The sequence below is a fragment of the Sphaerodactylus townsendi genome, linkage group LG14, assembly GCF_021028975.2.
Source record: "Sphaerodactylus townsendi isolate TG3544 linkage group LG14, MPM_Stown_v2.3, whole genome shotgun sequence".
NCBI lineage: Eukaryota > Metazoa > Chordata > Lepidosauria > Squamata > Sphaerodactylidae > Sphaerodactylus > Sphaerodactylus townsendi.
The window spans coordinates 29,729,676-29,795,104 of NC_059438.1; the positions used below are offsets into that span (position 1 = coordinate 29,729,676).

The 65,429-nt window shown below is 45.3% G+C and overlaps 1 protein-coding gene across 1 annotated transcript; it reads right to left on the reverse strand.

The window, feature by feature from the left end:
* Nucleotides 1-304: 304 nt before the first annotated feature.
* ARHGEF5 (Rho guanine nucleotide exchange factor 5) lies at nucleotides 305-48,515 on the reverse strand. Its single transcript, XM_048516286.1, has 15 exons — nucleotides 48,324-48,515; nucleotides 29,568-33,504; nucleotides 27,879-27,963; nucleotides 21,116-21,180; nucleotides 19,730-20,001; nucleotides 17,346-17,506; nucleotides 15,164-15,316; nucleotides 13,545-13,674; nucleotides 11,412-11,486; nucleotides 10,101-10,190; nucleotides 8,808-8,959; nucleotides 8,055-8,216; nucleotides 5,710-5,780; nucleotides 4,164-4,268; nucleotides 305-972 (listed from the first exon to the last, which is right to left on the reverse strand). Exons 1-15 carry the CDS (start codon nucleotides 48,378-48,380, stop codon nucleotides 818-820), a joined length of 5,670 nt encoding a protein of 1,889 aa, XP_048372243.1. The 5' UTR covers nucleotides 48,381-48,515; the 3' UTR covers nucleotides 305-817.
* Between the last annotated feature and the right edge of the window lie 16,914 nt (nucleotides 48,516-65,429).

The window sequence follows — 65,429 nt, forward strand, 5'->3', positions numbered from 1 at the left end:
AGGCTCATCAGGCCCATGAGCGAGCTGAAGCAAAGCCTCCGTTGCTCCTTGCAAGCCCGGCCTGATCTGGAGCAAGAAGTGGGGAGAGATTGCCTCAGTGGGCTTGTGGGCCTGATAAACCCTCCCAAGGCAGCCACCCCACCCTGCTGTGGACTCATTAGCCCAGTGCCATTCTGATACCAATCAAGGCCGCCACACACAACCAGGATCCAGTCTGACCAAGTCACATTCATGTCACCTCTAGCCCTCATAACAAATGAGTTCGACACCCCTAATTTAAGGCCAGGAAAAATTCACTCACTGATGACCAGGGATACTTCTGTCCTTTATATACACATGCAGAAAATTTGGCAATTAAGACAACTGAAGTATTTCTCTGTAATAATACCTACCAAAGACGACTTCTTTTTTTTTTTTTTTTGCATTTCTGTAGTGCCTTTCCCCCCAAGGAATTTAAAACATTGAAATTCTAATATTTTAGCCTCACTGTTTTGGTGAGGTGGGTAACCCTCCCCATTTTGCAAACCAAGGAGCTGAGGCAGAGTTTCCAGGCGAGGAGTTCATATGGAGTCAAGGGATCTCCCAAAGTCCTGACGTTCACCGTCTTTCTTTCAGGCAAAAAAGGAAAGACACTTTTGCCTCTTGTAATTCATATGAAGGGAATCTGTCCGTGAGTTCATTTTTTCCCCTTTCTTTGCCAAGTAATATTTCCCTTATAAGCATATCAAACATTGGCTTTTGCAGAGATATCTTTTCTTAAATGCAGCCGTGTCCATTTTGAGCAGGAGAGTGTGTCTGATGTTGGGAAGAAACGGTCTTATTTCCTGCGAAACACTTGTTGCTTGGCATTCTTGACACGCTGTTCTTCTTTCAGGTTCATCTGGCGGGCATGCCTGCTGGAGATGAATTCCATCTGCTCAGAAGGGAACCAGCCTCTCTCGCCATCTGAGAGCTTCACTCCTTCAATCCATCCTGCAGAACGGGACATACACAGAGAAACTTACACCAGAGGGTAGATTTATAAAGACATACATGTAAGTCACATACCTGGGTAGACCTGTGACTACTCTAACCAGAGGTGGGATCCAGCAGGTTCTCACAGGTTCCCGAGCGTAGGTTACAAATTATTTGTGTGTGCCGAGAGGGGGTTACTAATTGGTGATTTTTTGCCATGTGATTTTTGCCTTAGTTACACCCCTCCTCTCAGCAGTAGCGTGCAGAAGTTGAAGCAGTCTAGCAGGAGGTGCACCGGCATGCGTGGCAGCCTGCGCCTGCGTGCATTCGTTTCCCGCCCAAGGACCGGGGCAGCAGCTGCGTTCTTGCCACAGCCCCGCCCCCGGAATGCCCGGCCACGTCCCCGTTGTGCCCCGCCCAGCCCCATTGGCGCTACGCCACAGTTTGAATCCCACCACCATGGGAACCTGTTACTAAAATTTTTGGATCCCACCACTGCTGGTGTGTAAGAAAACTGTCTCCTTACAACAGTGGTTCTCAACCTTCCTAATGCCGCGACCCTTTAATACAGTTCCTCATGTTTTGGTGACCCCCAACCCTAACATTTATCCATTTTACAGATGGAGAACACTGATGCAGAGAGTCTTAGGCCACCCCTGTCAAAGGGTTGTTCAACCCCCCCGGATTGAGAACCACTGCCTTACAATTTTGGCAAGATGCCAGAGGTGACTGTACTATCCCCAGGTAAGGGAGCAAATTTTGGGGATGAGTAGATAGCCATTTGGTTTGGCACCTCAATCCTCATCCCCAGTTGTAACCCTAGTTTGGAAGTTAATGTTGATTTCTGTAGGGCTTACTTTCAGGGAAGCTTACATGGGATCAGGCTTCAGGTCTGCGTTTGCTCATCTTTGTCCTATTTCTCTGTTTATCATCAGCATTTAAATTCTAAGCTCTTTGGAACAGGAGAGATATCTCCTTTTCTAATGAAATTTTGTACAGTATTGAAGCTGTGCAGATGATAAATGTCTTGGTTTGGCTCTGGCCAGTGCTGGCATGTTCCCCAGATATGATGTGTACCTTTCTTAGGGCAGTAAAATAGCTTGAACCAGCACTGGGGAGACAATCTACTCCATTATATACTTTAGTCCCAAGTAAGGCAAGTTATTCCATTCTGTGTTTTCTTTTTAAGAGTATGATTGGTGTGATTGGTGTTTGGAATATGCTGCCACAGGAGGTGGTGATGGCCACTAACCTGGATAGCTTTAAAAAGGGCTTGGACAGATTTATGGAGGAGAAGTCAATCTATGGCTACCAATCTTGATCCTCCTTGATCTCAGATTGCAAATGCCTTAGCAGACCAGGTGCTCAGGAGCAGCAGCAGCAGCAGAAGGCCATTGCTTTCACATCCTGCATGTGAGCTCCCAAAGGCACCTGGTGGGCCACTGCGAGTAGCAGAATGCTGGACTAGATGGACTCTGGTCTGATCCAGCAGGCTAGTTCTTATGTTCTTATGTTCTTATTATTAAAATATAACAATATGAAATCAGAACCAAAGGAGGGAAGGCAGTGTGGTGTAGCCTGATCATGCCATATGTTAAAAGCTAAGCAGGATTGTTACTTGGAAGGGAGATCAAGGAAGTCTCTGCAGAGGAAGGCAGTGGTAAAGCACCTGTGCTTCTCAATTCCTTTGAAAGCCCCATTCTGGGGTCACCAGAAGTCAGCTATGACTTGACAGCACTTGGCACACCATCAGAACTGGTACACAGAGCAAAAAAGCACATTCTCTGTGTTCAACTCCTACAGGCAACTGAGAGGATGTAGTTAAATGGAGAGGGGGCGAACCCTTCTGTAACAAACTGCAGAGGAAATGTTAATTTAAGAGTGCAGGTCTGTCAGAGGCTTCCTTGCTTACATTCAAAGTGAGATATAAGAGGTTTTAGGAACAGGAGAAGCCACCTGATTGGTTGTGGCATCCTGCACTCTGGCTAAAAGCTTGATGATGCATGAAGGAAGTGGATATCTCCCTGTGAAGAAGAATTTCAGAGGCGTTTGGATGTTCAATTCCTGGAGTTAAGAACTATCAGCCTTGGCTGTACCTTAAAACATATAATCTCTGAGAAGAGTAATCGCAGTTGGTGGGGTGAATATGGCTTGCTCTACTTTGTGACAGCTGTGAGCTGTGTGTTGAAAGCAAATTAATATTCAGGCTGAGTGAACTGGTGGAGGGTTATTGAGAGGCTCAGGCTGAGAGCCCTATATATAACCAAGGAGGGATATAACCAAGAAGGGATAGATCTTCCAGGCAGAGGGAAGAAGAATCCTTAGGATCAGTAGTCTGGTGATTAGGGTTTTGCTTTATTTTTCTCCGGAAGGAGCAATTTATGTTTTATTTTATGGTTTTCTAACAAAGTGAGGCTTGTGAGGGTACTGAATATATTTACCAGCTTCTGTTAAACCCTAAATGTAATCCATTAGCCAGAACATCATAAGTAACTGGTGCTCGGGAGCAACAGCCGCAGAAGGCCATTGCTTTCACATCCTGCAGGTGAGCTCCCAAAGGCACCTGGTGGGCCACTGCGAGTAGCAGAGAGCTGGACTAGATGGACTCTGGTCTGATCCATCTGGCTTGTTCTTATGTTCTAACTGTACTATCTGGGAAACATAACATCAATATTACATGTATGCCAACTGAGAACTGAAACTGACAAAATGTATTAAGTCTGAGTCTGAAAACCAAATACTGAATCTCTGTGCCTAAGCTCTCCTGTATATATTTTTCTTCTGGGCACAAAAGTCACAAGTTATTTATCTCCCTTTCCCATCTTCTCTCTGTTAGACAAATCTTTGATTTTGTTTGAGTTTTAAATCTGCCTCAGTATTATTTTGTGGGCCTTATTAAGGGGTTTGACTAGAAAGGCTAAAACAACAGGCATCCCTCACCTTCTTGGTCAGTTACAGAATTGTGAGAAAGTGCTTCAGTTTCACCATACACTACCATTTCTTAAGGACCTCTATCCTTGAGGGAAAAAGGCAGTAAAAAACTGGCAAGACAGGTCAGTGAGTGGTTTCCCTGCCTGAAGAAGTTAGGAAGGTGAAGGGGTCCATCGCATCTTCCATGGGTTATGGGCTGCCAGGTCATCATCTTCTAGCTCTAAAATTCTGCCTCTTTCCCCTCTTCCAACTGCTTCATCATAACAGAACCCACTCACCATCAATACTTTGCTGCAAGACCATAACGATATCTGCCTTCTCCAGAGCCAGTTCATCATTCTCACGGGCTTTGTATGACTTCATACACTGAACCTGAGGCGCATCTGAGAAAGTATGATAGGAACAAAGAGATAGTAGAAGAAGCCTTGTTGTTAAAATCATGAATATGTTTTTTTTAAAAAAACTGTAGTTATGAATATGAGTTGCACTAGAATCTTGCACCCTGAAGTCCTAACCCACACATGCGTCAACTAGGCAAATTTGCAAATATCTATTTATTTTGTGTAATTCTGTTCCGTGTTCTGAAGGTTTCTGGACAGCGTCTGTCATGCTTTCACAATCTTAAAGACTGGAAGCTTGCATATCTCCCTTTCCCTTTTTAGGAAGCTGATTTGTGGGATGAAGCCTTGTATGCACAGTGCCAGGGTCTGATCTTGGAATTGTGGAAAATGCCCAGCCCTGTCTTTAGGTCTCAAAATAATAGTAATTTGTATCCACCCCCCAAGTGCTGATAGTTGGGCAAACTGGCCTGTTGATCTTTAGCTTGGTTCAGTTACTCCCAAGTCCATAATTTTTGAGAAAATCTGCAACCTCCCCTGCCCTGAAGTTGGGTACAGTTCCAGAGTGAATGGGCAAGGAAGTGCCACCAGATTTAGAAGGCAGCAGTGGAACAGTATTGGAAAGGGGCGGGGCTAGTAAAATGATTGCATAATTGGTAGTCCCTGGTCTGAGACCAGGTTGTAGATGGCATAAAGGCAAGAAAAATGAGAATCGGCACTTGTGAGATACAGAAGTGAAATTCCAAACCCCTGCTCAATGCAAGATCAGCCTAAACCATCTCTGACAAGTGTTAATCCAGCTGCCTCTTGAAGACTGACAGTGAGGAGGATACCACCATCTCCCCAAGCATCTAATTCCACTGCTGAATAACTCTTACTTTTAAAAAAGTGCTAGTATCCAGCCGATTCCTTTCCGCCCATAAGTTAAACCCATTATTATGAGGCCCATCCTCTGCTGCCAACAGGAGCACCTCCCTGCCTTCCTCTTAAGGGTCAGCTTTTTGAATATTTAAATACTTAAAACATAAAACAAGTCATTTGGGGCTGATCTGAATTGAGATCAAACAAGCTGGTTTTAGATTAACTCATTCTGAAATGAGCTCGGGCAAGTTACTCATTGTTATTTTTATAGCTTCTGCAAAATGTGACTTTGTTCGGAGCAACAGTTTCTGCATTTAAGAGACTCGTGTTTATAAACAGAAACAGTGTTGTGATCTTTGTTTGAATAGATCCTGTTGCTTCAACACTTTTTTTTTTTAATTACAAGAAAATCTGGAATCTGGATTCGCATTTTAAAGCTGATATTTATTCGTGTTGGATGCTTTTAAAGAAAAGATGTGGGGTTTCATTGTTCAGAACTGAAACTTCCTTTGGAAAATTGGGAGTCGAGAAGAGAATTTCCTGAGCAGCTGTAAATGGGGGGGGGGGGGAGTAATGAACCTGTTCTATGAGTTATTTTTCAATTGTAGTTCTTAAGAAGTTTTACCGGAGTCATCTAAAAGATCAGGCTCTGCTTGCTGTGGCGAAAGAGCAGAAATCCACCGCAGTTTTTCACTCCTAGAAAATAGGGGGGAAAAAAACCAAGTAGTGGTAAGGATAGGAATGCTTAAGGATGTGTTTACTGGTTATTCTTGATAGGTGAGTGTAGTATGTTTTTATCCCACCCTTCCACCAAGGAGATTAGGATGGCATTCTTTGGCTTCTCCTCCATTTACCCTTTCAATAATCCCATGAGGTGTGTTAGGCAGCAATGGGTATAATTAGCCCAAGATCACCCAGTGAATTCCATATCTGATTGGGTCTTCTAGATCCTAGTATTACGCTCTGACCACTAAACCAGGCTGGTCCTCAATTCCAAGACAATGGTAGGATACTGCAAGCCAGTATTTGCTTAAGCCACAAATCGGCGAACTAAAGCAAATTATCATTCTTTCCCCCATGTCATCCAGTATGGGAATAGGTCATGATGGGTAGACTTGTTGTTCTGTTTTAAGCAGTAAAAAGAGCAAGAACCTAGGAGGAACTTAAAGACTAACAAAAAAAATTGGCAGGGAAATTTTGTTAGCCTTTGTGAGTCGCGGAAGCTCATACCCTGCCTGAAATGTTGTGAGTCTTTAAGATGCGACTGGACTCTAGCTCTTTTTAACCACTTTTAAGGCCTTTTTTAAAAAAAAAGACTCAGTGCCGTTTACATGATACAAGAAAAACAATTCAGTTAAAACAATTCCGGTAATGCTGTATATTTTGGGAACTGCAAAGGATCCATTAAAGGAGGTCAGGAGGATTACTGAATTGGATCCTGGGGAGGGTCGCCATCTCCCAGTGGGCCCAGAGATCTCTTAGGCCCCTTCTGCATATGCAGAATAATGCACTTTCAATACACTTTCAATGCACTTTGCAGCTGGATTTTACTGTGTGGAATGGCAAAATCCTGCAAACAATTGTGAAAGTGGATTGAAAGTGCATTATTCTGCATGTGCGGAAGGGGCCTTAGAATTACACCTTCTCTCCAGGCTGCACAGGTCAGTTCCCTGGACAAAATGGTTGCCTTAGAGGGTGGACTGTAAGGTATTATATCCTGCTGAGGTCCCTTCCCACCCCAAATCCTGCCTTCTCAAGGTCCAACCCCCCAATCTCCACATGGTAATAGGCTAAGGTGACCAGATTGTCACCTTTTTAAACTGGAATGGGGGGCGCGCATGCATGCGCGTGCAGTTGCAGGAGCGCACTGCCTTCTGGGGCACTCCCAGTTCTTAACTTTAGTTCTTTAGTTCTTTAGTTCTGGGGCACTCCCAGTTCTTAACTTTAGTTCTTAAGAACTAAAGGGGAGCGCCCCAGAAGCCAAAATCAGGACAGTTAAAAAACCCCGCGGGACAGATTGGTTTAAGGCGGGACTGTCCCGCCAAAAGCGGGACGTCTGGTCACCTTATAATAGGCTAATTGAAAAGGTAATTGTGGGAATGAGTATGCATAACCTCAGTGGGCACATCTACACTAGACTCTAAACCAGTGATGGCGAACCTATGGCACGGGTGCCAGAGGTGGCACTCAGAGCCCTCTCTGTGGGCACGCACAAACAGAGTTCATCATGTGGGGGGGAAATCCCCCCCCCCACATATCGGGCTCGATTATTAGCATTAAACCCAACACCAAGTTTTGGGGAAGCAATATAGGTAACCCTGTTAAGCGCTGTTAAACCCTACTGATTTTCATGCAAAGAACTAAAGCGTGATCCTTTACCTGGGAGTAAGCTAAGTTGCTGGCAATGTGGCTTGCTTTTGAGTAAACCCTCCTAGGGTTGTGATTCACCCGTTCGAAGAGTTGCAGTGTTGCTTCAAAGCAAAGCCACCAACTACCACCAAGCTTACTCCCGAGTAACACACGCCTCAGAGCCAACCATTTTTTCTAAACTAAAACCTCAGTATTCCGGTTAAATTGCCGTGTTGCCACTTCGTGATAAATAAGTGGGCTTTGGGTTGCAGTTTGGGCACTCGGTCTCGAAAAGGTTCGCCATCACTGCTCTAAACTAATATAATAGTTATTCCCTTTCCACAGGAACTCTGGGAAGTGTAGTTGGGCACTAGCAATCTCTAGCAGAAAATTCTCCACAACCTCACCCAATTACCATCCTGTGTGTTTGCCTGGTGAAAGCCACAACAATTATTGTGACATGAAGGCAACATAGTTGTGTGATGTAGTCTGCTGAACATAAAAGTAGGCATGTATGGTTAGAAGGGGACAGTAGCAAAAGGTGCCTTCTGTGTCATTCTGGTGGAAGACTGTGAGAATGAAATAATAGCCAGAAAGACATATATCTTTATCTATTCTTACTGTGTTTCTGTTCGGAAGAGGAACTCCACTTTTTTCCCCTGATGGTTCTGCAGCAGGAAGAGACGGAAAACATTTTTATTTGCTCCGTGCAGTTTCATTTCACACTTTTCTCCACGTACTTCGGAGGAGGCGGCATAATCAAATACGATAAAGTGTCCATTCCTGCGACAAATAGGAAGACAGAAGCATTACAGCGGCCGAATCTTATTTCTCTGCTGAATCAAGAGAATGGCTTGCTTTTGAGTGCTTTCTGGTCTGAAGAAATCAGTCAGGATTGTGGGTTATCTTTTAACCTTTTTTTTTTGGAAATCTCTTAGAATGGAAAACCGGGTTTGATTCCCCGCTCTGCCGCCTGAGCTATGGAGGCTTATCTGGTGAACTAGATAGCCTGTGCACTCCAACACATGCCAGCTGGGTGACCTTGGGTTAGTCACAGTTCTTCTGAGCTTTCTCAGCTTCACCTACCTCACAGTGTGTTTGTTGTGAGGGGAAAGGGAAAGGAGTTTGTAAGCCCCTTTGAGTCTCTTTACAGGAGAGAAAGGGGGGATATAAATCCAACTCTTCTTCTTCTTCACTGCCAATATGACTTGTAGTCTACCATTCTACTCTGTAAAGTCTGATTCCTCTCTTCAACTTAAGTCACTCTTCTGCTGGTAGAACCTACAATGACTACTGTCAACATCTTATCCTTCCTTTTCCCTTTATTAAATTACAAAGAAGTACCCATTCACCTCCCCCACCCCCAATACTTACTCCCTGGGCCGAGAGAGAAGCAGGAAATCATTAAAGAGATGCAGGTAGATAGGCCGGGTGGTGAGTTTCCACTTCAAGCTCAGGTTATACTCCAGCGCTGTCAGCTCACCACGCTTCACCAGCCGCCGGGACTGAGAGATAAGTGGGAAAATCTAGAAGGAAAATAAGCATAAGTGTTACAAGTGAGGCTCATTTCTCCGTTCAACTCCAGGGCCTCCAAGCACCACATTGAAGGGTACTTTCTTCTCCCAAACTATAGGTGGAGATGTCTAATCTTGTCACTGATGCTAGAGAGATAATTGGAATGGAAAAGAGAAAGAGACGGGGGACACAACGTTCTTGCTTCCTGATTAGCCTACTAAATATTGTGAGCAGTTACAAACATTTAAAGGTAACGGTGCAAGAACTGAGTCATTACTGACCCATGGGGTGACATCACATCACAACATTTTCTAGGCAGACTGTGTCTATGGGGTGGTTTGTCATTGCCTTCCCCAATCATCTACTAGGTCAGGGGTAGGGAACCTGTGGCTCTCCAGATGTTCAGGAACTACAATTCCCATCAGCCCCTACCAGCATGGCCAATTGGCCATGCTGACAGAGGCTGATGGGAATTGTAGTTCCTGAACATCTGGAGAGCCGCAGGTTCCCTACCCCTGTACTAGGTGCTGGGTACTCATTTTACTGACCTGGGAAGGATAGAAGGCTGAGTCAACCTTGAGCTAGCTACCTGAAACTGACTTCTGTCAAGATCGAACTCCAAGACTTCCTTGTTGGCCCCATTTTCTGAGCTTGCACCAGCCCTCGCACTGTATTTCCATCCTGGGGTGGGGGGGTGGGGATATTATGCCTTTGACACTCCTAAGACACAACCCTAGATAATCATAGCATGAGGCTTGGAAGCCTCATAACATCAGATTCATGGAGGCTTAACAAAAAATGGAATGACCACAAAATGGCAGCCCGGAATTGTTTCTGGGGAGTCAGTGCGAACCGGGGGGGGGGGGGGGGTGAAAGCATTTTGCAAACGTTTTCAAAACATTTTAAATGTCTTCTATGGAATGAGCCATTGTGTTGCCTTGCATGTTTATTAGAGATTTGTTTAAAAGAGAAGATTGGTAATGATCAGTCTTCACTGAAAGGCCTACATTCTGTTATTCTCACCCATTACTAAAATGTGCATTTTCTTGATGGTTTGGGATGTATTCCAATTCTACGGACCGCTCAGTTCAAAAGGGGAAATGCTGTCATCGAGGAGGTCCACTCAGCGCCCTGCATAGCTGATTTTTTTACCTTGCATTCAAACTCCATGTTCTGACTTAAGTAGATCAACTCCTCTGTGTTCTTCATTCGCTGGACATTTTCATTGCAGTCTTTGATGAGCTGCAGAGAGGAAGATACTGTCAAGGAGGGGGGAGCTGGAGAGCAGATGGAAACTGACCCTTGAGAAATAAACAAGCATCGTTTTCATCGGCTTTGTGAGCGATCAGAAAAATCTCAGCACTCTTTTGCTTTCCTGGATTTCTGGTCAGGTGCAGAAGCATGACAAGACTTTTCTGATGGGCTTTGCAGGGTAATGCAGACGATCAGTTTACCAAGTGGTGTCAGGCATGCTGTGGTAAGCTATCGTGCTGTACAAAGTTCATCAAAGGCACAAGAGGTGGCCCCTCTATATACAGTTACAAGAGTCTGTGGAGATTCCTGTACATACCATATTTTTCCATAACTGCTGTTCATCTTCTGTCTCCCTACACTTCATGATGGTGGGGCAGGATGGAGGTGTCATGAAAGGGGAGTGGTGGCAGGACATCCTTCTAGTTAGTCAACATCTCAACTGTGTTTGTCTCCTTCTTGCCTTCGGGTATAAGGGCTGGGCATGGCCAGGGGTGCATGCTGAAGGCAAGAGGCAAAGGACTCTTAACCCTTGGATTATAGTTCATGGTTCACAGCCTGGAAGACTGATAATCAGCCTAGGACCTGCCTGGGATATAATTGTTTGCGTTGATCATTTGCATTCTATTGTTTAATTCAGCGTGGACATTATTGTCAGCTGCTTTGGGACCCTCAGATGAAAAGTGGCATAGAAATGCCTAAATAAATAGATCTGGATACTGTCGAAGGCTTTCACGGCCGGATTCAACTGTTGTGGTGGGTTTTCCGGGCTGTGTGGCCATGGTCTGGTAGATCTTGTTCCTAACGTTTTGCCTGCATCTGTGGCTGGCACCTTCAGAGGTTACACACTGTAACAGACTTCTTCTCTCTGTGATACACCTCAGAAGATGCCAGCCAAAGAAACGTTAGGAACAAGATCTATTTCCTGTTCGAACAACCCGACCCTTCTAACTTCTCAGATATCGATACTGTCAGTATATCATTGAGGGTATATCCCATCTCATTGGAAACCTGCCCATATGTGTTAAAACAGTGCAAAAACAAAAATGTAGTGAACAACAAAAAGCTGTTCTCAGCAACTGCCATCTGCATGAAGGAAGGCCCAACATTCAGAATCCGTTGAAATACTTCCTATCAACCTGAACTTTCTAGGCTCTGTTGGTTGTGGCTGAGATAGACATAGACGATGGGATGGGTTTTGGCATCCTTTACCTTCTCAAGAGCATCATACGCCTGAGTTGCTTGGACTTCCTCGTCAGCACCAGGCCGTGTTCTTTTCAGTATGTTCTGAGAAATGGGCACAAAAGGCATTTGGTAAGGGGAACAGCAAAGCAATGTAACCGGGTAGCAGTCATACATCTGACACCTCAATCAATTCAATTGAGCTATGACCTGTTCTCAGAAAATGAGATGATTTAGTTCACAGGTGTCAAACTCGTGGGATTCCCAGGGGATGATGGGAACTGTAGTCCATAACATCTGGAGGGCCGTGAGTTTGACACCTATGATGGTTCATAAACTAGAGTCTATTGGCCATGCTGGCAGGGGCTGATGGGCATTGTAGTCCATGAACATCTGGAGACCCACAGGTTGCAGACCCCTGGACTAGACTGAGGCAGGTGAAAACTACAACAATCTGACCCTTTGGCACAATTAGCTGTTATGTAGAACCGAAGCTGCTCAGGATGAGCTCCAGGTGAGCATTGCAGTGACCATCAAGTTGTTCAGATAAGGAGTTTGCTTTGTTTTCTGTCAGTGGAGCTGGAGGCAGACGAGCTTCCCTGATTGCTGCATCTGTGCTAAAGTTGTCAACATGCTTAATTAAGGCAAATGCTGCCATTCTTGGGGGGAAAAAAGAGTTGGTTTTTATTCCCTGCCTGTTTCTCTACCATAAGGAGTCTCAAACCATGTCCAATCCAGTCCAATCCAAAAACCTTTATTAGGTATAACATCCAGGAAATATCGAACATTTCAGATACATTAAAAGATCACTGTTACACATCTTGTAAAACACGAATTAAAAATGTAGCAACTGCTTCCGAGATTTCTGCATTAGAATTGTTCAGGAGCTTCAACATTTTTAATTTGTCAGAAAGAAGCATAAATCCTGATGGCAATAAAGCTCTCAAGTCAGTTCTAATGTTGTTATGCTTCGAACAATAAAGCAGAATATGGGAAATTGAGTCCGTTGTATAGGGACAATACTAACAACAATGCTCCCTTTGTGGGATGTTAAGGAAACGACCTTGAAGAAGGGAAAGCGTTACACCTTGCTCTTGTCATGACCCATCTACACTTATAATTGACAAGCTGTTCTAAATATACAGCAGGACTAGATTTCTGGGGTATAATCCCAAAGTATAGGGGGGAGCAAGAGTTTTGTCCTATACTCAGGAGAAATTGGTATTCATGATCATATAGTCTGGTCTTTAGACGATAAGACATCTCCATGGCGGTGAGCATATGAAGAGACTCCAATGTCACAATTGCCTCCCCCCCCCACCCCACCCCCCAGAACAGGCATCTTGTGGATTGGTGGTGCTGAGAAATTCCTGAGAGATCTGTGACTGGCCCAAGGCTGCTCAGCAGGCTTCATGTGGAGGAGTGGAGAATCCAACCTGGTTCTCCAGATTAGAGTCTGCCTCTCTTAACCGCAACACCACACTGGATTATAGAACAGTGGCAGCAGATAAGTTTTCCATACAAAAGGCACAGGATTCTGTACCTAACCTTTCACTCAAAATGGAAACCAGAAGGGCTGGGAAAGACCTCTTGCTAAGAGTGAATCTCTCCCTTTGGTGCACAAAAGATACTTGAGTTGTACGTGGCAAAATGCCACTTGAATACATTTGTAAGAAGAGTTTTGTTGCAATTAATACGAATAGTGGCGTAGGAGGTTAAGAGCTCATGTATCTAATCTGGAGGAACCGGGTTTGATTCCCAGCTCTGCCGCCTGGGCTGTGGAGGCTTATCTGGGGGATTCAGATTAGCCTGTACACTCCCACACACGCCAGCTGGGTGACCTTGGGCTAGTCACAGCTTCTCGGAGCTCTCTCAGCCCCACCTACCTCCACAGGGACACGTTTGTTGGCTAGAGGGGAAGGGCAAGGAGATTGTAAGCCCCTTTGAGTCTCCTGCAGGAGAGAAAGGGGGGATATAAATCCAAACTCTTCTTCTTCTTCTCTAAAAGCCAGAGTCCCAATTCTTACGCAGTCCCTGCTTACGCTATTAATTCCCAAGGAAATTACCATGTAATGATGATGTATGTTATTCATGATTCTCATTAAGTTTTAGACAGCGGTTGACGTATGGAGCAGTGAGTCATGTGTATCCTGAGATCCTTACCTGGAGGAGGAGCTTAAGCCGTGTGATACGCTGGAATGGCAGGATGAGGAAAGACTTGAGGGAGAGGCGCTGACAAATTGGGTCACTTTCCAGCTTCTCTAAGACTTGTTGGAAGGCAGGAACGCCATTCCTGCCAGAGAGAGGAAGGAACAGATGAGAGATATCTTCCTACACATGTATGGTTTTTGTGTTCTTCTGCAAGCAGTCTGGTTGTGACACAGAGGTGGTCCTCAGTTCCTGCCTGTATGTCTAACTCTCTTCTGTTGCCATTTTCCTAGTATAGAAAGTATACCAGAGGCAAGACTATACTGTCCATGGACACGTATCATAGTGCACCCTAGAGTGGCAGTATCTCAAAATGTGGCTTTGATATACCCAATCTACAGCAACACATTCATTATTGCTTGACCATTGCAGGAATGTCCTCTTTTCTCTCTTTTATTAAAAAACTTGTGTGTTGAACATGCTAAACTACCCTGTTTCTCCGAAAATAAGACATCCCCTGAAAATAAAACATACCAGAGGTTTTGCTGAAGTGCTAAATAGAAGGCATTCCCCAAAAGTAAGACGTACCGGTAGCAAAGTTTTTGTTTGGAATCATATGCGCCCCCAAACCCCTCCCCCTTCCTGCCTCGCCAGGCCCCACCCCAACAGACTGGTTTGTGATGACAACTACTGTACAGTATATAATAAATGTTCATTTTTTTTGTTCAACAATAAATGTGAATTCTTCTTCATGGAAAAATAAGATATCCCCTGAAAATAAGACGTAGCGCATCTTTGGGAGCAAAAATTAATATAAGGCACTGTCTTATTTTCGGAGAAACAGGGTATGTAGGTGCAGCCAATGAGATTGTGAGGAAATTGGCATGGCTCCTGGCATTAATTTCTGCATGCCTTCATAGCTACACATGTGTTGTAAACAAACATTTTTTAAAAAGGGAAGCATTTTCCTGCGAAACAACCTGAATTGTTTTCATGGGCTCAAATCACTTCCTGATCGTGTAAATTGCACACATGTGTCTGGGAAAAAGGGCAATGGGTTCATTTATAATTGCTGCAATTCATTATAAATATGCTGTGCAGAATCCACCATTGTTATCCTAGCTGAGTGGGAGAAAGTGATCTCAAGTTGCAGCCAACTTGTGGCAACTTTGCATGAGGTCTTCAAGCCAAAGGCTCATTCCGCACATGCAGAATAATGCACTTTCAAACTGCTTTCAGTGCTCTTTGAAGCTGTGCGGAATGGCAAAATCCACTTGCAAACAGTTGTGAAAGTGGTTTGAAAACGCATGTGCGGAAGGGGCCTAAGATCTAACAAAGGAGGGTTGCCATTGCTTGGCTCTGTGTGGCAACCTTGGACTTCCTTGGCAGTTTCCCATCCATGTACTAACTAGCACTGACCCTGCCTACCTTCCAAGGTCTGACTGTTTGGACTAGGATGGGCTATTGGGTTGCTCCATGTAATGGTAACATTTTATTGCAAATGTATTTCCTTGAAGAAAACATCTCTGGAGACACTCAAGGGGAATGCCTTAAATCAATGGTTCCTAAAGACAGATTGTACGGAGCCGTGCAAAGGACCAAATCAGAGAAGAGGCCATGACAAGATTACTTACAGTAGTCTCCGAAAGGTTTGCTCCTGGTATGTCTGGTTTGTCACGTATGGCAGGTAAACCCGGCGAAATTCTGGCGCATGCTTCAGAGCTACATCACACACGTTGAAGGTGAACATGTTCTCCTCAAGCTTCTCCTCCAAGTCAAAGAGGAAACTGCAGGAATGCCCCACGGAATCATGAAAGAAAAGCAGAATACTGTTACTACCCTATTTCCCTGAATATAAGACATCCCAGGAAAATAAGACGTAGTAGAGGTTTTGCTGAAGTGCGAAATATAAGGCATCTCCCAAAAGTAAGACGTAGCAAAGTTTTTGTTTGGAAGCATGCCTGACAAACAGAATACAGAAATATAAGACATCCCCTGAAAATAAGACATAGTGCATCTTTAGGAGCAAAAATAAACATAAGACACTGTCTTATATTCGGGGAAACATGGTAGCATAGAGGACTTATGTCTCTATTCCCTGTTGTCTGTGAAACATTGAAGCATTGATTCAATGCAGAACTCAAAAAAGGGGGGAAATCACATAATGGCGGCCAGGAATCTTCAAGGAGGTGAGTGTGAACAAAGCGGGGGGGGGGGGGGGGGGTTTAAAATGTTTTAGGAGATTTGTGTAGAAAGTAGAGGTCCTAATAATGGGGTCAGTGGGGATTTTGCCACTGGAGATCTGATTGGCTGTGCAGATTAAAAGGCATCCTGTAAAACAAAACTTCTGCCTAAAATGTCGAAAAGTTACTATTGGGGTTATTCATATCCTCACTGCTAGTCATGTTGTGGTTGGCTCTGCCCCTGGCTGCAGCTGTTTTGTAGTTGCGCCCACCACTATGTGCCATAATTCCAAAGAGGCTAGCATGCTCACAACAGTCAGGGTGCCCTGTACTGTGGCATTTGTTTGCAAGCTGATTGTTTTGTACACACAATATAATACAGTTGCAGCAATTGTGTATTAAACAGTGACGCATAGTTACAGCCACAGAGAACTTGTGTGTGCGATCCATGTGTGTGACTCACTTCAATTGCGGTGCAATTCATGTGTGACTGTTATTGACTTTAGATGGAGACTGCAGTCATGAGTCTAACATGTTCTTGCCTGGGGGGGTATTTGGTTCAGGAGGTTGTGATGACAGGACGTGTATAAGGTAATTTTTGGTAGCTGGGTTGGGATGTTCTGTTTATTTAATAAACATTCGTTATTTATTTTAATTATGTATATCCCATCCCATTTGACAAAAGGCATTCAAAGCAGGCATGCAACCAAATAGAAAGTTATCATGCATAAGAAAACGTGAAGCATATTAACATGAAAAAGGAAATTTGTTTCCATCATGGAATATAAACAAAGAGACTGGAATTCAGGTTTTGTGCCGAAACAGTGACAGTTTTATAGGCTAGAGATAATTTTTTACACCATAAAATGAAGGATTTAGATTTATTGTCCAAGATGGCTAAATGCACACTCCCACACTTGCGGCTACACACAGCTAAGAAAACTTTATTAGCCTCCCCCCCAAATTATTCAAGAGGAAGTGGCAAAATTAACTGATTCTTGCCTCCTGCTACAGGACACTTAAACCGCTGAAATTCTGATCTGGAAAATCATTGTGGAAGTTTGCAGTGGGAGAGAGGGCTAAAGCACTTCCCCTTTAAGAGCTCTTAAGTTTTCCTAGTGTGGTTGGATCCAGACTGGTAGGTGGACTAGATCAGCCCTTGGACTGATCCAGATGCATGTTCTGTTGAAGCAGCGGATTTACTCGGAGTAGACCACCTTGTAGGATGCAATGTAGACAAGAACTGATAGACACACAGTCACCAGTGCAGTACACTTTTTATTGCTATCTACTAACAAAGTGCTTCGCCAGACCACAGGTGTTTTTAGGCACACATCACACTGCTGTCTGTGCTAACTATATACAAAAGTGGTACCAATCAGGTGCCCTCACCTTATCAGGTTTGCACACGGTACAAGCTGTGCACTCGGTACTAATCTGCACACGGCACCTGTTAGACGGAGGGTCCAGCTGTCATTTAGATTTTGCTCATCTAAACATTTACACATGCTCTGACATGTTCAGAGTCCAATAGCTGTAAATGGACAAGCAGCAGCTACTGATGTTTTGTCCTGGATCATTCAGCGCTAAAATGGAAGCATCAGCTGCAGAGAATAGAAAGGCCAACACTCACTTGGCACTAACGTCCCGGACGTCCTGCAGGCGGGAGAAAAGCCACTGTTTGTCTTGATTTGACAGGACAGCCTGGAGTTCTGAGGAATGCTGGAAATGGTCCACAGCTACGTTTAAGCTCCGCAGGTACGAAGCCTCTGAAGCGATCAGTTCAAACTTGGCCTGCACGTGAGCAAGGGAAGAACAGATCTTTAAAGCACGGAACATGTCTCAGAGCGGTGCATGGTTTGGAACAGAGGAAGATGGAAAAGGAAGTCCTCAGCAACTGAAAGATGGGCGGGGGAGGCTATATTTGCCGTTCCTGGTGGGAGCCAAATGTTTCTGCTCACAGAGCATCAGACGAGATGCCTGAAGCTCCAAAATAATCCATCAAAATATGCAGATGGATAATCACACTCTACACTGAAAGGGGGGGGGGAAGTATTCAAACTTAGAAGTCAAAACTTCTTCTGTTCAAACCTGCCCATGTTAGAGTTGTGCGCTGCTATCTTTTCACCCCACCCCCACAATTTGTTCTTTTCTAACTTCTCTTGAATTTACCACCTTTCAGTTACTTCAACCATATGGCTGTTTTCTGTGTTCTTTATACCAAACTGCAGACCTGTGGATGACAATTTTATGTGCAGTTACTAGGTTCAATGGACTTAGTGACACTTCTGTGTGAGCATACATATATTTGGGATGTCGCTTCATGTAGCAGAGCTGTTGGTATGGTAGGCTTCCAGCAGTGCAAGAGTCCCAAAAACTTTTTTAAAAAACCACCACCCTACCTGAAAATCAACTATAGGGAAAAGCAAAGGTATGCTGTGGAAAACATGGCATATCTCCAATCCTGGGGCTGCTGGTGTAAGGAGGCTAAATGGGTGGTGGAAGCCAACTAAAGTCAGCTAAGGGTTAAGTGCCTTGAGGAGGGCAAATCTACCTGTGGAAGTCCGCACATCTCCAGAGGGGAATTTGCGCCTCTCCCCACCCCCACCCCCCAGATTGTGCTGTTAAGGTGCTACAGCATAAAAACAGGAGGTTTAGCTGTGCCTAATATTAAATCACATTATCAAACTGTGGAAACTTGTATGGATTTCTGATTGGATTAAAAATTCAGACCAAAGAATTACAAAATTAGAAACAAGAGATTTGAAAGCAGGAATACATAGTTATCTGTGGAAGGAAAAGTAGGACCAGAAGAAAGATCTGATCAGAAGAGATCCCTGTGTAATAAGGAGAGGACTTTTTGGAATATGAACTAAAACATATACAAGATTAAGTCCCCCAGTCTTACCTCTGAAATCTCCCATGGAAGCATATTACAACAGAGAGACAAGAAAGAATAATGGTAATATAATCTATAATGAAAGGATCAATTTGCAGGGCAAAATTCATGCATGGTCAGAGACAAAAGAAGAAAAGAGAATACAATGGGTGATATATTTTAATATCGGCATCTACTTTTTGAATACTAGTTTATATATTTAAAAAAACAGACTAGCAAAGTTTTATTCTTGGTATAACATTTGTGTGTTATTAGTATTAGTGTATTAGAATAAAACAACATAAGGGTGGGGAAGCAGCATGGTTTAGTGCCAGGGGTCTGCAACCTGCGGCTCTCCAGATGTTCATGGACTATGAATCCCATCATCCTCATGGGATTTGTAGTCCATGAACATCTGGAGAGCTGTAGGTTGCAGACCCTTTAGCCTCATCTTGTCAGATCTCAGAAGCTAAATTGGGTCAGTGCTTGGAAGGGAGACCTCCTAGGGCAGGGGTAGGGAACCTGCGGCTCTCCAGATGTTCAGGAACTACAATTCCCATCAGCCTCTGTCAGCATGGCCAATTGGCCATGCTGGTAGGGGCTGATGGGAATTGTAGTTCCTGAACATCTGGAGAGCCGCAGGTTCCCTACCCCTGTCCTAGGAAGACAATGGCAATGGCAAACCACCTCTGCTTCTTAATTGCCTTGAGAACCCACCAGGGGTCACTATAAGTCAGCTGCAACTTGACAGCACTTTAAACGCAAACATACAAGACAACATAAACTTTGCATTGCTGTTGTGCTGTTTTATCAATCTGCATTGTGTAATTCTCTTTGCCAGCAAACACCTCTGCCTGCGGGCTTCGATCCAGTGATGCACAAGTGGAAACATAAACAGATTTAGGGCAGTTCCACTTGCTCAAGGTCACGTGCGACACCTAGCACTTTCCTCCCTATCTATTACAGTGTCCAGAAGTTTGTTGTATGTGACCTTGCACAAAAGCGGATGCCGTAAGTTTGAATTAGCACAAGCAGCTATTGCAGAGGGGGTTTTCTTCTCCTGCATTCCCACTTGTGTGGGAGCTCTAATGAAAGTCTAAATTTGTTGCTGGATCCATCCCGTAATCTTTATCCGTTACCTCTTGCAACTTCTGCTCCTCGTGAGTCATGCTTAGGAGCATGGTGCTCCCTCGGACCATGGGGATATCTTGCCAGAGGGATGCGCTGGAGGAGACGGACAGGCGTTGTAAGCAGGAATCTTGGGAAGAGAGAACTTTCCTTCGTAATTTTGGGGAGCTTCGAAATCCTGGGGATACTTGTTCTAGTTCTTCAGACAAGGAATCAGCTCTCTTCTGGTTTTGAATGGCTTTGTTCAGTGCAACATCACTATATTCCTGATAGAGCAGCCGTGCTGTGAAGAAAAAGCATCAGATCTGACATGTTCTGAAGTGGTGTGTTGGGCCTACAGTCAAATGGTTTCCACATGGGAACATCTGGAACAGCTGCTGCTAATACAGCATATCCATAATGGGGCTTCCACATGACAGGTTTTCCTGCCTCTGTCTCTCAACAGCAGCCATCCCCCCAAGCCATCAGGGCTTTTCAAGATTATTTTAAAATTGGCCATAAAAGGACATTATTGGAACATAACATTATAATAATCTGTATACCGATTATCTAAATTCCAAGCTTCCATTTTTTTAAAAATCAAAGTTTCTGACTTCTGTTGTTGCAGACATGCCTTTTCTCTTATATCTTCACAAAGAAAAGGGTGAGACTTTTTAAAAAATCTGGGAATTTAGGGAACCTGGTACACAGGATATTTTATATTGATATAACATATTCAACGGCCAATTTAAAAGGTGGAAAGACTCCCAGGTGGGGGAATGGCAAAATGGCCTTCTGGAGAGACAAGGATAGGAAAAAATGGCTGCCCTGTAGGTGGAAATATCCGAGCTTTTCCACCTACATGGCAGCCATCCAGGCTTTGCAGCGTTCTTTCCCAAAATTTTATAGCAAAGCATGTTGAGGAAGATTGGGGGAAAGCTGGGGAAACTCCCAGGAGGTGCCAGAATGAACCACAATGGAAGGGGAAAGCCTCCTTCTCAACAGCATCAGACTCTATGTGGAAATTGCCTCAATGTGAGACATTGTTAGAATACCAGACTCAGATACGTTTCATTTCATCTATACTGTGCATGCTTTGGACAATGAACAGATTGAAAAGATGTGAGCAACCGAAAAGATGTGAGCAACCAGAAAGAATTCTGCCTGAATAGTTTCCCAACAACAAATTTAAGAAGCGCTCTGCTTGATCAGACTAGAAATCAGTCTTGTCCAGCTGATCCTGTGGCTACATGCTGTAAATTACCACTGTCCGGCATCCACCCATATTCTGTGACAGAAAAGGGACATCTCTGTAGGATGAACACGAATACCCTTCTCAAATGTTCTTCTGTCCCCATTTTGGAGTCTTTCTCCTCTACTCTAATGCCTCCAAGTCTTCTGAGGCAGGAGATACTTACATGAGTTGATCAATTTGGAGTGTCTTCTCTTGATATTCTCCACAGTTTCTGCAGATTTCTTCTCTCTGTCAGGTTAAGAAAAAACATGGTGATGTGAGTAGTATAAAAACGGGTATCTCCTCAGTGTTTGATCTAATGAGTTGCACCACCAGGTTCAGAGGCCCACTCATTACATAGAGGAAGACAGGTTGGAATTCTGAAGTATTATAGAATGAGCAATGTTTTGGGGCTCTTGGTTAGCGCTGCACCGTATTTGTGGACAATAGCCAAATAATAATAACGGCAGCCGGGAAACAACGTTCTGCAGAGGGAATGCGGACAAACATCATTTAAAAATGATGGGATCAGAAACACCTTTGAAATGGGATAAGCCGAAGCGGGTTTGCAGAAACAACCCTAGACTCTGTCACACTCCAGTTATTCAATGAAGTCCAGCTTCTCCCCTCAGACACTGTGAGCTCTTTCCCCTTCTCCCAACCTTCTGCATCTGGCAGCAGTCGCTGCTGTTGCAGCAGCTGTTGCATTGTTGCTAGGAAGAAATAGGAAGGTCTCTGTCTTCCCCACCCCTCCTCTTGGCATATGGATCGTTGCCCTAGCATTGTTCCAGATACAGTGAAACCTGGGGGTGGGGGGTGGGGAGTGGAGACAAGTGGGATAGAAGGAACATAACCAGCTGGGTGGGTGGAAAGGAAGGTGGTGTCTCCACAATAAAGAAGATCAAACCAGAGAAGACCAGGGGAGTCATAATGCATTATTTAAGGCCACCATTGAGTCATCAAGATCTGTAATTCTGAACTCAAGTTATTTCAAATTTTGACACAATCCCTGCTTGGAAGGCAGAACATGTGTTTTTGGGCCTCTTCCGCCACCTTTAAAATGTCTCTCTTCACCTTGATTTTTTCCCCCAAGATCACCCAATAAGTTGTACAACTGATGGGGTTTAACTAGGAGGCCTCTCACGAAAGCCCAGTATTCCAGATGTTACCATGTGTGGACTGAATGTTTGCAAGCCTTGCTCTGAAGCATATGCTGTGTGGTCGTGGCATTGAAAAGCATTTTGCTAGCTGAAATCTCTATAAAATTTCAAAATATCTTAAATCAACTTCCTGGCCATGGATTGAATTTTATGTGTCAACAGGAGGGTGCAAAATGGAAAATACTTGTCACTTCCTGATTCTTACAGGCCAATCACTTCGTTTCATCAAGATGTCAAGATCTGGTCTACGGTTCTTGCCAGAAGATTAATCTACACATCTAGCAGCAAACTGGCTGGCTCTACTAGAGATAAGGAAAGCCATACAGCAGAGCCACCCACAGACAACGTAGAGCTCTCTACCTGAAATGTAGAGCATGTTCATGGCCTGTAGGGTCCAGGAGCTGGATTTGCTTATAGTCGGAGACTTCAATGCCAGAACTGGCCAAACAGATCCCACTTCTCAGCTGCCTCTGACATTGTCGCCCAAAACAACACCCATTTTGCCGAGGGTATCTCAAGACTCCATAACAAACAAAAGCGGCCATGAACTCATTAATTTTTGCTCAGCAACAAATAAAATAATCCTCAATGGGAAATTTCAGCAGGACTACCCAGGCAGCTTCACACATATCTCACGTAAAGGAAGGAGCGTGATTGACTACATGATCGCCTCACCCAATCTCCTTGATTCCATATCCTCCTTTCAGGTGATAAACAGAACGGAAAGCGACCATTTACCACTGGAACTAATCATGACTCTTACCTCCCCAACGACAACTTATGCAAATCCTCAACCAAAGCCAATGCCTTCCATCCTGGCTCCTTGCACCAAATGGTCTTCTAGGTGCAAACTCGCTCTGGTTAATGCAGGGTTCGAAGGATTACTGTCAGAGTCCCTCAAAAAAATGTCTGACACTCCCTCCTTAGAAGGATCTCTGTTGGTGTATGAATCCCTATCATCTTGGATAAAGGCCACTCTTCCCAACAAGGTGCCATACTCAGCTGCAGGACAGAAAATATCCAGGTGGTTTGACGAAGAGTGCTTTCAAATGAAAGCACACCTCAGAGCCCTTCATCGTACTTTCCTAGAAAATGCGACTGCCAGATCGTATGACGAATACCAACAATTCAAAACCCAGTTCCAGAAAGCCCTGATTATAAAGAAGAGGCAATTGGTGCAAAAAAAACTGGGCTGATCTGATTGCTACAATCAAAGCCAAGAACACCAAACAATTTTGGAACCTCGTTTCCAAGGGCAGCTCTCACAACTCTACCGCATACACCTCGGCCTCCTCTATCACTCCTTCAACATGGTGGGAGCACTACAATAAAATCTTCTCTGACCCAGATTCTAATCAACCCAATGTGGAGCTACTTGCTCTTGAAGACCTGCCCAGATGGCCTCGAGTCACTTCCACCGAGGTATTCCGCCTTATTAGAAAACTCAAACATGGAAAGGCCCCTGGTCCAGATGGCCTATTCCCTGAAATCTTTACCAACTTTGCTGGAAACTGGGCTCCTATATTGGCGAAACTTTTCTCATCAATTGATAATAGCGGCCAATTACCCCAAGATTGGACCAAGGCCACTGTCGTTCCAATTTTTAAGAAAGGAAATTATGATACACCTTCCAATTACAGGCCAATCAGCCTCCTATCTATCCCAGGGAAACTGTACGCAGATCACCTCCGCGAGAAACTTCTGGAATGGGCCATTCCTGTACTTGGTCCTGAGCAAATCGGTTTCATCAAGGGCCACTCCACGTACGACCACTGTGTGATACTGAGGCACCTTGCCGAGAAATATGGAAAAACCAAGAACTCTGGACTATATGCTGCGTTCCTCGACCTGAGGAGTGCCTTTGATTCAATCCCCAGGCAACTTCTTTGGAACAAACTAAGTGCTCTGGGGATAGAGAAGCGCTTACTTCTCCTCATCCAAAGACTTTATACTGCCACCACCTGCAGCATACGTTACAATCCTACCGGCTCATATACCCCCGAAATAATTTCTAATAAGGGTGTCAAGCAAGGCTGTGTCCTTGCCCCTCTACTCTTCAACCTGTTTCTACAGGACCTTCCAAATTCTCTTCCAACCACTCGAGCTCACCCTCCCATCCTTGGCAACACTCCCTTGACCACCCTTCTATATGCCGATGACACGGTATTACTCTCGCGTACCAAGTTAGGCCTGAAGCGTCTACTCCACGCCTTCGCAGACTACTGCGAACGCAATCAACTTACAATAAACCATGAGAAGACTAAAATTGTGACATTCTCAAAAGCGTGGAAACCAGCAGCATGGTCTGTCAGTGGGAACAGAATTGACCAAGTCAAAAGTTTCAACTACTTGGGAATCCGTTTCCAATATAACCTGAATTGGACCGAGCAGTACAAGCACATCTCCCTCTCCACCAATCAGTGTGCGGCAGCAATTAGGCGGTTCTTCTACTCCCAAGGGGGTCAATGCGTCCCAGCAGCAGTGAGAGCCTTTGAAGGCAAACTGATCCCAAAAACCTTGTATGGCGCTCCAATCTGGCTAAATCATAATCTAAAGCCTCTTGAGTCTATACAATCTAGCTTCTTTCGCAAACTACTTCGAATTTCGAACAGCGTGTCATGTCTCTCTTTATGTTCGGAATTAGGTCTAAATCTTCTCGAAACACGTATATGGCTCTCCTCACTTCGATACTGGCTGCGCCTCCATTTCCGATCAGAACAGGACAGCCTAACAAAGCGAATGCTTTCGGATTCCTACCTCTCCACTTGGAGTCTTATGGTCAAGAAAAGAATTAATACGTGAGGCTTGGCTTTAGACTTCTTCAGAAACATGGGCCGAAGCGCCAAAATAGTCAAACTTCTGTCGCTAAGGCTACTTGACATTGAAAATCAATTGCTTTCTACTCAATACATGAAGGGCATTTTACCGGAGGGCTCCCACCCTCTTCCCTTCAGTAAAGGGCTACCAAGGTACTTTTACAATATATCTTCACCATATCTCCGGCGTGCCTAATGCTAGCCGACTGAATGCCCTACCTTCAGCAGTCCTGAAGCGGCAGATTTCTCCAGATCCCATACCAACAAAGAACGTGTCCCTGCTCACAAAAGCCATCGAGAACAATCGAGCACATCCTCCTAGATTGCGAACTATATACTTCATCTAGAAGACAATATATAGACCCATACACTGAGAACTATGCCAACTCACCAGACAAGGTTAAATCCTTCTTTCTGCTTTGTGATCAGTCTCCTCAGAGATCCCTAGGCGTTGCCAAATTCCTGGCGCTGGCACAGCAGATTCGTCACAGATTTTAGTTTATTTATTTATTTATTGTTTTAACTGCTGGAAATGTCCGAACCTACTTATTTTAACTTGATTCTCCTCAACCTCCCTGTTGTATTTTAAACTTATGCCAATAAAAAGGTTGATGATGATGATGATGTAGAGCATGTTCATGGCCTGTAGTCCAGGAGTGATATTGTGAGTCACATGATACAACAGCCTTGAACAGGCTAAGCTGGTCTTGGATAAGAGACCTGGGAACATTATGTATGCCTACTTGAGCTGCATGATGGAAGAAACACAGGAAATAACTGTAAATATGATGTGGATGGTCTCTCTGTCTGAACGTTCTGAGGTAAAATGTTTTGGTTTGCAGGTGGAATCCTTGATAATTGTGCCCAGTTGGCTTGGGTGAAGGTGTCACAACCAGAAATGTGTTTCCATTCAGACTAATCAAAACAAACAACCCACCTCATTCTAATATTGAAGCCTGCATACCATTTAAAGCAAGCAAACAGTTGCTATGGCCAGTCACCAGAATGCTGATCTTGTTCATATGTTTTGGAAATATCCCATTCACTGAGAACATTTCAAATTAGATCTTATGCATTCTCACACAAACGACTGGTTACCGTAATCCACATTGCCCCAAAATACCTTTAGACTATTTGAAGAATATGATTGTAAGACACAATTTAAAAATCAAATACTTGTCGTGTAACTGCCTGCCGGATATGGCCAGTGGTGGGATTCAAATAATTTAACAACTGGTTGTGTACAAGTACCCTTTCAACAACCAGTTCTACCGAAGTGGTGCGAACCTGCTGAATCCCACCACTGGATATGGCTTTGATCCATTGATTCACAAGCAAAAACATAAACAGCACTTGTGCAAGTTCTTATGCAACACCACGCACATTCCTCCCTATGTATTATAGTACCCAGAAATTGGTTTCATAAGATGTTGCGCTAGCTAAAATGCAAGAGGGGATACAGTATGTTCGACTTAGCACAAGCAGCTACTGGAGCCTTGTGGTTCTGCTTGTGCAAGAGCTCCAACACAAGTGAACATTTTGCACTAAATCCAACCCTCTTGCTTTGGAAACTTTGCACTATTCGGTATAAGATGGCAGTTGTCAAGCTTCCTAGACCCAAGATCTTCAATCCCTAGGAGGCGGTATAGGACTGTTTGAGCTACCTACATGTGAATCACAGCCATGCGAGAAGAAAAGGGGAAGTCAGAGCTATGATCTCACAAACGTCAATGCCAGAACCGTTATCTGTGAACCAAGAGAGCTGGAGATAGGGACCACACACTAAGGACTTGAAAGTGGGCCATAGTGTGGAATAAACCAAAGGACTAGATGACCTGTGTGGCCCCTTCCAACTCTATGATTCTAGGTCTGCAGCCACTCCCATGCATCAACAAACATGGGTTTAGAACAGTAAAAAAAACCATTTGAGGGGGCACTTTGCATAGATCCTGCCTCTAAAGCGAGTCTGCCCTGTGTCATTTCCCCCGAGCTGGTTTTTTTTTTGAGAATCGTGGTATTCATGAGTCTTCTGAAAAATCCTGGGTTGCATTTGCTCGCAAGCGAACGGCCGGGCAGGAGGCGCTTTGTTTCCCTCAGTTTTCCTTTAAATAATTTTTTTCCGCTGCTTACATCAGCATAGCCACGCAGGTGCAGATGGTCCTATTGTGATATGATGAGGTGTCAGCATGGCTGTGTGGGTTCATTTGTGCATGCCTGTGTAGCCACGCATCTGTGGGTGGTAAATTAAAAAAAAAAGACACGCCTCCATGCAAAGGCGTGAAAGCAACCTGGATTGTTTCCGTGGGCTCCAATTGCTGCCTGCATGGATGCATGCAAACATGAAAACAGATTACATTATCCTGCCTGCAACCTGCTATACATTTGCTGTGCAGAGTGGGCCTTAGTCTCTACCCCTAAGTGGCTTTCCCTCACCCTCGTGCCACTTTTCTTAGCTTGCTTGAAAAGGAGGTATGGTACCTTTGCTCTCTGCCCAAACACTTTGGCAGCAGGTCATTTCAAAAAAATCAGCAAAAAAAAGTAAAAAAAAGTATCTGTAGTTGCTCCCAACCCAGCAGGGGATACACTACAACCTGATGGTTGTAGCTTACGGGTAGAGATCCCTGATTTAAGGAAATACAATCAGTGGCATTTTTGGATCACGTTGACAATATTATACAAAGGCCAAATCAGTAACTCTGTGAGATTTGCAGAGAGATGGATTTAATTAGACCAGACTGGAATGATAAATTTAGCAGTGTATATCAACATACTTTGTTTCCCCTAAAATGTTTTCACTTTGTTTTCACTAAAACGCCTATTGATGTAATAGGATTTCTGTAGTTAAAAAAAAGCAAGCATTTTGCTCCATAGCCTGCACAGTCTGTTTGGAAAACGCTGGCAAGGTTTGAAGATCTATCGCTACTGGCGTTTCAGGGGCAAGAAGAAAAGCAGTTAACATTGGGAGACTCACCCTTGTAGAGCTCTGTCCATGTGATCAGGTGGGTCTTTGTGTGCAGGGGTATAATTCCTTGGAGGGACGATATGTGCTATCACTTCTGCAAATGGAAACACAGGAGAGAAATTTCAGGAAACAAATACTTTACTATCATATAAGTCACATAGAACTTCTCTATTTGATGGTAGGGGTCCTATCAGTTTTCCTTACTTCTGTCCATAACATTTTTGGACATTCTTTCCTTTTTCACCAGCAAAGAGAAATGATAGAATGCAACTCAATTCCTACGAAAGCTAGTTCTAGACATTAAGTGTATAAGAAGACCCCTGTTTGATTGCCCCTGAGCAGAGGCGTAGCAAGGGGGGAAGCACCTGGTGCGCCTGTGTGTCCTCTGCCCCATCCTGCCCCAGAACGCCCCTGCCCCCTCGGAACGCCACCCCCACAGGGGCACCTGCCTCATGTGTCGCGCTTCCCCTTCATCCCCTTGGAGCTACGCCTCTGCATCAGAGTTTGTCTACACTACACTAACATCCTCTTAGCCAGTTTTTGTCAGATGTTTTGAGAAAACCCAAAAGCTGGGCATGAAGGCAATAGCCCTCCTCTTTAACATGTCTGTGGAATCTGATGCTCAAGGGTATTTGGTCTCAAAACATGGAAGTTCCATTATGTCAACATGGTTAATCTCCTTTGATAAACCTATCTTGCATGGGATTGACTAATCCCTTGTTTTGAACCATCTAATGCCAGTCCCACAAAATATAACTGACGTGGCATCGTGGTTTGACTAAAACATGGAAGTCCCCACTCGTTTCTGAAGTCGACAGGGTGTCCTTGGGCCAGTCCCGTTCCCTCCTTTCTCACAATATTGGCGTGAAGATAAAATGGGGAAATGAGAACAAAACATGCTGCCTGAAAGAAAGTGGGATAGAAAATTTACTAAACAGATACACGGCCACTGCCATAGGTGTCTTTAAAATAGTTTTAGAGGAACAAAACAGCGCGTCACACACTGAAGACGGAGGATCAATATATTCAATGAATGTATTTATATATATTTTATAATTGTCCAGTTACTGAATCCAATGATTGTAAATTGTCCAGTTACTGAATCCAATGATTGTAAATCCAATTTACAATCATTGGATTCAGTAACTGGACAATTATAAAATATATATAAATACATTGATTGAATATATTGATCCTCCGTCTTCAGTGTGTGGCGCGCTGTTTTGTTCCTCTGTTATATACGTTACACACAATTTGGCTTGTTTTCATGTTTAAAATAGTTTTAGACATATTTGTAAGGACAGGTGTTAGGCAGAATAATGAATCGAACCTCCGTGTTTGGGTGCAGCATACCTGAAAGACCAGATGCTATAGACAAAAGGGGGTGGCAGTCACCTTCATATCACCTTTGTGGGCCTCCTGGTTTGCCTTCGGTAGAAACAGGATGCAGGAATGATGCCAGCTCTATCTATTCCAGATAAGTAGATGAATTTCCTAATTTACTCATTAGCAAGAAGAGGAGTATCTAATATGCTGAGTAAACAGGAAGTTTTGTGGAGGCCTTCTGGTGGAAATTTCAATATTTATGCAAGAGAATGCAAAATGGAAGTCAGGCAGACCTCTTAGCTCGTCAATTTGTGTGCACTATTTGCTTTATTTTCCCTTTTGGCTAAGGGGCAAGGATGCATTTTCACTCACCAAATGGATTTTCTGTCGGTATGGAGACCTTCCTCACGCCCAGTCGATGCCAGTCTTTGCTTTTTGTTCGGATTTTGGCCAATATCTCTTGTGCCTTCGCGTTGTGCTCTGGGTCTTTTGCTTCCAATCGCATAACATTTCTATTCGGACAACTGATAGATTTCTCCAAGGGCGGGTGCTTGGCTGTCCGTTCCTTCCTTGGGAGTGCTGGGGGGATGGTCTCTGCCTCTGGCTTTTCCAAGCCCTTCCAGAGCCTTCCAATTCCTTCTGTCATTTGCTGAGTTACTGTAGAGTCCACCGCGTCTACCCTGGCATCAGCCGTTTGTTGCCATTGTGGCCCCTGAGAGATGGCATGTTGCTTTCTCGAGCGTCTGATAGTTGGTGGGGATGGGGGGCCGAGCTGGAGGAAATAAATTGGGTTATTGAATGCTAGCAGTGGAGGGCTCTGCATGGAAGATCTGCCCTCCACAGCTTCAGGCATTTCCTGGCACCCCAGGGAAGGCTGGGGGCTGTGATCCGACAAAGATTTACCATTGTACTTGTCCGTAATATTGACTGTTTCCTCAAGAGTACAGGAAGGGTCTAGGGCTGATGCTAAATTAGAATGTGTGACCAACGGACTGACTCCCGAGTCCCTCAGTGTATTTCCGTGGCCTTGTGGAGCTCTCCCAACCTCCATGTTGGCCAAATGAACTGGAGTTGTTTCTTCTGTTCTGCCATGGGCACGCAAGATCTGGGTGCGACTTTTGGCTTCAAGAACAGATGGTGAGGTCTGGGTGACTGGGTTATCAGTGGCCAAACTCGTAGGTATCTGGGCAACACCTGCTAAGCAGGTGTTGGATTCTACTGGTTGCTGGGCAGACTGGTTGTCGCCTATAGTTGGAGGTACACTGAAGGAAGAAGCAGGAGGTAGGTTGGGAAGATCAGTGTTAAAATCAAAAACTGGAAGCTGAGGGAGGAAGAGGCTGACGTTAAGCTCGGGAGCTGTAGCCTCCCTCATCTGGCTGGCATTAGTTATGAAGGGTTCGAGGGATTGGTTGGCATTAGGAGCAGGGCATACAGAAAGATTGGATTGTGGAAGAAGCACTGGCAAAGACTCAGGATGTTTGGCACCATACTCCAATGATGGAGAACAGTCAAAAGTGAATACTTGATCTGGGAGCTGGTTGGGACCAAGTTCTGAGACAAGTGGCACGACAGAAGCTTCCACGTCGAGCGTGGGAGCTGAAAATACTGGCACAGAAGTAGGCTGAATGGTTAGCAAATGGTCAGTTTGGTTGGAAGAGGGCAGTAGCTCTAGGGGTTGTGCGGGATGCTTGGGATCAAGATTTAGACATGGGGGCTGGGCATGCAAGTTGGCATCGGGTGGAGGGATTTCAAGCCAGGCTGACTGTCCACAATCCAGTGCGAGTGGAGAGGATTGAATGAACTGGCTGAAAACTGTTTCATGGGTGTCTGTCTGATCAGGGACAGGCACAGAGGACAAAGGTATTGGGGATTCACCTGCCGTAGCAATGCAGGTGTTAGAAGACGAGGGACTTTCGGAGCTGTGCTCACATTCTGTTCTCTGCTCTTCAAGAGCTACAAGACCAGGCAGGTGATTCTTGTCTACGTAAAGTGTCTCTCCTTCTACTTCTTTGTTTGGAAACACAAGATGCTGCTGGAATTTCTCCAGATCATTCACGCCAGCGTCTTGTGCCTGGAGCAACTCTGGATCCATCGAAGTCAAAGATGAAATAGGGTTCACTTCTACACTCTCTTTGTCTATATTGAGCAGATCCAGACTGGGAAGTGTTGTTTGCAAACTCCTGGGGACAGAGCTATCAGTCTCTTCATGGAAGTCTATACTAGCAGTGGCCTGTTCATGGTGAATCTGGGTATCAGTGAAGTCACTACTCTGTCCCGAAGCTTCTCTGCTAACCGCTATGCCCAGCAACTCTTGGATGGAATCAGGTTCTTCTTCCACCATAGCATAATCTACTGTGCTGTCTTTGGCTCCCTTGCTAGCATCTCTCTGTACTGAATCAGTCACACTTATGATCCCTGGTGTTGAAGCAAGAACATGACCTTCACCGTCAACAGGGTGCTTCACCAGTTGGGAGTCATGCAAGTCATGTGACTCAGGAGTTACTGCTAAATCTTCAACCAGCAATGTCATTCCTTCACCACCCAAAGTCCTCTCACTTTCCCCTTCCTTCACATTTTCCTTACACTCATTTCTGCTTCCCTCAGTCTTGTCACTGTCTTGCCTACTATGGGGGACTAAATAAGTGTGGTCACGCCCACCAGAGTATTCCCATTGTCCAGCATCGGGCTGTGCCTTTGGGCTTTTGCTCACAAGCACAACATTTGCCTTTGTTGTTTGTTCATGTGGTTCTAGTAATATGAACGCTGACTCTGGGCAGGCGCCTAGTGGGAACAGTTCTTTGAGAGGGAAGGTCAGTCCTTCAGACTCAAGGCAAGAATGATTGTTGCTGAATTCTGGAACGACCGAGCCGTTTTCCAGATCGTTGAGTGTTTCCAGACCTGGTCTGAAAGATTGAACTGGCCCCTCTTTCTGCCTCTCTTCCCTGATTGTGGTCTGTACTTTCATGTCCCTTTCCTGATTACTCTCCTGGTCTAATTCTGGCCATTCCTGCTCTGTTTTAGTTGCATTCTTCATTTCATCCCAGTCCAGATTTTCCTCCTCTTCCTCCGTACTTATGTCCTCCAACTCAGACACTTCCATCTTTTCAAGCTCTGGTTTTTCCAACTCTTTCTGTGTAGATTCCAATTCTCTACCATTTGCATTGCTTTGCACATGCTTAGTTTGGATTTCCTCTTTTAGAGAAGAACGAATCTCGTTTCTTCCTGTATTGTCTTCCATCTCGTCCTCCTTCCAGAGACGGCGGATGCTGGAAAGAATGGATTTTTCCTCCAAATCTTCCACCTCCTGCCCTGTGTCTGAATGATTGTCGGCTGTCTTGGAGGGTGAAGGAGATAAGGTGGGCGTAGGCTTTGCTTGGGTCACATCAAGATTGATTCTCCTGCCTTTAGAAAGTTCAGAGCATTTGTGAGAAGCAAAACACGTCATGTCATCCTTTTGTCCCATGACCTCTCCTATATTCCCTTCATTGGCTGATGAAAGACTGGGCTGTACCCTAGCACCACGGTCAATTTTTGAGGACATCTCGTCGCTACTTCCCCCCTGAGCTTCCATTTTATGAGCAAATCCCTGCTGGGCCTCTAGTTCCCCCGGCTGTTCTTCATTTGATCTGGATTTAGAAGACTCAGCGTTCTGATGACATTTTGCAATCCTGTGATTCAACAGGGGGCATCTGCAAACCGATTCTTCCTGTGTAGGAAGAGAGTCTGTTCTCACGGCTTTGTCATACTGTGTCTGAAGGAGTGTGTCATTACAGTCCAGGGCTTGGGGAAATCCAGCAGGAATGGCGAGACCCTGCAACTGTTCCACAGCTGCCTGGGTGAGAGGGGTTGAGTCTTGTTCCAAAGGGGTTGAGCCGGAAAGAGAAGACTGGTGACCCCTTGAAGAATAATCTGCTGTACATTCTCCTCGATAAAAATCCAAAGAGGGGTTCTGCTGATTCACTTCCTGTACGCCAAAGTTGCTTTCCCTCTCTGACAGTCCTGTCAAGGACCTTGGGCCTTGCTGTCTGCTTTCCACATCCACAGATGTCTCTTTTTCTAGAGGACTGTATCCGAAGGTGCTCCACGACTGTTCTTCAACAACAAAGAGAAGGGATATGTCTTGAGAGGAGGAGACCTCTTCCTTCTCCTCTTCCTCCTCTTCAGAAACATTACTCATGGCAAGAAGGTCTGTGACTTCATGGTGCCGACTGCTGGTTGGTGCAGGGTCTGAGGGTCCTCCGGGCGAGGTGGTAGCCGCAGGCGACGGCTCTCCTGCTTTAGTATTTTCAGACTCCATCAATGGTGCATTCTGAAAATGGGGGAAAGGAAAAATAAAATGTTATTGATAAGAAATGGCTGAACTGGAAATTATACCCCACAAAACATTTAGAAAGGCAGGGTGCTCGGCTGACAGAGAACACATCTGGTAGAGATCAAGTGGCCATCAGGAAGAAAATGCAAGAATCAGAAAGGCATTTGAGAGGGGAAGTGAAAGCCCCCAAAAGACTCCTCCGGAGTTTTCTATGCGAGCCCTAAAAAGTGATTTTATTCATATCCTTGCTAAACTTATATCCTACCATTTCTTCCTAGTGTGGACCCAAAGTGGCTTATATCCTTCTCCTCTGCTCCATTTTATCTCCACAACAACCCTGCAAGGTAGCTTAAGGTGAGAGTGTGTGCTACTGACCCAGGGTCACTATAAGCATTGCGTTTATAGTGTTATGTGGACCTTTAGTCCTACTGGCTGACTTCCACTCCCCAACCTAGCAAACAGACCAATTTCCACACTATTATATGTTGACAACACAGTTATTCTTACTTACGCCATAGTAGAGCTTTGAAGAGCCCATCGGGCACTCGCTCAAGAGGAGCATATATTATTATTATTATTATTATTATTATTATTATACACATTACAGCACAGCACAAGTGTCTGGAATTCATCTCTGAATATCGAGTCCTTCCCAAGGACCTAGGATATTAGAGGTATTTGCGTAGAATATGTGCAGTTCCTAGAAGTGCTGCTTTCTGCAGCATGTGGACTGATGTTCTGTCTTAAGTTTAGGCTTTCCAGATGTTTTTCAAGATTTCTTGGGATTCCTCCTAGAGCACCAACTACTAGTGGGATTACTGTTGTTCTTTTTTGCCACAGTCGTTCGACTTCAATTTGTAGGTCCTTGTATTTTGTGATCTTTTCCAGCTCTTTGTCCTCTACCCTGCTGTCAACTGGCACAGCAACATCTATGATCCAAACATGTTTTTTCTCTACCACTGTTATGTCTGGGGTGTTGTGTGCCTATTATTATTATTATTATTATTATTATTATTATTATTATTATTATTATTATTATTATTATTATTATTATTATTATTAATTCGATTTGATAAACTGCCCTACCCCCAAAGGGCTGTACTATGACAATCATGGTACAGTCATGGTTAAAGTGACCAGATTGTCACCTTTAAAAACTGGGACCAGGGTGGGCGGGTGCACGCGCATGCAGGAGCGCACTGCCTTTTGGGGTGCTCCCTGGTTTCCCACCCTGTCACAGGAGCGCCCCAGAAGGCAGTGCGGCAACCTTCCAAAAATCGGGAAAGTAAAAAAAAACAAATTGGTTTAAAGCGGGACTGTCCCGCCAAAAGCGGGACGTCTGGTCACCTTGGTCATGGTTGTAACCTGCCCTGAGCCCTTTGGGATAGGGTGGGATAGAAATATAAAAAATAAAAAAAATATAAATAAATCCAAATGGGGGAGTTCTGCAGCAGGGATGGCACAGCAAAGGCAGTGATAACAATGTAAGTAATAAAAATGCAACATCCACAATACTATATTACAATAATCATGTCACACTTCTGTCTCTATTTCTTATTTAAATCATGTAAACAAACCTTCTAAGACAGTACACTTCACATTTCATTAAAGAAACAGGACTACATATTTCATGTATTAAGGAACCAAATACCAAGTTCATACTATTTATATCCAATGTAGCCTTCTCCGTATCAATAGTCCAAAGAATTTAACTTATCAACACTTACATATTCTCTGTTAACAGAGTTATTATTCTGATTATAGGGTTCCGGGGAGTGGATAGTACATAATAATATATAGTTTGCATTGTTGTAGTAGACTGTTTTGTGATTTATTTGACAGATTACCCATTGGATACCTCCATGATATATTTACACATAAGGTTGTGGTACTGAAGAAGGAGACGAAAAACGCAGTTTATGTGCGATGCGTTCTTGCCAATGTAACCTATTACGAATGGATTACAATCTCTACCATCTATGTATGGATTGTAAACAAGAAATTCTTTGGACTATTGGACTATTGATACAGAGAAGGCTACATCAGATATCAATAGGGTTGTGTGAACTTGGAATTTGATTTCTTAACACACAAAATATGTAGTCCTGTTTCTTTAATTAAATGTGAAGTGTACTGTCTTAGAAGGTTTGTTTACATGATTTAAATAAGAAATAGAGCCAGGAGTGCGGCATGATTATTGTGATATAGAACAGCAAGGCAGTGCCATATTGATCCTAACGGGGATTTGGGCAGCATAGAAAGGAATGGAAAAAAAACCCACCTTCCTGCTGCCTAAATTGCCCCATTGGGGGAACAGGCTTATGCCACACTTTTGATTGGCATAAACCAATCCCATACTGAAATGCTAGTGGAAGTCACCCTTGGGAATACTCCTGGCTCTGCTTCACCTGCACCACTGTCTGCTTGGATGCCAGCATAGCTCCACAAAAGCTCCTGCATCTGGGTTTGGCCCCTGTGGAGCTGTGCAGCATCCAGACACCAGCTCATTCATTCTCTCTGCCAGCGTGGAATGCATTGGTGGGGCCTTTTCCTGCTTCCTGATGCCATTCTGTGCGTGCATGTGCACGCACACACACACATGCGCGTGCATCTGGATTGGGCTGTTAAATCTCTCAGACCCAAATTCTTGATTTTTTTTTCCTAAAAAGATTACTAAACACAAGTGGGAGACTGATGACCATGAGATCAAACTAATTAGAGCAGTGATGGCGAACCTTTTTGAGACAGAGTGCCCAAATTGCAACCCAAAACCCACTTATTTATCGCAAAGTGTCAATGAGGCAATTTAACCTGAATAACCCCCTCGAGCAGGGGCCAGCCTACTGTAGCCTCCAGCAAGTTCCACATGCGCCACTCCGCACCTCTCTAGCATCTCTGCTGCCTGTGCCCCCCCCCCCCCCCGGCAGCAGCCACCTGGAGCACAGGCATCAGGCCCGCCAGCTGAGTCCTCCCTGCTCGCTGAGGTGCACGCACATCGTCCAGTGGCCCATGCCAGCCTAGATGTGTGGGGGGGGGGGCCCGATTTCTCCACCCCACATGACGAACTCTGTGTGTGCGTGCCCACAGAGAGGGCTCTGAGTGCCACCTCTAGCACCCGTGCCATAGGTTCGCCACGACTGATTTAGAGTGTTCACAAATTTAGTTGCTGTGTTCCAAGCGTCTGACTTATGGTCAGCTCAGCTATCCCATGTAGCTGAATCAGCACAGAGAATGGCCTCAGCAACTTTAAGGTACTTCCTTACAAAAGGGGGCTCTCATATGTATGCATTGAACATCTTTCAGGGCGAGGTGATCCCACAGTTTACGTATGGCTCCCAGATATGTTTCTACAATAACTACTATAAACTAGATAAATTCCTTAGATCCGTATTTGGAGTACCTTGTTGCATATCCAATAGCCTGCTTAGGCTAGAAGCCAAGTTTGGTCCCCCTCCTAGTTTTACACTATATGTTTCTGGCACACGTTAAATTCTTCCCATCTGGATTAACTTCATTCATCCTTTCAGACAATTCCATTTCAATGTGGGTGAGAGCAACAGAGAGCAAACAGCATCCCCTTGATTATGCCAGCATATCTGTATACCATCTCAGGTTCCAAGGAGGCAGAGCATTAACCAAACAGAGGCCATGAGAGATTATCCTTCAAGTTGGCAGATCATGGGCTCATTCAGCCCCAGCAGTGGAGAATCATCACCCAAAAAATCGTTCCATCATATTATCTTTACACATTAGAATTCCCTAAATATTATAGAGTTTTTCCTTTGACCAGATTTAATGCCCTACCATCTGCTTTCTTTGAAGGAAGATATTCAAGTATCCCTGATGCGCATCACCTCTGTCCTTATCAGTCTGGAATGGTAGAAACAGTCAAATGTGTGGGGTGCTGTGAGGTTTCCGGCTTGTATGGCCGTGTTCTAGCAGCATTCTCTCTTGACGTTTCACCTGCATCTGTGGCTGGCATCTTCAGATGCAGGCGAAACGTCAGGAGAGAATGCTGCTAGAACACGGCCATACAGCCCAGAAACCACACAGCATCTCAGTGATTCCGGCCGTGAAAGCCTTCGACAGTACAGTCAAATGTGTTCTCTTACATTTCAGTTCTACAACATGTACGCCACTCCAATTCTGTCCAAATATCCAGGTAGACTGTTTCAACAAAACCACCCTTAGAGTAGCAAACTTTTCTGCTCTGGCGCGTTTAACAAAGCCTAGTGGTCTAGTGTTTCAATCATTCCAATTCTTCTATTTTATTAGTTGTATATTTCTTGTTTTAAGTTCCTGTTTGGTGTATTTAATTTGTAGCCTTTTTTTTTTGGTGTATTTAATTTGTAGCCTTTCGGTCTGTCTGACTGTCTACCTATCTACTGCAGCATACATGAAGCATCCAATAGTTTAGCTTTTTTTTTTTTCACTTATTGTGAAATAAGCAGATATTTTGTTAGGTCATTTGAACACTTATTCAGTAATTATTTTTTTTGTATTTTACCTGTTTTTGTGCTGGTCCTTGATTGTGATAAATAAATACTACGTAATAGCCCCACTGGCCTCCTGAAACAGGGTGAGGCAAACCGACTCACAGAATGTGGTTCTGGGCACGGAATTCATGTTCTTGAAGCTCAAACTACATATTACATAGAATTTCCTGTTTCTTTTTTCTCCATGGCCTTTTCTGTAAATGAAAACCAGTCTGGGCAAGCCGCCAGCCTGAGCAAGGAAGGGTGGGTGGGGACCGTCTACTTAATCCTTTCTCTTCCAGATGTTTTTCAGCTCAGAATCATCCTAAGTACCTGCAGCGCAGAAGCTTGGAGAGTTCTACATAGCTTTTCTCCCTCTCCTCCCAAAAGTCAGAAGTAAGTAAATAAATACAGTACACAAATGGAGGGGAAGTGAAAAAGCATCTTCTTCGAGGGATCTTGCAGAGAACACAAGTGGAGGGGGGGAAAGGGTAAGCCACCATTTCTCCAAAAATCCTTTTCTCTACTGCAACTCACAACCTGCCCTGGGTTAGTTGTTTTAAAGTAAGTGAGAGAGAGAGAGAGAGAGAGAGAAAGAGAGTATAGGAAGAGGAAGACGAAGAGGGAAAAGAATAACCGCTATGAAACAGTTGCACATGGCTAGATTTATAAAAGAAGGTTCTATGTATTATGGCTGCAAATATCTGCTTGAAAATGCAGGGTTGTGGCTCAGAGGAAGAGCCTCTACTTTGAATTCAAAACTCCCCATGTTCAATCCCCAGCATCTCCAGTTAAAAAGATCAGGTAGTAAGAGATGTGTAATACCTCTGCCTGAGACCCCAGAGAACTGCTGACAGTCTTTTTTTTAAAAAAATTATTGTATAGTTTGAAATTTCAGTACATCTATACAATATATGCATTCTTGTTGACATATTCCAAACCATACTTTTCCCCCCTTTCCCCCTCCCCCCTCAATTTTCTTTCCCATTTATTCAAGTAAGCAGCAGTAAGTTCATTCTTTGTACTCTCTTCTCCCATATTTCTTCTTTGACTCCAATGTCTTTCATCCAGTCCACAAATTGTGTCCATATCTTCAAAATGTCTCTCTGTTTCTCTTGCCATAAATGATTTCTAACTGTTGACAGTCTTGAGTAGACGCTACTGACCTTCACTACAGTGGTGTAGGGGGGTGGGGAAATGGTGCCCAGGCCCCACCCCCCTGCACGGTGGCAGCCCCCTCCGTGGTGCCCTGCCCCCAACCCCCACATAGCTGAGTTCAGCCAGCTGCTTTTTGCAGCCTGGTGGGAAAAGCAGCCTGGTGGGAACTACACTTCCCAGGAGACCTTGCGAGCCCCAACTCACTCACAAGGTCTCCTGGGAAGTGTAGTTCCCACCAGGTAGCTTTTCCCACCCGGCTGCAAAAAGCAGCTGGCTGAACTCAGCTAAGTGGGGGGGGGGCACCACAGGTGGGAAGGAGGAGGGGCATGGCTGGGGCTCGGCACAACATGTGCACGCTCCCCGTGCTGGCCTTGACCCGGGCAGCATGCACACTTCACGCCAAGGCCCAGCCACGCCCCTCCTCCTTCCTGAAAGTGTGGGCGGTGATTTTTCTCTCCCCCCTTCCCGTGATTCCCACAGAGGCACCCCGGGGAGTTTGTCCCCGGATGTCCTCATGGCAGCTACGCCTACGCTTCACGGACCAAGGGTCTGGTACAGCACAAGGCAGCTTCATGAGTGTTTAAAGAGTATGGGAAATATCCAATAAAGTCTTAGGCATGATTCTTAACTGTCCCCGCATCAGCCCCATGGAGATTGAATAGATGAGCATTGGGGATTCCATACTGAGGACTTAATTCCTAGGCGCAGATGGGCTTGATTCGGTTTGGGACCACAGAACTGAGGCAGAGAGTGAAGTCTTACACACACACACACACACACACACACACACACACACACACACACACACACACACACACAGAGAGAGAGAGAGAGAGAGACCTTTTAAATTAGGACACTTTAGCCCTGCCAACTTCTAATTCTGTTCTAGCCGATCTCACATAGAGATTTTACACTTGAAAGTCGGGTGATGGGTTTCACACCAACCCTAGTGCTGATTGCAGGGGCAGGGCAAATGATTGATGGGGCCTAGCCCCTATTTGCACCATCGTGGCTGCAGGCCTGGACTGCACGTTTCTCCATTACACCGCACAGGTGATTCTAGCGAAAGGGTGTGGTGTTAGCATTCTCACTGAGACCGGGCTGGCTTGTTTCTTCTTTCCCGAGAAGCAGGTGCAAGAGAGGGCATCCGTGGCGCATTCCCATCCTGTCTGCCACCTGCACATGTGTCTTATGGAAAGGATGACGTTGGGTCCTCTAATGCCAGGGCTGGATCTATGCCCTCACACGCTGATAAAAATCTGTGAGAACAGATGCTTAGCAAACAGCTGATTGCTGCCTGGAACAAGGGTGGTGGCAACATGAGACAGAGTTAATTTAAAAGGAGGGAGTATTTTCAAAATGCTCGAGGAAGCTGAACCAAATTTTATATACAGTCAGTGGTGCAAACCCTTCCTATTCTTCATATGGGGAGACTTTCACTGCAATCCTCTGCAGTGTTACTCCATTGATTTCAATGAGCTTAGATGGGAGTAAATATTTTATCTTCTCCAGGAATTCTTGAAAGCTGACTATATGAGCAGTATAATTAAAGAAAAGAAAGTACACAGCAAAGAGATGTTTATGTAAGAGGCAAACTTTTTCCTCTTCTCTCACATAGTCCTCTCTCTCTCTCTTTCAAAAAGAAAAGTTATGAGGCAAGTATCTGAGACACAATCCACTTGTAGGCCGCAGCCCAGAAGCTGTTGGGTTTTTCCGGGGAAGGAAATGGAAGCACAGGAGGCTGTAGCCATTTCCCTGCCAGCAGCTGCCAAGTCTCTCTCCGATTGCTCCCGTTTTCATTGAAAACCAAGCCCAGCTTTGGGGTGTAGCTTCACTCTGGTCTGTTGCTTCACGTTCCAGTCACTGCCTAACAGCCATGACAGTCAGAAATTGCTAAGTACTGGGCCTCCCTTCTTCTACGGCAGGGGTAGGGAACCTGCGGCTCTCCAGATATTCAGGAACTACAATTCCCATCAGCCTCTGTCAGCATGGCCAATTGGCCATGCTGGTGGAAAACTGATGGGAATAGTTCCTAATTTCCGCCAATTCCTAATCTGAACTGGAGGAAGAGTGAAATCTCCAAGTCAGCTGGCTTTCGCGGTATCCTCCTTACATCTGATAGACTATCCGGCTAAAGCAGGGTTGTCCAACCCGGCGCTTCAGATGACCGTCGTAGGACTACAATTCCCATCAGCCCCCCCCTGCTGTATCTGTGGCTGAATTGCTCATGACAGCGGCCAGCAGGCTGATGGGAAGTATGAATCCCAGGGTATCTGAAAGCGCCGAGCCATGGGCCCTCTGTGTGCTAAAGACTTAATCATGTGTAAGAGAAAGGGGAGTCACATGTCATATTAGCTAAATTAAATTAATCTTGCCAGCATTAAATTAATCTTCAGTGTCCTATATCCTCCAGGTGGAAACCCTCACAGACTGATAAGACCAGGTTAGGAAGATGAGATAGCTGTCTTCATCCCTTTCATAAACTCTTTTGTCGCCTGTGAAGATGGAAGGCTTAGAAAAGATAGGAAATGAAATGGCTAATACGTATTTGTATAGCATCACTAGAGCATTCAAATTCTTGGAAGACATTATTGCATAGACTTATTGTGAGCGGGTGCCGGGTCGGGAAGAGGAGCCTCGTCCTCCACCCCCAGACAATATCTAATCGTAGTCCTGTGTTATCAAAAACAAATGAACAGCCCAATCTGAGGTGTTGCTTTAGAAGCAGGTCCTGCTGGGCTCAGTGAGATTCCTGGTAAATGTGCTTTTAGGATTTTGGCCATGAAGCCTGATCCTACTGTGCATGTTGACTCAGAGATGAGCTTCGCTGAAACTTATATGTATAAGCAGTGAGAAAACCCGTGCGCAGTAGCCATTCCCAGAACCATAGAGAAGAAGGTGGGGAGGGAGAGGCAGCAGATTGATACGAGGTTGGCTCTGACCATCAAAACTCTTCCTTGCCAGTTCTCACTCTAAGACCTTGGTGGCGAACCTATGGCACTCCAGATGTTCATGGACTACAATTCTCATCAGCCCCTGCCAGCATGGCTGATAGAATTGTGAATCTCATGGTATCCTGATAAATGCCCTACTAAGATGTTCACTGCTGACTTACAAGGGGCTGGTTCCTTTTATGATTATCTGCAGGATCAAGGAATGGCTTCCATGAGTGAATGAGCTAAAGATCTATGCCTTGAAAAAAAAACACCCAATCTTTTCTTAATCTAGATACCAGCGAGCCCCCCCCCCCCATTGCATTCCCAGTTATCCAAGTTCCAAATGCCAGTTTAGTATTTGGATCTGGATTGGATGGGGTGGGGGATATTCCAGTATTGTCTAACCCCTAAATAACCCCCATGTTTCAAGTGACTCTTGGTGCCCTTAAACAAGGTGCCTGTAGTTATCTTTCATTGTTTCTTATAGGGGGTAAATGCTAAACTTTCTCTAGGGCAGTGGTGGCGAACCTTTGGCACTCCAGATGTTATGGACTACAATTCCCAACACCCCCTGCCAATTGGCCATGCTGGCAGGGGCTGATGGGAATTGTAGTCCATAACATCTGGAGTGCCAAAGGTTCGCCACCACGGCTCTAGGGTAATCAGCAATGAAACACTCAAAAGCAAGCCAAGCAACTACTGACCAAAAGCCTCTCAATGCAGACAGAACCAACATGCTTAAAGAACCAATGCAGAACCAGACAATCCCAGCAGAAGCATGGGACAATGTGGCCAGCCTAACACAACAAATATCGAAACACAGAGTCCTCCAAGTCAAACTGCTTTGATGAGGAATGCTGATGCAGGCCCAACAAATGTCAAAACCAAGAATCCAAAGCAAACCACAGACCTGACGCAAACCAACTTGAGCAAAGAACGCAATGTTGCAAGACCAACAAAGCCAATTTCAAAGGACAGAACTGAAGGCAACCTGGCAAGCAAGGGGAGCATGAGGAAGGGCTGCAACATTTGGGACTCTTTAGTTTGGAGAGGAGACCTCTGAGGGGGGATATGATTGAAGTCTATAAAATTATGCATGGGGTAGAAAATGTCGACAGAGAGAAATTTTTCTCTCTTCCTCACAATACTAGAACCAGGGGGCATTCATTGAAAATGCTGGGGGGAAGAATTAGGACTAATAAAAGGAAACATTTCTTCATGCAACGTGTCATTTGTGTTTGGAATATGCTGCCACAGGAGGTGGTGATGGCCACTAACCTGGATAGCTTTAGAAGGGGCTTGGACAGATTTATGGAGGAGAAGTCGATCTATGGCTACCGATCTTGATCTTCCTTGATCTGAGATTGCAAATGCCTTAGCAGACCAGGTGCTCGGGAGCAGCAGCAGCAAAAGGCCATTGCTTTCACATCCTGCATATGAGCTCCCAAAGGCATCTGGTGGGCCACTGCGAGTAGCAGAGTGCTGGACAAGATGGACTCTGGTCTGATCCAGCAGGCTCTTTCTTACGTTCTTAAAGAAGATGCTGATATAGACACACCTTAAACAAGAAGACGCTGATATAGACATACCTTAAAACCAAAGAAAAACAGCTTTGAAGTGCCAGCTGCCTATATGCCCTATTACTCCTGAATATTTCTGGGATTTTTCGGGATCCATTTCCTGGAAATTTAGACATCTGAATATATTAGGACAATTATGATAAGGTATTCTTTTGGATATGTGTCTGGATTGGAACTATCTGAACGCACAGCCCTAGAACAAGCCTCACAAATTAGACATGGGCAGACAGAATTTGGGCATCGCTTCAAACACAAGCCTTTGCAGTTAAGTCATTCAGCTTCTTCCCGTGATGAGAAATTATGCACCTTAGAGAACCTAAAGCTTTTGCTGGAAATTGCTACCACCCATAAGTCACAAACATGTTCAGTTATTTCTCATAATGCCAGTAGAATGTTCTGGAATGTGGAGTGACCACACTAGCAGAGTATGTATAGCGTATTTAGAATTTAAAAAAATATCATGCCTGTCTGCCTGTATGTAGAAGCACTTAGAGTGGCTAACAAGGATTCAAGTACATAACAAGTTGATATTAAAATTTAAATAAAAATAAAACTATCGATGAAAAAAAATCCAGAATGAAGACAAGTGAAAATGAAGGTTTTTTTAACTATCAGGTGTTGCTATCAACCATTTTTTCTCTCATCTCTAATCAGATCTGCTCATGACTAAATATATATGAATATATATATGAATATATATGAATGCACACAGCTGTCTTATACTGAATCACAATGAGGTCAGCTCTTTCATATTACCTCTGGCAGAGGTAATTAACTGGCAGAGTATTAACTGTTACCTGATTCTTTTTATTGGAGAAGCTGAGGATTGAATTTGTGGATCTTCTGCATACAAACCAAGTGCTCAACCACTGGGCCACAGCCCCTTCCCAAGTAGGGGATGCATTCACACTCTTCCTATTTATTGATGGATTTATTTACTAAGGATATTTCTATTCCACCTCTTCAGAGGCCTGCTCTGAATTTAACTGTAAGATGGTTTACGATGAAAACCATGTAACAATATGAAAACAAGCCATCAGATGTAAACAGCATAAAAACTATTCATAAAACAGAAGAAGACTATTTAAAAGCTGGTAAGATAAAACCCCTGATAAAAAGAGGTGTTTTGGTCTGGTGTCTAAAGGAAAGGAAAGTAGGTGCCAGGTGAGCCTCTAGGGGAAAGTATTCAAAAGGCAAGGTGCCACCACAGAAAATGCCCTTTCTCTAGTTGGAACCTACCTCACTTCTGAAGGTGGTGGCTCAGAGATGTAGATCTTAACTGGTTGGCTGGATAGTACAGAAGGAGACATCTTTCAAGTACTTTACCCCTCCCGCCCTAATATTTAGGCCCTTAAAGGTAAGAAGCGGCACTTTGAATTGTGTCTGGAAACAGATGGCTATCCAGTGCAGTCTTTCATCGCAGGTCACACAATCAACAAAACTCAGAAACTGAAACCGGGGTATCCTATATACAAAGCGTGCATTTTACCACTAATCTATCAAACATTCCTTTAATTTGACTTTGATAGATTTTGAAAGCTTGAGGCAGATACATGGGTAGGGAGGTCAATAACACCCCTCCCCCAAAAGTTTCACACAGCCTGCCTAAAATATATCAAAACAAAGAGGTCATTTGAACTTGTGACTTTTAAGGATCTCTTTGAAGTAAAAAAGGAATGCTTAGTTCATGGGAGATGGATACAAGAGTATGTGCTTGTTAATGCTATCATAATGTTAGTTACTAGGCACAATTTAAAATGCTGGTAGGGCACTAAATAGCTTAGTGCTGGGGCACTTGAAGGCCCACCTCCTTCCCTACTGGCCAACCTGCCTGCTAAGATCCTTTTACCAAGATCTGCAAAAGTGAAGTGAGTGGCAACCACAGGTAGGACTTTTTTTGGTGGTATCTCAACACCTCACTGAACAATTCACTGTTCATTGAGGCGTTTTGCTGTCATTAAGGTACCTGGTCAAAAGGTTTATTTTTTTACCGAGCATTTGAACTAAGGGATTCATTTTTTTTTTAATCTCATGGGGGTATTTTACGGACATCATTTTAGGCTGTTGGGTGTTGTTTTATGCTATTTTTTTTATAACCCTGGCTTGTCTTTAATGATTTGTTTATAGTTTATAATTCTTATGCTGTTGCTTTTAAAAATGCTGTGAGCCTCCCTATCAAAGTATTTGGAGAGGGGGCATATACATTTTCTGAATGTATAAAGTGTCAAGTCCACTTATGGCAACCCACTAGGATTTTCAAGGCAGTGACTAAGAGGTGGTTTGTTGTTGGCTTCCTCTGTAAAATGACCCTGCTGCTCCTTTGTGGCCTCACATCCAAATACCAACCTGGGCTTACCTTGCTTAGCTTCTCAGATCTGACAAGATCAGGCTAGCCTCCGCCATCCAGGTCAGAACAAACATTTTCTAAATACAATTCAAACAATTCACTTAGTCACCCCAGTGCCCCCCAAAGGGCTGTACGCATCCTTTCTCCCTACTTACGAGAGTGTCATAATCTGACATCCACAGCCCTCAGCAATTATTTCATGCATCATTCCTAGAAGTATACTAGGATCCAGCACTGATTCCTATAGATCTCAGCAATTCCACTCCCTTGCCAATGAAGAGCTTGGAATTAGTGTCCACTTAGCTCGCCAGTGGGTGATAGAAAACACTTTCATTAGCAGGCCCTTACATGAAGATCTGACGAACGTCTGACGTCTTGTTACTTAACACGCCCACCCCAGCTCCTTATCAGATCCTGCATGCAGTCTCTAAGTAGCTGGCTCCAGACTTGGCCTCACTGACCCAAAGGAAGCAGTCCTTCCAAAGCCATTATCATAATAGCATTTCAACAGTTAGGATTTCACATGAAGCTGTCTTCTACTGAATCAGAGCATTGGTACATTGGGGGGGTCAGTATTGTCAACTCAGACTGGCAGCCGCTCTCTAGGGCAGGGGTCTGCAACCTGCGGCTCTCCAGATGTTCATGGACTACAATTCCCATCAGCCCCTGCCAGCATGGCCAATTGATAGGATTTGTAGTCCATGAACATCTGGAGAGATGCAGGTTACAGACCCCTGCTCTAGGATCTCAGGTGGAGGTTTTTCACATCTCCTATTGCCTGGTCCTTTCCACTGGAGAAGCCAGGAATTGAACCTGGGACCGGCATGCAAAGCAGAGGCTCTTCCACTGAGCCACAGGCCCTGGCCTAAAACAGTTCACTAAAGCTAGGGGTGCCCAACCTATGGTGCTCCAGATGTCCATGGACTGCAATTCCCATCAGCCTCTGCCAGCATGGTCACTTGGCCATGTTGGCAGGGGCTGACGGGGATTGTAGTCCACGAACATCTGGAGCACCATCAGTTGGCCACCCCAACTAAAGCACTTCTCTACATCATCTCGTTACGATCTCTACACAAGCAACCCAATAAAGGAGATTGATATAGCACTGTTAGTAACCCTTACAACAACAACAACGCTTACATCAGGGCCTGCATTGTTCTGCAGATAGGAAGTAGAGTAGACAAGACAGTACAGGGGGAGAGGATATAATATCCCCCATGCTATCTTCAGCTGAAACAAGCAGCCATTTAAGGGCCAGAAAAGCAGCTTTGAATAACAGAGAGGGAAGGGAAGGCAGATGCAGTTGGCTTTTTTAGCCCTGGACCCAACCTGGTGGAACGCTCTGTCCAGTGAGATGCAGCTCCGCAGGGTCTGTGAGCTGTTCCACCAGGTGTGTGGTTGAGGTAACTTAGGTTTTTCCGTCTTGGCCTCCCCCTCTTCCATCTTCATAGAATCACAGAGTTGGAAGAGACCACCAGGGCCATCAAGTCCCTACCATGCAGGAATGCACAATGAAAGCACTCCCGACATATGTTCATCCAGCCTCTGTTTAGAAACCTCCAAAGAAGGAGTCTCCAGCACTCTCCGAGGCAGTGAATTCCACTGTTGAACAGCTTCCATTTCTCTTTTCCACCGACTCCCTTTCTGTAGTTTTAGTATTTTAGTACTGTATTTGAAAATGCTGCCATCCATATCATCAGTTTTAATGTTACAAGTTATTTAAAATTAATTGGACTATTTTTGTTATAATGTTGGAAGCCACCCTGAGCCCAAGAGGGGAAGGGTAGCACATAAGACCAACAAAATAAATAAAACAAATAAGTACAACCATGTAGGGCTGCACTTTACTAGATCTGTTCCTAATTGAGGGCTCCAAGCCTTGCTATTTTCCTTCAAATGGTGCGGCAAATTTCCATCTGTGGATCTCCCAGCTTCTAGGTTGGTTCTCCTGTTGAGAGGTAAGTTCTCTTAAGACCACCCGGTGAGCTGATGCCAGAGGCAAGGTTTACATCTTGAATTTCCATGGGCCATTGTATATTTCATCTTCTAGCCTTGCTGGATCAGGCAAGAGGTCATGTACAGTTATAATCTGCCTGTGACAGTGGCCAGCCAAATATCTCTGCAGACTCACAAGCAAGGCATAGTTCCCTCCGCTGGTACTTGGGGTTATAGGGTCCCTGGACATGGAGTTTCTATAGAGCCCAGTTTCTATAGACAGCACAAATACCTTCTGCATGTAAACTGCCTTCTATTTTTAACTCACATTGTCCAGACAGGCATATTCAGAATCTGAGACTGGTGGTTTAAAAGTGCACAGTACCTTTTTTGGCAGTCTCCGATGGCAATGCATCCTGTTCTGTGTTCTAGTGTATCCCATTTGCTCCAATCCAATAAAATGCAAAACAAAACAAAAACGAAACCCACAAAAAACACCTTTATGCAAACTCCAGAGCACCGTCCCTTGCTCTTAAGTCAGCGGCCAGCCCCACATTGCTGAAAGATGGCTTCACCTCATTGTCTATCTCAACCCCTCTAGTTTGGTAGTAGTAGTAGGAGGAGAAGCTGCCTCTGAAGAGTTTGCAGACAAGGCGTGAGGGAGAGGTCCTCTTCTGGACCCTGCACGAAATGCCCGGAGGCAGCCCCAGAAAATGTTCAGATCCAGCAGGATGTTCAAAAGCTACTGTTGCATGGCTCTCCCCCAACTTCCTGCTGTACAACACAGGGAAATAAAGAAATCCAGCACTGTTTGCTCAAAGCGCATTGGCGAGGCACTCCTGCATTGTGCCTGAGCGGAAGCCAGAACGTTGGGCAACTCTGAAGATCTAGTCTAAACACCCGTCTGTGACTAAGTGAAGCTAAAAGCATATACTAAAAAAAAGAAAAAGAAGAAGAGCCCCCTCCCCGGCACCTTTGCTTGTGACATCACTATCAGCTCCAGGAAATTTCAACACACTTAGCTGCAGTCTGCAAACAAGCCCTTGCAGCTGCAGTAGAAGGGGAGAGCAGAAGGGAAAAGAAAAAGAAAAACCAGTCGACTGAAGGATGTGAAACTTTCCCTGGGTGCCGTCACCCGGGCATTGAGTTGACCATCTGGTACAGAATCAGCATAGATTTGCAGATTGATCACAAGCACCACACAACAAAAACCTCAGTAACCACATGCCACTTTTGCCACACTATTTGGGAGCACAGAAATCTTTTAGGGGATCCCACTGTCAAACAAAGCACCTCTAACTGTTCATAGATCACCTGACACAATGTCTTCTCTCTCAAACAGCTGATGAGAACATTCTCAGGCCCCTTCTGCACATGCAGAATAATACACATGCAATCCACTTTCACCACTGTTTGAAAGTGGATTTTGCTATTCTGCACAGTAAAACCCAGCTTCAAAGTGGATTGAAAGCAGTGGTGGGATTCAAATAATTTAACAACAGGTTCCAGCGGTGGGATTCAAATACTTTAACAACAGTTTGTTTACAAGCACCATTTTAACAACCGGTTCTGCCGAAGTGGTGCGAACCGGCTGAATCCCACCACTGATTGAAAGTGGATTGAAAGTGCATTATTCTGCATGTGCGGAAGGCAGAAGCGTACCAGGGGCAAATGGTGCCTGGAGACAAATTGTCTCCAGGACGCCCCCCAGGCTCTGCCCCCCACCACCCTAGCTCCACCCCGATGCCCTCAGGCTCCACCCCCACTGCCCTCAACCCTGCCCATGTCACCATGGACATGGGCAAGGTCTAGGGTGCCCACCTCCCCCCCCAGACTCCCCCTGCTGGCTGGGTCCCAGCCGGCAGCCTGCAGTCTCTTCTGAAGAGATGGGGGAGACCAGGGTGGGGTTGAGGGAGCTCGTCGTTTTTTGCGTGCCTCGGATGGGGTCGAGGCACGCAAAAACAATGAGACAGCAGGACTTCCTGGTCACGTGGGGGCCTGATTTTGCGCCCCCCCATGTGACCAGAAGAGTGGCGCCCGGGGACAAGGGGTACCCCTTGTCCCTAGGCAGATACGCCACTGGCGGAAGGGGCCCCAGTCAGTGCAACATGATGTCCATAGATACAGGGAGGCTGTTCTTCACCACACCTATCAACAGCTTGTTTTTCTTAGGTATGCACCCTGCTTTTACTACTTGTGGGCTGCATGCTAGAGAGACAGCCATAGCTCAATAGATGTACATTTTTGTGATGCAGTTGTGTTCCACTGTTTGCTGTATACTGTTCATTATTCCTAGTCTCATTCTACAGTTGTAAAACCTACTTTCGTTTCCATAAGGAAGGCAGATTACAAATCAAATGAATGGCAGGTATAGTGGAGGCATCCCCTCCCTGTATGCCTCATACCTTGCATGCCAGTCTGTGAATGTGAGAAAGACTGCATGGCACACACAGAGATTTGGCAGTCCTTTGGAATGGCACCTGTCCTTTCAAAATACCAGGCTGTATTCTGGGATGTTTGTGCATGGGGCCGGGTGATTTGAGACAAGCCCCACAGCTTGTTTCATGGAATCCCTATGCTTGAATCTACCGGATCACTTAGATAAGCATCAGAGGTAAGATAAGCAGCGCTCTCACCTGGAGATTAGCCAGGTGGTTTGGTCAGAGGTGGGGCTTTACCTGTAGTGAATGATGCCACAGTTTTGGAGCGCCCTGCTCAGAGGCGTGGGCTGAATGCCTACACTGCTGTCAGCCAGGTGGAAATTATTTTTTTCACCCTCTTGTTTGGTTCTTCAAATGAAACATGTTCACTGGGTCTGGCCTGCAAATGTTTTGCCATGGGGGTCCCAGAGCAGTGATTGCTGGCAATTGTGGTGGTGGAAAAGCAGCACATTCTCGTGCAGTGGAATTTTCCATTCGGCATGACCCACCTATTCTCACCCTAGAGCATACAGAAATTATGCTCGAGGGCAGTGATTCCCAACCAGGGTTCTGTGGTACCCTGGGGTGCCGTGAGCATGTCCCAGGGGTACTGCGGCAATGCTACTGGGGCCCCCTCACTTTTGTGATGTTTCCCGCTGGCACCAGCAAGGACATGGAGCTGGCCCAGAGGGCAGGGCCTGCCGCAAGGTCAGCAGCCACTTCCCACCCACCCCCACCCCCCGTGCTTCCCTTCACCCCGGGAGGGGAAGGTGGGGGGTGGCAAGCAGGAGAACTGGGAGGGGAAGGTAGGGGGATGGCAGGGGTACCGTGACATATGAAGAGTGAGGTCAAGGGTACTGTGACATTGAAAACGTTGGGAAACACTGCTCTAGAGTATGTGTGTCAGCAGCAAACTACCCAGACCACTGCTATACTGAACACCTCCCCTATGCAGATGACAAACTGCTCAAAACATGGTTTGTTTTGAACCATGAGCACATTGATCAGGCTTGGAGAAAAATGTTCTGTGTCCTTAATAGAGGCTTAATGTGTGGAAATGGGCATCTGAAACCTTTCATGGCATGGAGGCAAATAACATTCTATTAAACCGACTGGGTTTTTTTTTTTAATCCAGGGAATTGATCACCTTATGATGTGTTCATCTTCACCTAAAGCTAACATTTTAAACAAGATACATCCAAATGTCCATCGCATTATTTTTGCAAACTTTGCAGCTCCTCTGATTCTAGCTCAGCTGACTCCAGGTGTGTGTGCAGTTCTTCATGAACCATGAAGGGGGAGCAGTAATCATCTGTGAGTCTCAGTGCAAATTGTATATGTGCATAAAGTGCTGTTAAGTCACATCTGATGTCTGGTGACGCCAGTGGGGTTTTCCAGGCAAGAGATGGTCAGAGGTGGTTTGTCACAGCCTACCTCAATGACATGACCCTGATATTCCATGGAGGTCTCTCATCCAAATTCTAACCAGGGCTGACCTTGCTGAGCTTATGAGAGCCAGCGTGGAGTAGTGGTTAAGAGCAGGTGGATTCTAATCTGGAGAACCGGGTTTGATTTCCACCTCCTCCACCTGAGTGGCAGAGGCTGATAATATGAAAAGTGAAGTGAGGAATCAGGCTCCCCTAACATGCAAGGTATGAGACTGGCATGCAAGGTATGAGAAATGACTCTTATCATTTCTTTGTCTCCCTGCCAAAGGCACTGTCTATCTACACCCTCCACAAGTATTCCCCACTGTTTCAAAAGTGAGGAAAACCATTCTAGAACATGGGGGAAACTACCCCTGACAAGTCATGGGACTTTGTTAAATGTTATCATAAGAGTGGTGATGCACGCTCAAGAAAAATGCACTGGTCTGCTGCACTTGTGTGCTTGATGTTCATACAATTCCAGTTGCGCGCCACTGTGCAGTTTGAAATCATCTTTAAAATAGCCCTGATCCAGGTCCATCAGCCTATATTATTATAAGGTCCTCTTCTGAAGTTCCAAGACCCTCCTAGCCTAAGCCTACCAATATTAACAGGGCTCTTCTCAAGCTAAACATTCCAGGGTTGCTTCTAAGGGACTTTTAGTGGACACATTTTGTCTTAAATTCGTTGCTGAATGTACATTCAAAGCCCGTGATCTCCCTGTATGTTTTAGTGTTCTGGTACAAACGAATGAATACTGAGTTCTTAGATGCAATATTTAATTTGGAGAAAGGGTGTACTTGTATGTGTAACATAGTTTAACAAAATGATGCATCAACTGCCAGAGTTCACTCTGCCATCTTGTGGCAACTGTGAACAATGACAAACCTAAAAGCCATTTTTAGGAATTTACCAAAAAAACCCTGCCTCCATCTCTGAAAATCTGTCCTTTTTGAAATTCTTTTGCCTGCTTCAAAATTTCTCAGATGTCTCATCAATGAAACATCATTAGACTGGATGCCAAATTTATTTCAAAAAGAATAACAGTGCTATTAAATGTATACCCAGTGCAGCATATATGAATGAGTCACCAGTGTGACGCGGCAGCCAAGAAAGCCCATGCGATTCTGGACTGCATTAACAGTGTCTAGATCAAGGGATGTGATGGTACCATTCTATTTTGCACTAGTCAGACCTCTCCTCTAATACTGTGTCCAGTTCTGGGCACCACAATTCTAGAAGGATACTGACAAGCTGGAACAAGACCAGAGGAAGGCGACCATAATGATAAAAGATCTGGAATCCCATGAAGAGCGGCTTTGGATGCTAAAGATGTTTGGAGAAGAGAAGGTGACATGATAGCAAAACAAAATATGAACTCTGCTTTTGAAGACGTGGTTACACACCTGGATCTGGATGAGCATTTCACAGACCATTTGGCACTAAGAAATCAGACCATGAACATCTACATTTCAAAAGTCACCTGAGTGCAATCTTTTGCTGCCTGAACACTGGTTCAGTCAGCCGTGGGTCTTTCCTTGCTGTCATGCTTCTGGCGAGGTATCCCTGACACAGCATTGATAACAATTCCTAACTTGTTGCTGTAACTTCCGAGTCAACAGAACCACACCACACCCCCCATACGCACACACCCTGAAGTATTTCTGTACCTGCCTCCCAGATGGTTTGTGTAAGGTCAGTGGTAGAGTGAGCTTTCTGAGCCTTTGCTTCCTTGCTCCTTATTTAGAAGTTAGCTCAAGGAAAGGGAGGAAATTGCTTTTGCTGTTTCACATACAGTATATCCGTCCATTGAAAACATGCAGATTTAAAAATGTTTTACTTCAGTAGCCTTTGAAAGTGCTCTCTCGGGTGCCAAGAACAGACAAGCACACCTCTACATATCACATATGGATCCCCCTCAGATTCAAAAAAATATACCCTGTTTCCCCAAATATAAGACATCCCCTAAAAATAAGACAAAGTAGAGGTTTTGCTGAAGTGCGAAATATAAGGCATCCCCCGAAAGTAAGACATAGCAAAGTTTTTGTTTGGAAGCATGCCCGATGAACAGAACACAGAAAAATAAGCCATCCCCTGAAAATAAGACATAGAGCATCTTTGGGAGCAAAAATTAATGTAAGACACTGTCTTATATTCGGGGAAACCCGGTACTAGATGCTTGGTTAGAACAAGGGGCCCCTGAATTGTGTACCCCTGAATTGTGTAAACCCCTCCCCCGCAGCCATGCACGCACTCACGCATGGCGAGAAAGGATTTTTTGAAAAAGGAACCTGCCGACAGACTGTCTGAAAAAAGACAGATTGTAAAGCAGAAACTAATGTTCACAAATATTTGCAATTTGCCAACATTTCATCAATCAGTTCTAAAAGCAAAATCTGAAAGAAGAGCAATTTAGTCTTGTCACAATATCTCAATAGTTTTGTTCCTTGCAGGCATCAGATATGAATTTCCAAAATCTGTCATCAACTGCTAAATAAATACCACGGTGCAGCGATCTCTCACGTGCTGTCAGCAATTAAATGCTGAAGTGAAATCTCAGATACTGGGGAAGGGGGGAACGTTGCCATATGCCAAATACAGAATCACTTGGCAAATATTCAGAGAAAAACCCGGTGCATCCTTCGCTTTGGAATCTGCAGCTGCAAAAGAGACTTTGGAAAGCAAATTCCTTTCTAAAGATAGAAAGAAACCCCTTATATTCTGGATCCTATTCCTGGAAAATTGAACAGGATGGGTCTACAACGATAGTTCCATTTCAGTTTTAGCTGATTACTCATGAATTTATTATTATTGTTATTATTGTTATAAGCATAAGCATTTTATTGTCATTGTGCACGCACAACGAAATTTACAGCAGCATTCCTCGATGCACACAATTTCATACTCATACAATTTCAGACTCATACCCCATCCTCACCTTCCCCTTCCTCCACCCATCCCTACACAGCCCCAAACACATCAACACGAATTGTTGTTATTGTTGTTATTGTTGTTGTTATTGTTGTTGTTGTTGTTGTTATTAATTCAATTTAATAGACCGCTCTAACCCTGGAGGGCTCAGAGCGGTTTACATCAAATAAAATCACCAAATAAATCACCAATAAATAACAAATACAACAGTCAACAATTCAGCTAAGACTCAGTACAATCAATAACATCAGTAGCAAACATTAACCCACTCATAATTTAATAGATGACGTCCAATCCTACCCCTGGGAGGGGACTGAAAGCCAAAGACAAGGCCAGATGGTACAGCGGGCGTATGCCTTTGCACTAGAAAATGGAAAGGGGAGGCAACTTCAACAGCTATTTATGAACTTGTGGTCTCCTTCATATTGAGCATACACTACCTTTGGTTTTGATTCTTGGCTACACACACATTTACTCCCCTTTGACAGCCACTCCACCTTCAGATCGGAGAATCCCCAGTTTCCAAAAGCTTTGAAAGTGCAACTTTTCCTCTCTCTTTGCAGGGGAAGCAAAGGAGATCAGTGTGCATTTAGCTTTCTCCGGGTTTTCTCGCACGTCCTTGCCTTCCTGTGCCCGCACCACGGCAGTTCCTCCCTCTCAACAGGCCACCATTTCAGAAGACAGGAGGAGAAAAGAAGGTGGCAGGCAACCTCCCCAAATTGAGATTGCACGGAAACAATGAGGACGCGGGGGACAGGCAAAATGACAGATCGGATTGGCTAGGGACACTTTGCAAGAGAAGAATCTCTGGCCCTTTCTGCACGGGCCAAATACAGCGCCCTGGGGACAGCAAAAACGCCATCCCCAGGGAGCTGTTCGCATGGGGGGCGCAGCTGCTTCACAGCTGCGCCGCCCTCACTCCTCCCCAGCGGCGCAAAGCCGCTGTTTCCCAACCTCGCTCCCCAAGCGAGGTTTTTGGGAAACAGTGCGAACGGCAGCAGCTGGAAGGCGCCATCCCTCCCCCCTTTCCCAACCGACTTACCTTCCCTGCGACCGTCCGGCGCGTCGCCGAAGCGTGGGGACACGCCCCCCCTGCCCTGCTACTCCGGAGCGGTCGTGCAGGGCAGGGGGGCGTGTCCCCTGGCCTCGACGACGCGCCGGATGGTCGCAGGGAAGGTAAGTCGATTGGGCGATGGTGCAGCGCCGTCTTCCCGGTAGTTTCCGGGACCGTCCGTGCGAACGGTCCTGGGGGGGTTGGGTCAGCGTCATGTATGCCGACCCAACCCCCAGCGTGGCCGTGCGGAAAGGGCCTCTGTGTAAGGGGGAAAAACCCTCAGGAAACCCCACTGGAAAACAAATATCTGTGGGATAAGTAGTCCATGCATAAATGGCCTACATGTCCGAATGACTACCTAGACATCTTTGTGAAGGCCATCCAGAGAGATTGCTCATCCAAGTTGATCTGATAGAATCATCCCCTATGTCTATATACTAGCATGTTGTGTATATAAATAGAACCGTGCATAGTAGAGCAGGGAGAGATGATTTCCCATTGCCTGAAGAATGGATCATGTTTGATTACACCTTTATTTCATGTACCTCCCAGGGTTGCCAAACTCGTTTTAAACTAGCCCTGCTGGTTAGAATCACCGCTTTGTTAGCTGTTTTTAGTCTTGCGTCAGCATTAGCTTAATGAACTATTTGGAACTGCATACGTTTACATAAATTAGCACTTGCCTGTTCACTCTGGCCAAGTTTCCCCCGGGGCAGATGAACAAACTCTGCTGCTTCGTTATCAGAACTGCAAATGAGAATGAAGCAAAGGCTGGGATCCACGATGGAACCAGACCCACTGATTGCAATGGGGGTGGGATTCACTCCAGAAACTAGCAGAAATGAGATTGGGGATGAAACATTTGACCTTGGAAGCGGGAGAGATAATGGAAAGGTAGCTTTGTTTGAAGATGGATTCAGAACAGCCAAAGTGAACTGTTTGGGGGCAAAGTTGAGCAAAACATTCGAACAATGGCCTCAGTGGGTTCTTTGCTTATAGAATGAGACCAGTTCAATTGCACTTAAAACACATCATGGTTATTTATTAACTTGCTTCATTTAAACCTAGCCTTTCTCCCCACAGCAGCTCATGTGATTCTCCTCCACTTCTTTTTTATCCTAACAACAACCCTGTGAAGTCGGTTAGGCACAGAGTGTGCAGCTGACCCAAAGTCACCTGACCAACATCCATGGCAGAATTGAACTTGAGTCAAATATGTTGTTGTAGCATCCACCAATAGCTTTTCTGGTACCTAGGAGCAGCAGTGGCATCATGGTGAAGAGCAGGTGCATTCTAATCTGATTTAATTCGATTCCCGGCTCTGCCGCGTGAGCGGTGGAGGCTTATCTGGGGAATTTAGACTAGCCTGTGCACTCCCACACATGCCAGCTGGGTGACCTTGGGCTAGTCACAGTTCTTCTGAGCTCTCTCAGCCCCACCCACCTCACAGGGTGTTTGTTGTGAGGGGGGGAGGGCAAGGAGATTGTAAGCCCCTTTGAGTCCCCTATAGGAGAGAAAGGGGGATATAAATCCAAAATTTTCTTCTTCTACCTGCCAACTGTTTTTAATGGGCAGGGCCAGGAAGGGATTCTGCCCAGAAAGACCTCTGATTGGCCACTGGAGATTTAATTGGCTGTGCATTTTTAAAAACATTGTTTTGGCAGCCCCTGCTGGCACAGCACAAGGATCTTCGATATGTGACTAAAGTAGCAGTAGCCATGTTGTGGCTGGCTCTGTCTCCTGGAGCAGCCATTTGTGGCCGTGCCTTCAGGCTCACAAGGGTTGGGGAACCCTGTTGTAGTCTATCCACTGCCCTGGCTCTCACTTGTCTTCCACACGTAACACAGGAACTAGGCAAAATGTGGTTAAGCAATCAACCCGGCTGCTTCACTCCTGCTTTAGGGAAGCCATCCATCTCTGTGTTTTTCAAGCCATGAGCATCTTTTTCTCAAATAAAAATCTTGCAGAGTTTCAACGAACAATTGCAGGTTTGCTTTGCAGATTTGGGTGGTGAGGGCAGTAACAGGTGCTTGCCAATCAGTGCCATCCTCAACCGACTTTTTCTCACTCCAATGGCAACACTTTGAAAATCTGGAGGGTGGTACGTTGCTGGTATTGGACCTGGATGACAGTACGTCTAGAGGTGGGATCCAGCAGGTTCTCACAGGTTCCCGAGAGTAGGTTACTAATTATTTGTGTGTGCCGAGAGGGGGTTACTAATTAGTGATTTTGCCATGTGATTTTTGCCTTAGTTACGCCCCTCCTCTCAGCAGTAGTGTGCAGAAATTGAAGCAGTCTAGCAGGAGGTGCACCGGCGTGCATGGCAGCCTGCGCCTGCGTGCATTCGTTTCCCACCCAAGGACCGGCGCAACGGCTGCGTCCTTGCCACAGCCCCGCCCAGGAATGCCCCGCCCCCGGAATGCCCGGCCACGTCCCCATCGTGCCCCGCCCAGCCCCATTGGCGCTACGCCACAGTTTTAATCCCACCACCATGGGAACCTGTTACTAAAATTTTTGGATCCCACCACTGAGTACGTCTGAACTATTTCCCCAGCTTTACAGCTTATTTATGTGCAGTCTCTAAGCTAATATGTTTGGAATCCTTGGCAGTAAACCCTGCTGAGTTCAGTAGCACTTAGTCCCAGGGGAAGAGAGTGCAAAATTGCACCTTGCTGTCTGTTTAAACACAGCATGCAAATAACTAGGAGGCACATTTCAGGTTCAGTGGTGGATACAAGAATTAGCAGGTTGGTTTAATCTTGGATGCAGAGAAGGCAGGCAGGCAGGGAAAAAAGAGAATTGCCAGTGGTTGTTTTCTGTTTTATACATCACAACAACAATGTTATTAATAAAAGACAGCCAGTATTTTTATGAAGCAAAGAGATTCTTCCCTTGTTATAACTACCTGGTCTAGTGGCCCATCCAGTCATTTATTAACAATTGTTCAGGATCATTTTACACATGATATTACCATTGTGGGTAATGACACATAATGGGTTGAATCACGCCAGCTTTCTACTCCATCATCTCTCCTTACTGCAGCCTCCATCCCACGGGCCTTTTGTCCATGATCCACTGTGCAGTCTTTTGGGTGGTCAAAAAGTTCCCCTCCTCTTTTTTTCACCAGCAACAAAGGCCCTTTCCCCACTTACCTTAAGCCCTGCGCTACTCTCCTCAAGTAGCGCGTGGTCCCCCAGCACTCCCCACTACAGGGGCGGCGACAACGCAGCTGCCCCGACGCTGCAGCTCTCGCACCCCTTCAGCGCGCGGCATCCCTGGCGCTCCTCAAAACGGCGCCTTTTGATGACCCCACGCAGAGCGCAGAGCGTGGGGTCGTGGGGACGCCTGGGCACGTGCCAGAGATGCCGCGCGCTGAGAGTAGCGTGCAGCAAGGGGGAGCAAAGGTAAGTGGGGAAACGCCCAAAGTTGGTGGGATTCGGCCCCAAATGTGGAGCCATGCACTTAAATTGTGTGAATGAGACAAACATTCGCCAAATATGGTGGACTGCAACTTCCTTTAAGGGCGGCCTTTGGTGGCAAACCTTCTTGGGTCCACAAATAGGAAACTAGCATGTCTGGGAGAAGCATGAACCCGACATCTGGCTTTCTATGTACAAGGACATTCTGTCTGTAAAAGGAAACTTGCTAGATTAAGCATTCTTCTATACAAGAACAACTTCCCGTCCACCAATAACATTACATGCCAGGGGTCTTTTCATTTAAGTTGCCTGTGTTCTCTCCTGTATGGAGGGGGATCTGTCAGTTTAGGACTCAACCTAAAGCCACAGATTTATATGACATCTGTGCATCTGTACCTACAATAGAAGAAATGTTTGTGAAGATGTTGGAACTGGCTGGGAAGCTCAAACCTACTTCTTTAATTAGAGAAAAGAATTTGTCTAAATTTATCGGTAGCTAGAAACCATTGGTGAAATTTTAGTACTGGGGGAAAAAATGAACTGATGATTTGTGGATTTGAAGACTGGGAGGATAAGAAAATGGACCGAAGAGAAAAACGAGAGATCCTTATTTGATTAATAATAATTAAGAAGAAGAGGGAAGAAGAAGAGTTTGAATTTATATCCCCCCTTTCTCTCCTGCAGGAGACTCAAAGGGGCTGACAATCTCCTTGCCCTTCCCCCCTCACAACAAACACCCTGTGAGGTAGGTGGGGCTGAGAGAGCTCCGAGAAGCTGTGACTAGCCCAAGGTCACCCAGCTGGCGTGTGTGGGAGTGCACAGGCTAATCTGAATTCCCCAGATAAGCCTCCACAGCTCAGGCGGCAGAGCTGGGAATCAAACCCGGTTCCTCCAGATTAGATACACAAGCTCTTCACCTCCTACGCCACTGCTGCTCCTTAAGAACTAATATCGCCATGGAGAGAAACATACCTCGCTGTGACATGCCTCTGAAGAGGCCAACCACAGATGCAGGCAAAACATTAGGAGCAAAAACTAGCAGACCATGGTCACGGTGCTCGGAAAACCCACAACAGCCAAAAACTGATTGAATTATATTTCTATATCTGCAATTAGGGAGCAGGTAGTAAGTTTTTACTTGTGTTTATGTTTGGCAGAGAAAAAATTGGAGGCTTGCGTTTTTATTTTATAGCAGAGTTCTGGTTTGCATGTAACTTTAGTTGTTTGTCTGTCTTTTACAACATTAATAAAAGTAACTTTTACAACTACAGCGTGTCCAGGGCAAGAGGCCTTAGTGCCCTATCGTTAGAGTCCTGCATGACTGAAGTTTGTGTCTTCAAAATTTCCTCAGAGTCCTCTGCAATAGGCCAGGCCTTCTCAACCAATGATCCATACTGAAGCACTGCTCTGGTATTATTACTCAGAGAAGACTGGTAATGCTTTATTTCCAGAGGAGCGGGAAGATGGTAGAATTCAAGTCTGTCTGGAAAAGCTGCTCTAGTTCTACACTGATTCACTCTTTGGCCCTTCTGTGATGACTGAAATGTATTCTGTGCCTGCTCAGGGGCCCTTTTGCTTGTTCTTACTCTCTGGGTTTACAGCCAAATGTTCAAAATAGAACTTAGCCGTGACATAAATTAAGTCCTGTGGAGCAGTGTGGGTCGAAAGAAGGACTGAACGTAGCCATTGAGCTATTTAGTCCTCTGATATTCTGAAAGAATTTAGTTTAATTTTCCATCTTCCTGGCATGTGTGTGACATATATGAATGGGGAAGGACTTCCCAAGGAGGCAGTGGGGAATGATGTGAAAAAGGTTGTGGATTCTTGTGGAATGGGGATCATGGGACTAGAAGGATTGCCAGGTCCCTCACGGCCCCCAGTGGGAGATTGGTGGGGTAAGGTGGCTAGAATCAGGTAGGGAAACACCTGGAGGTTTGGGAATGGAACCTGGGAAGGGCACGGACCGCAGTGGAATACATTGCCAAAGAGTTCGCCTCCAAAGCATCCATTTTCTCCAGAGGAATTAATCTCTGTAGCTTGGAGATGAGTTGCCATTTCAGGGGATTCCCGGGTCCCACCTGGAGGCTGGCATCTCTATACTCTGAGCCTTTCCTACCCTATAACCTGCAGACTCCCTGCATAACTCTTCCCTCCCCAGTTGTTTCTCTATCCAGCAAACCTCTGCTCTCTGCCACTCACAACCAGCCAAGAAACCATGGCCCCTTCCGCACATGCAAAATAATGCGTTTTCAAACCACTTTCACAACTGTTTGCAAGTGGATTTTGCTATTCCGCACAGCTTCAAAGAGCACTGAAACCAGTTTCAAAGTGCATTATTCTGCATGTGCGGAATGAGCCCATGTCTCAGCCTTCATGATTTCCAGTGTCCGCCTTCTTGCCTCAGACTCCCAGCATTCAGGTTATCACAGGCAAAAGCAGTAGTAGAGCTAAACATGGGACGAAAGGGGGTAGGAGTGGGTGCTGTGCTTGGATGGTCAAAGGTGAAGCGTAAGATGGACCTGATTCAGCTATGGCAGCAAATGAAGCAGTACAGAGATGGGGAAAATAGTAAACAGGACAATGCCAGGTCACAGGCAGATTCTACCAGACAACTGCTGAGGATGTAGGGAGGGGAAGCAACACCTGGTGTCCATTTTTTCTTAGCAGCATTCACATTTTGCATAATGTCGAACATGGCTCTGAGCAACATGATGCTCAAGCACATGCCCCCAAGACTTAACTGCAGATGAACTGCTTTAGGATTGGCATACCTTCAACTGCAGTCAGAGACGTATGGCCTATAAAGACATGGGGTCACCCATGTTCCCAGGCACACACCTTTTGGTCACGTGGGGGGGCAGTGTGCACACCAGTAGCACGGCAACAAGCCCCACCCCTCCCTGGCCTTCATGCTTTCAAAAGCTCCAGCTTTCAAAAGCCAACTTGCACGGAGGCTGAGGAGTGGGGCTCAGGGGGCGGGTCCACTCCCCAAGCCCCGCCCCTGAGCACAGGGGTGCGCAGGGGTGGGGGCGCTTGGAGAAGGAGTTGTCTCCGGGTGCCATTTCCCCCGGATACGCCTTTGACTGCAGTGGATGACTAATAGGCCTGTTTTAACTATACTCTTACTCAGTTGTTCAAGGTGTGGGTTGATCATGGCTGTCCTTCACCGACTAACCTACTTACAGTGCTAAGTAGGTAAGTGGAAGCAGAAATACACGTTAGGGGAGAACAGAAATGAATGAAATAAGATAATTTATTGTCATGGCCTGTGGCCAGTACAAACAAACTTACTCACTCGCATTATGTAGAGGAGAGAAGAACAGTTTGAATTTATACCCCGCCTTTCGCTCCTGTGAGGAGACTCAAGGTAGCTTACAAACTCCTTTTCCCTTCCTGTCTCCACAACAGACACCTTGTGAGGTAGGTGGGGCTGAGAGAGTTCTGAGTGAACTGTGACTAGCCCAAGGTCACCCAGCAGGCTTCATGTGGAGGAATGGGGAAGAAAATCCAATTCAACAGATTTATAACACTACTACTACTACTACTACTACTACTACTACTACTACTACTAATAATAATAATAATAATAATAATAATAATAATAATAATAATAATAATAGTCCACCACTCATGTGGAGCAGTGGGGAATCAAACCTGGTTCTCCAGTTTAGAGTCCAGATTAGAGTCTTAACCACTACACCACACTGGCCATACAAACTCCAGTTACTGTGCTCTCAGCCCTCAACCTCAGGTGGGAGATGAGTAACATTGGCTCTACTCCCGGGAACGCGCCCCTTCCATGCTGGCATCTGTGGGATGCCAGCACAGCCCCACTGCAGCCTGGACTTTTTTTGTCACAATGGGCTTTTTCCCACTTCAAAAGTGAAAGTGGAGGGGACCCCTGCTCCCTGTTCGGCGCGTGGTTTCAAAAAGATGTACTTCCGACCAGGATCCGAAATGGTGCGCACTGAGGAGTGGGAGGAGCGGCAGAATTGGGGTGACTGCGTTGTCGCTGCGTTGTCACTGTTGGTGTAGTGGGGAGTGCTGCAGGACCCCGGGGAATTTGCCATGAGGAGCGCGCATCTAATGGTGGGTGGGGAATCGACCCCTAGTGCTGCGGGACAGTAGGCTGCCAGTGTGACTGCCTCTTCCACCAAGGTAAGTGTCCCTGGGAGGGCAATCATGCAGCTGCAAGTTCATGCCACTCCCTTAAGTCATCCCCCCCCCTTTTTTTTTGGATGGGGCTGTTAGCTAAACAAGCAGCCCTGAAACTGAGAAGCAAGATGCCTTGAGGCTGGCTGTTGTGAATTTTCTGGACTGCGTGGTCATGATATGGTCGTTTTTGGTCCTGATGTTTCAGCTGCATCTATGGCTGGCATCTCCAGAGCAGGTCATGGTAAGATGTGTTTCATGCCTCTGAAGGTGCCAGCCAAAGATGCAGCTGAAAACATCAGGACCAAAAACGACCATATCATGACCACGCAGCCTGGAAAACCCACAACAGTTCATTCTGGCGGTGGAAGCCTTCGACAATACATTGTCTTGAGGGTGTTGGGTGCAGAGAAGCCAGAGAAACAGTTAAGGAACAACAGCTGAGACGTATCCATTGAATAAATGGACCATTGATCTGTCCAGAGAAGTAATTCACAGTAGCTTTCCAGTATCTCAGGTAAAGATCTTTCACGTTGACTGACAACTGTTGTGGGTTTCCCGGGCTGTGTGGCCGTGATCTGGTAGTTTTAGTTGCCAACGTTTCACCCACATTTGCGGCTGGCATCTTCAGAGCCCAGAAAGCCCACAACAGCCGGTTGATTCCAGCTGTGAAAGACTTCGACAATATATTTTTCATAGATGACTTCTAGTTTTGCTCGGAAGCATTTGGAGATGAATTTGAAGCAACAAGCTAACAGTGCAAACCTAAAAGGAGTCACACCGTTCTAAGTCCGGTGACTTCAGTGGATGCTATTCTGCACAGGATTGCACTGTAAGAACATAGTATCGTCTCGATTGCCCTTATCCATTAATTTAGTAATTCTCACAAGGAACTCCCATGGCTCAGCAACAGAGCTCTGCTTCGAAGGCAAATGGTCTCTGGTTCTGTCCCCAGTTAAAGAAGCAGGGAGGAGGAGTTTGGAGTTCGGATTTATATTCCCCTTTCTCTCCTCTAAGGAGACTCAAAGGGGCTTACAATCTCCTTTCCCTTCCCCCCTCACAACAAACACCCTGTGAGGTAGGTGGGGCTGAGAAAGTTCCGAAGAACTTTGACTTGCCCAAGGTCACCCAGCTGTGTTGGAGTGCACAAGCTGATCTAGTTCACCAGATAAGCCTCCACAGCTCAAGTGGCAGAGCAAAGAATCAAACCCAGTTCCCCAGATTAGAGTGCACCTGCTCTTAACCACTATGCCACGCTGGAAGGAGGTGACGTGAAAGATTTTGGCATGAGTTTGAAAAAGTTGCTTCCAGTCAGAGAAGACAATGCTAACCTTGCTGGACCAGTGGTATGGCTATGTAAAGCAACTTCTTGTGTTCACCTCCGAAAGGTTGGTGAGACAGGACTTTTCTTTGCAGAAACCATGCTCTGATCTGGATGTCTGCATACACTAAACATAATTACACTGAAAGCGGCTGGCAGTGTGAAAGTGGTGTAACTCAAAACACAAAATCAATGTTTTAACAGAGACTCTCTGGTCTTATTTACAAATGTTTGGAAATTTACAAAGGTTTGGAAATCTGGTTTGGAAATTTACAAAGGTTTGGAAATCTGGTCGGCCTCCAGATAAATGCAAGGGAGCAAGCTTGCTTTTTGCTGCCTCAGAGACTAGGACACAGAGTAATGAGTTCAAGGTGCAGGAAAAGAGAATCCACCTAAACATTAGGGAGAACTTCCTGACTGTCAGGGCTGTTCGACAGTGGAATTCATTGCCTTGGAGAGTGGTGGAGTCTCCTTCTTTGGAGGTTTTTAAACAGAGGCTGGATGGCCATCTGTCGGGAGTGCATTGATTGTGTGTTCCTGCTTGGCAGGGGATTGGACTTGATGGCTTTGGTGGTCTCTTCCAATTCTATGATTATGGCCACACTAAAAATGAATGTTTTCCAAAAGGCAGAAGAGAAGTCTAATGCGCCACCTAGTCTGTTTACAAATCATTTTGACCCAGTTTCCATATGAAAGTTGACAAGTTCTTGGGATCTGTGAAGACTACTTCTTGTACCCTGGATCCCTGCCCATCCTGGCTGTCTAAA

Excerpts from the sequence above, each read along its gene's own strand:
- ARHGEF5 (XM_048516286.1), bottom strand. The coding sequence starts at position 48,380 with ATGGGATACACTAGAACACAGAACAGGATGCATTGCCATCGGAGACTG. Across the intron at positions 21,181-27,878 it reads ATGGACAGAGCTCTACAAGG|AGAGAAGAAATCTGCAGAAA; the intron begins GTGAGTCTCCCA and ends TTAACCTGACAG. Across the intron at positions 973-4,163 it reads CTTGCAGCAAAGTATTGATG|GATGGATTGAAGGAGTGAAG; the intron begins GTGAGTGGGTTC and ends CCCGTTCTGCAG.